This window comes from Phocoena phocoena, chromosome 16, assembly GCF_963924675.1.
Source record: "Phocoena phocoena chromosome 16, mPhoPho1.1, whole genome shotgun sequence".
Classification (NCBI taxonomy): Eukaryota; Metazoa; Chordata; class Mammalia; order Artiodactyla; family Phocoenidae; genus Phocoena; species Phocoena phocoena.
Window position 1 is genome coordinate 71,580,654 of NC_089234.1, and position 72,089 is coordinate 71,652,742.

The 72,089-nt window shown below is 40.4% G+C and overlaps 1 protein-coding gene across 1 annotated transcript; it reads left to right on the forward strand.

The window, feature by feature from the left end:
* Positions 1–13,903: 13,903 nt before the first annotated feature.
* On the forward strand, positions 13,904–55,236 carry SLC16A9 (solute carrier family 16 member 9). Its single transcript, XM_065893929.1, has 5 exons — positions 13,904–14,099; positions 35,044–35,187; positions 47,832–47,927; positions 53,485–54,402; positions 55,049–55,236. The coding sequence occupies exons 1-5, from the start codon at positions 13,904–13,906 to the stop codon at positions 55,234–55,236; spliced, it is 1,542 nt and encodes a 513-aa protein (XP_065750001.1).
* The last annotated feature ends 16,853 nt before the right edge of the window (positions 55,237–72,089 follow it).

The window sequence follows — 72,089 nt, forward strand, 5'->3', positions numbered from 1 at the left end:
GTAAAATATTTTTATCACCCCAAAGAAACCTTGTCCCTCTAGCAGTCATTCCCCATGCCCACTCCTCTAACTGTTTTCCAAAGTGGAGTCAGCCTTTTCATCCCCACCAGCAGCATGGAAACGTTTCTATTCTCCACCTCCTGGCCTATGGTTTAGAGCTTCCCACATAATAAAAGTGGCATTAATGTAACTGAAGGAAGGTCATGAAACTCAGGATGATTCAGACTTTTGACACTCCTCACAGATGCCTAGATCAAGACAAAATCAACTCGGAATCAACCATTTTTTCCCAGGATGTAGTCCATGATCCTAGGCTCTCAATTAAAGTGACAATTCAGCCCCAGGTAATTTGGTAGTGTCTAAGATTCAAATAAAAATTTGCTGTTTTTACCTACTTCTGTAATTCAGGTAGAAAATATATCTGGGACTCTTTAATGAGATATTTAAAGGTAACATTCAGAAAGAAGTTATTAGAGAAAAATAATTATGGGGGGAACAAAGGCAAGACGCAGCTATTAACTGAAAATAAGATCAGACGGTTGTAAATCACTCTGTATTTGGCAAAAAATAGTACAGAACATTTGCATACATTTCAGGGACAGGAAGCTTCTGTGTCAACATTAAATGTTCATAAATGTCAAATACGCAATTCTGACATCCTATATCTGGGAGAATAGAAATTTTCAGCCAGTGTAGAGTTAGGGAAATAACAAAGACTTGGCATCGTTTGAACCGAACTGAATGCCATACTAGACATTGGAGCTTAAAATTTTATCATGAGTGAAAAGTAGACTTTCAACAGTCCTTTTCATTTTCCGAAGGAAATGTCTTGGAATTTACCTAACTCTTCTTTCCCTTTAACAAAACAAATTCTAGCTTTAAGAGACATGCTATCCTTTATACTTATGATAATAGAACTTTGTTGAATAATGATATTTTATTATGGTTTGTTTTACTTCATGTTCTCCTTTCTTGTCCACGGGAGGTTTATAATATGTGGAATATATTTAATTTTTTTTAAAAAGATCAATTATTTTTTTTACTTCGTTAGGGATTTTATTTTTTTTTAAATTTTAAAATTTTTATACAATTTTTAAAGGTTACTTTCCATTTACAGTTATTACAAAATATTGGCTGTATTACCCCTGTTCTGCAATACATTCTTGAGCCTATCTTACACCCAGTAGTGTGTACCTCCCACTCCCCTACCCCTGTATTGCTCCCCCCTCGCCACTGGTAACCACTAGTTTGTTTCCTGTATCTGTGAGTGTGCTTTTTTGTTGTGTTCGCTAGTTATATTTTTTAGAGTCCACAAATAAGTGATATCATACAGTATTTGTCTTTTTCTGTCTGACTTATTTCACTTAGCCTAATGCCCTCCAAGTCTATTCATGTTGCAGCAAATGGCAAAATTTCATTCTTCTGGCTGAATAGTATTCCATTGTATGCACATACCACACCTTCTTTATTCGTTCATCTGTTGATGGACCCTTAATTAGGTAGCTTTCCTACCTTGGCAATTATAAATAATGCTGCTATGAACATTGGGGTGCATTTATCTTTTCCATTAGTGTTTTTGTTTTGGGGGGGATATATACCCAAGATTGGAACTGCTGGGTCATATGGTAGTTTTATTTTTATTTCTTTGAGAAACATCCATACTGTTTTCCACACTGGCTGCACCAACTTACGTTTCCACCAACAGTGTATGACGGTTCCCTTTTCTCCACATCCTCAGCAACATTGTTATTTATGTTCTTTTTGATGATAGCCATTCTGAAAGGTGTGAGGTGATATCTCATTGTGGTTTTGATCTGCATTTCGTTGATATTAGCGATGTTGGGCTTCCCTGGTGGCGCAGTGGTTGAGAGTCCACCTGCCGATGCAGGGGACACGGGTTCGTGCCCCAGTCTGGGAAGATCCCACATGCCGCGGAGCGGCTGGGCCCGTGAGCCATGGCCGGTGAAAGATATTAGCGATGTTGAGCACCTTTTCATATGCCTGTTGGCCATCTGTATTTCCTCTTTGGAAAAATGTCTGTTCAGTTCTTCTGCCCATTTTAATTAATTAATTTATTTATTCATTTTGGCTCTGTTGGGTCTTCGTTTCTGTGCGTGGGCTTTCTCTAGTTGCGGCGAGTGGGGGCCGCTCTTCATCACAGTGCACGGGCCTCTCACTGTCATGGCCTCTCTTGTTGCGAAGCACAAGCTCCAGACGCGCAGGCTCAGTAGTTGTGGCTCACGGGCCTAGTTGCTCCGTGGCATGTGGGATCTTCCCAGGCCAGGGCTTGAACCCGTGTCCCCTACATTGGCAGGCAGATTCTCAACCACTGTGCCACCAGGGAAGCCCTTCTGCCCATTTTTTCTTTTTTTTTTTTTGTGGTACGTGGGCCTCTCACTGTTGTGGCCTCTCCCCTTGCGGAGCACAGGCTCCGGACGCGCAGGCTCAGCAGCCATGGCTCACGGGCCCAGCCGCTCCGCGGCATGTGGGATCTTCCCGGACCGGGGCACGTCCCCTGCATCGGCAGGCGGAGTCTCAACCACTGCGCCACCAGGGAAGCCCCTGCCCATATTTATATAAGGTTGTTTTGTATTTTTGGTGTTGAGTTGTATGAGCTGTTTATATATGTTGGATAGTAATCCCTTGTCAGTCATATCATTTGCAAATATCTTCTCCCATTCAGTAGGTCGTCTTTTCATTTTGTTTATTGTTTCCTTTGCTGTGCAAAAGCTTTTATTATTTTTTTAAATAAATTTATTTATTTATTTTTGGCTGTGTTGGGTCTCTGTTGCTGCGTGTGGGCTTTCTCTGGTTGCAATGAGTGGAGGCTGCTCTTTGTTGTGGTGCGCAGGCTTCTCGTGGTGGCTTCTCTTGTTGTGGAGCACAGGCTGTGGGCGCATGGGCTTCAGTAGTTGTGGCTCACGGGCTCTAGAGCACAGGCTCAGTAGTTGTGGCGCATGGGCTTCATTGCTCTGCGGTATGTGGGATCTTCCCGGTCCAGGGCTTGGACCTGTGTTCCCTGCATTGGCAGGCGGATTCTTAACCACTGTGCCACCAGGAGAGTCCTTGCTATGCAAAAGCTTTTAAATTTAATTAGGTTCCATTTGTTTAGTTTTGCTTTTATTTCCTTGACTTTAGGAAACGGATCCAAAAAATATTGCTGCAATGTATGTCAAAGAGTGTTCTGCCTTTGTTTTCCTATAGGAGTTTTATAGTATCCAGTCTTAGCTTTAGGCCTTTAATCCATTTTGAGTTTATTTTTGTATATGGTGTTAGAGAATGTCCTAATTTTATCCTTTTCCATGTAGCTGTCCAGTTTTCCCAGCACTGCTTATTGAAGAAACCATCTTTTCTCCATTGTATATTTTTGCCTCCTTTGTTGTAGGTTAATTGACAATAAGTATATGGGTTTATTTTGGGGCTTTCTATTGTGTTCCTTTGAAATATATGTCTATTTTTGTGCCAGTACCATACTGTTTTGATTACTGTAGCTTTGTAGTATAGTCTGAAGTCAAGGAATTTGATTCCTCCAGCTCTGTTCTTCTTTCTCAAGATTGTTTTTAGCTCTTTGGGGTCTTTTGTATTTTCATACAAATTTTAAAATTATTTGTTCTAGTTCTGTGGAAAATGCCATGGGTATTTTGATAGGGATTGTACTGAATCTGTAGATTGCTTTGGGTGGTATGGTCATTTTAACAATACTGATTCTTCCAATCCAAGAGCATGGTATATCTTTCCATTTATTTGTGTTGTCTTCAATTTCTTTCATTAGCATCTTATAGTTTTCAGAGCACAAGTCTTTTACCTCCTGAGGTAGATTTATTCCTAGGTATTTTATTCTTTTTGATGCAATAGTAAGTGGGATTATTTCCTTAATTTCTCTTTCTGATATTTCTGTGTTAGTGTACGGAAATGCAGCAGATTTCTGTATATTAGTTTTGTATTTTGCAAGTTTACTGAATTCATTGATGAGCTCTAGTAGTTTTCTAGTGGCTTCTTTAGGATCTTCTGTATATAGTATCATGCCATCTGCAAGTAGTGACAGTTTTACTTATTCCTTTCCAATTTGGATTCTTTTTATTTATTTTTCTTCTCTGATTGCTGTGGCTAGGACTTCCAAAACTATGCTGAATAAAAGTGGTAAGAGTGGGCATCCTTGTCTTGTTTCTGATCTTAGAGGAAATGCTTTCAGCTTTTCACCATTGAGTATGATTTTAGCTGTGGGTTTGTCATGTATGGCCTTTATTATGTTGAGGTATGTTTCCTCTGTACTGGCTTTATGGAGAGTTTTTATCATAAAATGGATGTTGAATTTTATCAAAAGCTTTTTCTGCATATACTGAGATGATTATATTGTTTTTATTCTTGTATTTTTTAATGTGGTGTACGACTTTAATTGATTTGCAGATATTGAAAAATCTTTGCATCCCTGGGATAAATCCCACTTAATCATGGTGTATGATCCTTTTAATGTATTGTTGGATTGGGTTTGCAAGTATTTTGTTGAGGATTTTTGCATCTGTGTTCATCAGTGATAGTGGCCTGTAATTTTCTGTTTTGGGGATATTTTTGTCTGGTTTTGGTATCAGGGTGATGCTGGCCTCATAGAATGAGTACTGAAGTGTTCCTTCCTCTGCAGTATTTTGGAATAGTTTCAGAAGGATAGGTGTTAACTCTTCTTTAAATGTTTGGTAGAATTCACCTGTGAGGCCATTTGGTCCTGGACTTTGGTTTGCTGGGAGTTTTTTTTTTTTTTTTCTTTTTGCGGTACACGGGCTTCCCACCGCTGTGGCCTCTCCCGCCGCAGAGCACAGGCTCCAGACGTGCAGGCCCAGCGGCCATGGCCCACGGGCCCAGCCACTCCACGGCACGCGGGATCCCCCCAGACAGGGGCACGAACCCGTATCCCCTGCATTGGCAGGCGGACTCTCAACCACTGCACCACCAGGGAAGCCCTGCTGGGAGTTTTTAAATTACTGCTTCAATTTTAGTATATGTGCTGCTGAAGTGAGCACTAAATTACTGCTTCAGTTTCATTACTGCTAATTGGTCGGTTCATATTTTCTGTTTCTTCCTGGTTCAGTCTTGGGAGATTGTACCTTTCTAAGAATTTGTCATTTCTTCTAGGTTGTCCATTTTATTGGTATAGAGTTGTTCATAGTAGTCTCTTATGATCCTTTGTATTTCTGTGGTGTTGGTTGTAACTTCTCCTTTTTGTTTCTAATTTCATTGATTTGAGCACTCGCCCTCTTTTTCTTGATGAGTCTGCTAAAGGTTTATCAATTTTGTTTACTTAATTTTTTATTTTATTTTACTTTTTCTTGGCCATGCCACGTGGCATGCGGGATCTTAGTTCCCCATCCAGGGATCGATCCCATCCCCCCTTCAGTGGAAGGGTGGAATGCTAACCACTGGATCACCAGGGAATTACCATCATAATATATATATTTGTTTTTGTTGTTTATTTTTTCAAAGAATCAGATTTTAGTATCATTTTATGATATTTTCTGTTGTTTTTTAAATGTCTATTTCATTTGTCTCTGCTCTGATCGTTATGATTTCTTTCCTTCCACTAACATTGGGTTTTGTTTGTTCTTCTTTCTTCAATTCCTTTAGGTATAAGTTTAGGTTGTTTATTTGTAATTTTACTTGTTTCCTGCGGTAAGCTTGTATTGCTATAAACTTCCCTCTTAAAACTGCTTTTGCTGTTTCATAGGTTTTGGATCATCACGTTTTTGTTTTCATTTGTCTCTAGGTATTTTAAAATTTCCTCTTTGATTTCTTCAGTGATCCATTAGCTGTTTAGTACCATGTTGTTTAGCCAACATATGTTTATGTTTTTTGCAGTTTTTTTCTTGTAGTTGATTTCTAGCCTCAAAGTGTTGTGGTTGGAAAAGATGCTTTATATGATTTTAGTTTTCATAAATTTACCGAGAATTGTTTTGTGGCCTAAGATGTGATTTATCTTGGAGAATGTTCCATGTGCACTTGAAAAGAATATATATTCTAATGCTTTCAGATGGAATGCTCTCTCTCTATATGAATTAAGTCCATTTGGTCTAAAGTGTTATTTAAGGCCTGTGTTTTCTTACTGATTTTCTGTCTGGATGATCTGTCCATTGGTGTAAGTGGGGTGTTAAAATCCCCTAGTATTGTGTCATGGTTGATTTCTCCTTTTATGTCTGTTAACATTTGCCTTATATATTGAGGTGCTCGTATGTTGGGTGCATACCTATTTACCCTTCAAGACTAGCTGGTTAGGCCTGGCCCAGGCTCTTATCAAATTACAGCTTTTTCCCAGGATCCCAGTGCCTGTGAGATTCTGTGTTCACCCTTTAAGGGTGAAGTCTTTATTTCTGCTAGTCCTGTGGGGCTGTCAAAATTAAACCCTGGTGGCCTTCAAAGCCAAATGCTCTGGGGGCTCATCTTCCCAGTGCAGAACCCTCGGGTAGGGAGCCCGATGTGGGGCTCAGAACCTCACTCCTGTGGGAGAGCCTCTGCAGTACAGTTATTCTCCAGTTTGTGGGTCACCCACCTGGAGGTATGGGATTTGATTACATCACAAGTCTGCCCCTCCCGCCCGTGTCACTGTGGTTCTTTCTTTATGTCTTTAGTTGTAGTGATGCTGAAAGCTCGACCTCTGTGCACCAGTGTCAGATCGAATCTCAGAGACAGGGTTTTGGGTGAAGTAGGAAAGAATAGCTTTATTGCTTTGCCAGGCAAAAGGGGACACAGTGGCGTCCCACCCTCGAAAACTGTGTGTCCCAACCCAGGGAGATTTGGTGAGGAGTTTTATAGCAAGGGTTCAAGGGTGTGGGGTTGCTGATAAGACTAGGATGTGTACAGGGCCTGCACTCCTTTAATCTGGTCTCAGGTAATCTTTTAATGAGCTTCTCTGGTTCCTTTAATCTGGTCCCAGGTGGTCTTCTCTGGAATGAAGAATGCTGACATCTTCCATTTGTTGGGGGCTTTAGTTCTATAAATTGCTCAAAGATATTGTTATGTGTATCCCTTCAGGCTGAACCAGGACCCTGCCCCAAGGCTGCACTGTTGTTTCTTAGCGGCTCCTCCTTTGTCTCTGCATCCCCTCCCTTCCTCCTGATTAGCAACTGTTTGAACCTGCCCTCTGGGGCTCAGGGAAGGTCATGGAGGTCATTCCCTACAAGGAATGGGGGAGAGAAAGGGTCCGTGCCCAGGAGCCGCACAGGGTCCTGCTCGGTTTCAGTAGAAGATCTTTTCTGATGGGTTCCAGTCATTTTCATCCATAGCTGTTCTGCAGAGCTTGTGATATTGGTGTGCTCATGAGAGGAGGTGAGCTCAGGGTCTTTCTACTCTGTCATCTTGGCTGCTCTCCAGAATACATTTAATTTTTAAGTTAAAGTTAAGAAATACACTTAAATTATAAGTTAAAGTTAATTTTGTGATATCCCATCAGACTCTGTCGTGTGACAAAACTACCCCTAAATTACAGCGCTGTTCAAATTGTCTTTCAAAATGGCTTCTAATTTTGAAATTTATAAGATATCTTGTCATGCAGAGTCTGAATTTGTTAACACAGGTTAAAAGATTCCAAATTCTCAAAGGATGTACTAGAATATACTACAATGCCTGTGTTTCCTAGAAGCATATTTTTATACAGTCATATGAATACATTCCCAAACCTTTGAATATACTCATGGAATAAAACAACATGTTCTGGTACTTATTGATATTGCTATTTTCTAGGGAAAAAACACACCACTTAGATAATATAAATGGGTTATTATTAGTGCCAGGATTTATTACAAAAAGTGTGAAAAGAATCCTATCTTGGGGCTATAAACACAGGCTTCTTGAGACACTTTCCTGTTAAGTTTCAGGAATTTCTAATTTTCCTTTGGGAGCCTTGTAAGGTCTAACCTCTTCACTTTACACGAAACCTATTAAGCCTTTTCCTAATTCCACACCCATATTAATCTTGATCCTCTTGTCTGAGCCCCCCTTTCATGAGTCTCTACATTATTCTTTAGAACGAACCTGCTTTGTGAGGGCTTCCACTCCTGCTCCTGCCTTGATTGCTTTCATTCCCTCTGACTCCTGAAGGTTTACTATCTACCCACCTTTGTGTCACTTAACTATATACTCTCTTGTGAGCGTATCTTACCTTCCTAATGGGGTTATAAGCTCCTAGATGGCAAGGGCGATGCCTTATCTTCCTTCTGATTTCCTTTGGTATTGAGTGCAATGTAATTTAAATTGAAAGTGATCAAAAAGCTTTTTCAATGAAGATTCCATTTTTATAAATAACACTGCATTTCTGTAAATATTAGGATAAGTGGGCTTAGTGGAAATTTCAGTTAATTTAGACTTTTTATGTACAAGGATGCCAGGGAAGGCATTTTATCATATTGGATCATAAGTTGTCAAGAAGGAGGATTAATAAGATGAAATTTTCAGAAAAAAAGGTATGGCGTATCTATATTTCCTGTATTTGTGGTCAGAGACTATACTCTTAAGCTTAACCTTTTGCCCAAATAGGATCAAGCAGGGTATGGATGGTTAAAGTAATCAACTTGAAATTACTGCATACTCACATGTTTATTCTGTTGCACTTAAAAGAAACAAATACCAGCTAACTTAACAAAATAATTTACTATGTTAGCTCATAGAATGAAATGGAAGGCTGGAGAAACCAGGCTTGGGTATCCCTAGGGAGCAAAGGTAGTAGGATCTGACAGAGGGTTTCTTTAATGCACCACCACTGGGATCAATAAACTCCAAATATTTTTCTTTTATTAGAGGATTTCACTTGAGATTCAGGATCCTGGGAGAGAGGTCCTACTGGCCTTGTTTGGATCAGGTTCTACTCTATAGGTCAAGATCAAGGAACCTTGATTAATAGTCCCACCAACCATCTACCCATGAGGAAGATCCACGTGCTCCAAAGGAAACTGAGTACCATTACAGCAGGGAGGAAAGGCTAGTCTATTTGTGAAATCCCCTTACAGAACATAGAATATCAGAGAACTAGCAGGTGGGCGACATCTAAGGAATAGCGGAAATTACAGGAGAAATGTGTTGCCCTGACAGAAAACAAGAAATCACTAAATGGTATTTTTCACCATGTTCTCTTCAGGCTACAAGTATCTCAAACTACGTGACAATTAAAGGTCAGAAGCTCTTAGCCAACTCTTTATAAAAACTCGTCTTTCTAGTCTAAGTTGATATATATGGAAGCTTTGTATTTCAAAGGTTTGCTCTCCCAAATATTTACTGTGAGAAGAATTTCTCTGGCTTCTGTCCTATGTGTTGAAATGTCACCCGAGGCAAGGCAAAAGCAAAACAAAGCAAGGCAAAGGTACTTGGTGTATAAAGGCATTTCTGTCTACTTCAGTTTGCAAACTGGCAAGGGAGATGTTCCTCACCCTTTCACTGCCTTCCCCCCTGCCCTCCAGAAAATACTGGCTTTATTTATGATTGTGGTGCTTTGCTTTGTAAACGTGTACTTTTCCTGGGGTGCTGTAATTTGAAGATTTAAATGAAGGACAGTGTCTTATGCATTTGTTTTTATACAGTCTTTTAGTCTCATTAGGTGTTTGGCAATTGCTATCATATATTATCTAGTTTAGGAAATTAAGGCTGTCTTTTCTTTAAAAGGTATTCTAAACAGGAATTTCAGAGTACTACATTGTCATTAGGAGGAACAGAATTTTATTATTTACTTTTACAATAGAGTAGGTACTGGAGAGAGTAAACTTCTGATGAAGGGGCATATCTGAACACTTCAGAGGGTTTCGATATTTGGAAGTTTAGAGTATTCTGTCTGCTAACACAATCATGTGTTCTGGGAGACTGGATTTTATACTCCACACTTTTGTGCACAGATTGTAATATCTTTCAGTTTTCAGTTATGAAATATTGAAAGTAAATTCGTACAAAATCCTATGGCAGGTGGTGACATGATTTTTGCCCAGGGCTTTGAATGTCAAAATAGAGAAATTCACTGAGGCTCAGGTAAATTGATGGGTGTAACTATGACTCTCTTAAGGTAGCCACATGCCTCACCATCTAATTAGGGATATGCATGAATGGATGAATGATATTCCTACTCTCTTTACCTATTATCTGATGAAACTACAGCCAAGGGGATGGTTTGGCAAAAATCTGTGCACAAAGAAGGCTGTTGAACCTGACTGTAAACCTGGCATGGTGAAGAGAGACGGGAGGTGAGGATTAAGTGGGAGGCCCTGTTGGGGGCAGGAAGTTCAGGCCTGGGCCTCCAAATCCATTGCCATGTAAACTGTTTCAGAACTTATAAAGAATGAATGTTTCAAATTCCTTTAAAATATCATTTTGATACCAAAACCTAGTCAAAAGTAAAAACGAAAAGAGACAAATCTCACTTATGAATTTAACCCTCCCTCAAATAGACTGACATAATCAAAGTAGGGCATGAACCAGGGAGGATTTAGTCTACTGATTCAAGTATCGTTCACTAGTAGAAAATACAGATTTTGTTATATTGAAAATTAAAAGGAGCAAATCATAATTATCTCCCTATGCACTGGAAATGCATTTCAGAAAAGTTTAATAAACATTCTTTATAATAGGGCTTCCCTGGTGGCACAGTGGTTGAGAGTCCGCCTGCCGATGCAGCGGACACGGGTTCGTGCCCCGGGCCGGGAAGATCCCACATGCCGCGGAGCGGCTGCGCCCTTGAGCCATGGCCTCTGAGCCTGCGCGTCCGGAGCCTGTTGCTCCGCAACGGGAGAGGCCACAACAGTGAGAGGCCCGCGTACCGCAAAAAAAAAAAAAAAAAAAAAAACCCAAAACTTTATTATAATGCTCAAAAGTAGAGACTTTTTTCCTTAACTTTGTGAAATATATCTATCGCAGCCTCGGAAGCAGCACCATGACACTTGAAGGCTTTCCCATTGAATTTAGGAACTAGACAACGATGTGTACTCTTATTATTTAACGTTATTCTAGATGCTTGTCCCAGGCAAAGGCAAAAGAAGGAAGTTAGATAGACGCGTACAAATCCAAAGTTGGGGGTAAAACTACCACTGTTTGTAGATGGTTATATAACTGTATTGTATTAAAGATTGTATGTGTCCAAGAGAATCATGCAAAAATCTACTTCAAACAAGAGATTTTATAGTAAGGTAGTGGAGTCCAAAATTAACATACAGATATTAATAGCTTTTACATATACAAACAGAAAACAAATCAAAGAAATAAGCCCAATTATAATATTAGCAAAAAGGATAAGATATATAAAAATAAAATAAAAAGAAATGTTGGGGAAAATTTTAAACACTAAGAACACAAAAATAGACTTGAACAAATGGAAAGATATGAAATGGAAGGTAGAAAGATTCAACATCATAAAAGGAGTATTTTTCCTTAAATCAATTTATAATTTAACTCAGTCCTAATGAAAACACCATCAGATTTCTTTTAGAAGCAGACAAACGGATTCTGAAGTTCATATAAAAAGTAAACAAACAAGAGGAACCAAGAAAATATTGAAAAGGTGTGCAATGATGGAGAGAGAGGGAAGGAACTATTTCCACTGGGACTTAAAATATATTAAAAAGACTTAGGGCATTCCCTGGTGGTCCAGTGGTTAGGACTCTGCGCTCTCACTGCCGAGGGCGCGGCTTCAATCTCTGCTCGGGGAGCTAGGACCCTACAAGCCTCGTGGCGCGGCCGGAAAGAAAAAAGACTTAGTAGTTAAACAAATGTGGTATGGTGAGTGAATAGACAGATCAGTGGAACAGAAAGAAAAATCCAGAAACACCCATATATTCCCAAGAATTAGATACGAATTACAAATGGCTTTTCACCTATGGAACGACACACATCATTCAGAGAATGTTGAGAAATGCAAATTAAAACTATAATGAAATACTGTTTTAAAGCGAACATATTGGCAAAAATCGAGAAGTTTCACAACACACCGTTTAATCCCTTGAACTCAATTTGCTAATGCTAAATCCCTTTAATCCGTTTAATCCCTTGAACTCAATTTGCTAATGCTAATTACAGCTACAAATGTATATTTGTAATTGACTCAGCAATTCCTGACAGGTATGTAGGAAGATAAATGTGTATGTAAGGTTATTCACTGCGGCATTGTTTTTCATTGGAAGCCATGGGGACTGGTTAAACAATTAAGAATTACTGGAACACAATGTAGCAGAAAGAAAGGATGAGGAAGGTTACTATGTATGCATTGCAAGGTATTTGTCAAGTGAAAAAAAGCAAGACACACACCAATGTATATAATGTGCTATTTTTTTGTGTGTAAAAAATTAGAGGAAGTCTTCCCTGGTGGCGCAGTGGTTGAGGGTCCGCCTGCCGATGCAGGGGACACGGGTTCGTGCCCCGGTCCGGGAGGATCCCGTGTGCCGCGGAGCGGCTGGGCCCGTGGGCCATGGCCGCTGGGCCTGCGCGTCCGGAGCCTGTGCTCCGCGGCGGGAGAGGCCACAACGGTGAGAGGCCCGCATACCGCCAAAAAAAAAAAAAAAAAAATTAGGGGAAATCTGTATATGAGTTAACTTATGTACTCATAAATTAATTCTGGAAGGATATAAAAGAAACAAGAAGCATTGGTTACTGGTGGAGAGAATGGAAGTTTGGTAGGAACTAGGTAGATGGAGACTGTATATTCGTTGTCATTTTTTTTCATTTTTGAACCATGTGAATGTTTTGCCTATTCAATAAGGAAAACAAACAAACAAGTATACAGCCATATGTGTGTATTTAAGAAAGAAGACTAAGGATGCTCTCTATGTGTTGATAGGGAAGCGTTCCCGAGGATGTTAAGTGAATAAAACAAGGCATGGAATAGAATGTACAATATCCACTTTTTGTTGAAAAAAGGAAATCTAAGACTATTTTCTTGGTTTTGCTTGCATATTCATAAAGAAACTCTGGAAGGATAATCGAGTGTGAACATTGTGATGTGCTGCCTCCAGACCCCCTTAGGAATGAAAGATTTCTTGCTGAAGCAGCTGAAGGGCTGCTGACAGTTGTCCTTCAGGGAACAAACCCCATGGGTAATGGTTGCCTCTTTTGAAGAGAGTCACCTCACCTGAGGTCATGCCCCCTTCTGGGGTGGCCTGCAATCAGTGAATTAGCAACATGGGTGTGTGAAGGGCCAGCTTCCCACCCCCAACTCAGGGCAACTCTGAAGGGTCAGCCAGCTTTAGAAATCCCCTTCCTTAAGCTGCATGGTAATTTACCTTCTGCTGCTGTCTGGTCTCTTCCATAGAAAGAGAACACTTTTAGTAAACCTCCTCTTGCTAATAAGTAAGAGTGTGTCCTGGGGAACTCAACGTGCTACAGGAAACCAAAAACAGTGATTTCCTGTGCTTGGGTTGGGGTGGGAACCTGGTGAACGGGGGCAAGTTTGGGAAGAAGACTTTACACTCTACACTCTATGCCTTTTTAAAAAATTGAAGTATAGTTGATTTACAATGTCGTGTGAGTTTCAGGTGTACGGCAGTGATTCCGAGTCTTTTCCCTTCTAGGTTATTACAAAAATATTGAATAGAGTTCCCTGTGCTATACAGTAGGTCCCCGTTGGTTATCTATTTTATATATGGTAGTGTGTATATGTTAATCCCAAACTCCGAATTTATCCTTTTTATGATATAAAAAACATCTTTTTGGAAACATGTGGATGTATTACTTATTCAAATCAGAAATCAAAATTTTAAAGTTAACTTGGTATATCGATGATATTTTATCCTTTTCCTCTTATATTTTGAGAGAACTTTTTTTATGTTTCAATTTGGGAGGAGATATTTTTAATCTAAAATACCATGCCTCGCTACACTCTAAATATGCTCTTCTTTTTTTCTTTTTGTTTTTGCTTAGGACCTACAGAGAAACACCGCCTTGATCTCACATTACAATGGAATTTAAGAAGCCACCTGACGGTGGCTGGGGCTGGGTGATTGTACTGGCCTCCCTCTTTACTCAGTTTTTGTGTTACGGATCTCCGCTAGCTGTTGGCGTCTTGTACATAGAATGGCTGGACGCCTTTGGTGAAGGGAAGGGAAAAACAGCCTGGGTCGGATCCCTTGCAAGTGGAGTTGGCTTGCTTGCAAGTAAGTGGAGAAACTTATGCTTCTCCTCACTCATTAATCATTTAATTACATTTGCTGCATTATTCACATTGTGCAAGACATAGGAGGCTGTTTTCTTTTTTTAAAGTATAGCACCTACTTTGCTGCCTTCACTGAGATTATAAACCACTCTTTCACTGTCATAAATCTATGTGACAATACAGGAATTCCATCAGAGATTCAGTTGTCCATTCATTCATTCCTTTATATATTTATTTGCTACTGTGTGCCAGGCAGTGTGCTGGATGCTGGATATGAAAGGGTGAATGGCAAACACATCATTTCTGCCTTTAAGAGGCTCAGTCTAGTGAGACACACGTTTCCACAAATAAGAAAGATACAAGGGTATGAGGGCAGTGATCCAGGTATGTGCGATGAACGCTGGTGACCAAAGGACCAAATATTTTTCAGCAGTCCTGAGAACAGTTCCTCTATGATTCATAATTACTCCTCTCTGATTCGGATACACCGTGATCAGATCGCATGTCCTACATTTGTGTCACCTTCTTAAGAAAAATTTGATATGACAAAGAGTAGTCCCTTCTCAACAATGATAATGACATTAAGGATTTAAATATAGTGTTATGTGTAAGATGTATGTGATGTATTTTGTGTGACCTTCATAAAATGTCTCCAAAAGTAATATTCTTTTTTTTTTTAATTTATTTTATTTATTTATTTATATTTGGCTGCGTTGGGTCTTCGTTGCTGTGCGTGGGCTTTCTCTAGTTGCAGCGAGCGGGGTCTACTCTTCGTTGTGGTGCGAGGGCTTCTCATCGTGGTGGCTTCTCTTGTTGTGGCTCACGGGCTCTAGGCGCGCGGGCTTCAGTAGTTCTGGCCCGCGGGCTTAGTAGTTGTGGCTTGCAGACTCTAGAGCGCAGGCTTAGTAGTTGTGGCGCATGGGCTTAGTTGCTCCGTGGCATGTAGGATCTTCCCGGACCAGGGATCGAACCCGTGTCCCCTGCATTGGCAGGCTGATTCTTAACCACTGTGCCACCAGGGAAGCCCCAAAAATAATATTCTTGATAAACATTTATCAAGTATGATATAATAGTGATTCTTAACATCTATAGACAGCACAGTAGAGCGGCTTTTTTTTTAAGGACAAAATCATATGCACTTCAGTTTCTGGAGTCATAGTTTGAGCTCTGCAGTAGTATTTAGTGATCATCAGTCTAACGTACTTGGAACTAGTGAAGAACAGACATGCTGTATACACACTACTATATATAAAATAGATAACTAATAAGTACCTACTGTACAGCACATGGAACTCTGTTCAATACTCTGTAATGGCCTATATGGGAATAGGATCTAAAAAAGAGTGGATATATGAATATGTATAACTGATTCAGTTTGTTGTACAGCAGAAAGTAACACAACATTGTAAGTGAACTACACTCCAATAAAAATTTTTTAAAAAGAACAGATATGCTAAGACGTAGCCCTGGAGTCTTATCCTGAGCTATGACCTTTACATGATTCATTGAGCAAATCACAATCTCTATTCTTTTTTTTTTTTTTTATCATTGTTTTATTTTTTATTTTTTTATTTTTATTTATTTTTTTTAAACATCTTTATTGGGGTATAATTGCTTTACAATGGTGTGTTAGTTTCTGCTTTATAACAAAGTGAATCAGCCATACATATACATATGTTCCCATATGTCTTCTCTCTTGCGTCTCCCTCCCTCCCACTCTCCCCATCCCACCCTTCCAGGTGGTCACAAAGCACCGAGCTAATATCCCTGTGCCTTGCGGCTGCTTCCCCCCAGCTATCTACCTTACTACATTTGTTAGTGTGTATATGTCCATGACTCTCTCTCGCCCTGTCAAAACTCACCCTTCCCCCTCCCCATATCCTCAAGTCCGTTCTCCAGTAGGTCTGCGTCTTAATTCCTATCTTACCCCTAGGTTCTTCATGACATTTTTTTTCCTTAAATTCCATATATATGTGTTAGCATACGGTATTTGTCTTTTTCTTTCTGACTTACTTCACTCTGTATGACAGACTCTAGGTCTATCCATCTCATTACAAATAGCTCAATTTCATTTCTTTTTAAGGCTGAGTAATATTCCATTGTGTATATGTGCCACATCTTCTTTATCCATTCATCCGATGATGGGCGCTTAGGTTGTTTCCATGTCCTGGCTATTGTAAATAGAGCTGCAATGAACATTTTGGTACATGACTCTTTTTGAATTTTGGTTTTCTCAGGGTATATGCCAAGTAGTGGGATTGCTGGGTCATACGGTAATTCTATTTGTAGTTTTTTAAGGAACCTCCATACTGTTCTCCACAGTGGCTGAACCAATTCACATTCCCACCAGCAGTGCAAGAGTGTCCCCTTTTCTCCACACCCTCTCCAGCATTTATTGTTTCTAGATTTTTTGATGATGGCCATTCTGACTGGTGTGAGATGATATCTCATTGTAGTTTTGATTTGCATTTCTCTAATGATTAATGATGTTGAGCATTCTTTCATGTGTTTGTTGGCATTCTGTATATCTTCTTTGGAGAAATGTCTATTTAGGTCTTCTGCCCATTTTTGGATGGGGTTGTTTGTTTTTTTGTTATTGAGCTGCATGAGCTGCTTGTAAATTTTGGAGATTAATCCTTTGTCAGTTGCTTCATTTGCAAATGTTTTCTCCCATTCTGAGGGTTGTCTTTTGGTCTTGGTTATGGTTTCCTTTGCTGTGCAAAAGCTTTGAAGTTTCATTAGGTCCCATTTGTTTATTTTTGTTTTTATTTCCATTACTCTAGGAGGTGGGTCAGAAAGGATCTTGCTGTGATTTATGTCATAGAGTGTTCTTCCTATGTTTTCTTCTAAGAGTTTGATAGTTTCTGGCCTTACATTTAGGTCTTTAATCCATTTTGAGCTTATTTTTGTGTATGGTGTTAGGGAGTGATCTAATCTCATACTTTTACATGTACCTGTCCAGTTTTCCCAGCACCATTTATTGAAGAGGCTGTCCTTTCTCCACTGTACATTCCTGCCTCCTTTATCAAAGATAAGGTGTCCATATGTGCGTGGGTTTATCTCTGGGCTTTCTATCCTGTTCCACTGATCTATCTTTCTGATTTTGTGCCAGTACCATACTGTCTTGATTACTGTTGCTTTGTAATATAGTCTGAAGTCAGGGAGCCTGATTCCTCCAGCTCCTTTTTTTGTTCTCAAGATTGCTTTCGCTATTCGGGGTCTTTTGTGTTTCCATACAAATTGCGAAATTTTTTGTTCTAGTTCTGTGAAAAATGCCAGTGGTAGTTTGATAGGGATTGCATTGAATCTGTAGATTGCTTTGGGTAGTAGAGTCATTTTCACAATGTTGATTCTTCCCATCCAAGAACATGGTATATCTCTCCATCTATTTGTATCATCTTTACTTTCTTTCATCAGTGTCTTATAATTTTCTGCATACAGGTCTTTCGTATCCTTAGGTAGGTTTATTCCTAGATATTTTATTCTTTTTGTTGCAATGGTAAATGGGAGTGTTTTCTTGATTTCACTTTCAGATTTTTCATCATTAGTATATAGGAATGCCAGAGATTTCTGTGCATTAATTTTGTATCCTGCTACTTTACCAAATTCATTGATTAGCTCTAGTAGTTTTCTGGTAGCATCTTTAGGATTCTCTATGTATAGTATCATGTCATCTGCAAACAGTGACAGCTTTACTTCTTCTTTTCCAATTTGGATTCCTTTTATTTCCTTTTCTTCTCTGATTGCTGTGGCTAAAACTTCCAATACTATGTTGAATAAGAGTGGTGAGAGTGGGCAACCTTGTCTTGTTCCTGATCTTAGTGGAAATGCTTTCAGTTTTTCACCATTGAGGATGATGTTTGCTGTGGGCTTGTCATATATGGCCTTTATTATGTTTAGGAAAGTTCCCTTTATGCCTACTTTCTGGAGGGTTTTTATCACAAATGGGTGTTGAATTTTGTCGAAAGCTTTCTCTGCATCTATTGAGATGATCATATGGTTTTTCTCCTTCAATTTGTTAATATGGTTTATCACATTGACAGATTTGCGTATATTGAAGAATCCTTGCATTCCTGGAATAAACCCCACTTGATCATGGTGTATGATCCTTTTAATGTGCTGTTGGATTCTGTTTGCTAGTATTTTGTTGAGGATTTTTGCATCTATGTTCATCAGTGATATTGGCCTGTAGTTTTCTTTCTTTGTGACATCCTTGTCTGGTTTTGGTATCAAGGTGATGGTGGCTTCGTAGAAGGAATTTGGGAGTGTTCCTCCCTCTGCTATATTTTGGAAGAGTTTGAGAAGGATAGGTGTTAGCTCTTCTCTAAACGTTTGATAGAATTCACCTGTGAAGCCATCTGGTCCTGGGCTTTTGTTTGTTGGAAGGTTTTTAATCACAGTTTCAATTTCAGTGCTTGTGATTGGTCTGTTCATATTTTCTGTTTCTTCCTGATTCAGTCTTGGCAGGTTGTGCATTTCTAAGAATTTGTCCATTTCTTCCAGATTGTCCATTTTATTGGCATAGAGTTGCTTGTAGTAATCTCTCATGATTTTTTTTATTTCTGCAGTGTCAGTTGTTACTTCTCCTTTTTCATTTCTAATTCTATTGATTTGAGTCTTCTCCCTTTTTTTCTTGATGAGTCTGGCTAGTGGTTTATCTATTTTGTTTATCTTCTCAAAGAACCAGCTTTTAGTTTTATTGATCTTTGCTATTGTTTCCTTCATTTCTTTTTCATTTATTTCTGATCTGATTTTTATGATTTCTTTCCTTCTGCTAGCTTTGGGGTTTTTTTGTTCTTCTTTCTCTAATTGCTTGAGGTGCAAGGTTACGTTGTTTATTCGAGATGTTTCCTGCTTCTTAAGGTGGGCTTGTATTGCTATAAACTTCCCCCTTAGAACTGCTTTTGCTGCATCCCATAGGTTTTGGGTCGTTGTGTCTCCATTGTCATTTGTTTTTAGGTATTTTTTTATTTCCTCTTTGATTTCTTCAGTGATCACTTCATTATTAAGTAGTGTATTGTTTAGCCTCCATGTGTTTGTATTTTTTACAGATCTTTTCCTGTAATTGATATCTAGTCTCATGGCATTGTGGTCAGAAAAGATACTTGATACAATTTCAGTTTTCTTAAATTTACCAAGGCTTGATTTGTGACCCAAGATATGATCTATCCTGGAGAATGTTCCATGAGCACTTGAGAAAAATGTGTATTCTGTTGTTTTTGGATGGAGTGTCCTATAAATATCAATTAAGTCCATCTTGTTTAATGTATCATTTAAAGCTTGTGTTTCCTTATTTATTTTCATTTTGGATGATCTGTCCGTGGGTGAAAGTGGGGTGTTAAAGTCCCCTACTATGAATGTGTTACTGTTGATCTCCCCTTTTATGGTTGTTAGTATTTGCCTTATGTATTGAGGTGCTCCTATGTTGGGTGCATAAATATTTACAATTGTTATATCTTCTTCTTGGATCGATCCCTTGATCATTATGTAGTGTCCTTCTTTGTCCCTTTTAATAGTCCTTATTTTAAAGTCTATTTTGTCTGATATGAGAATTGCTACTCCAGCTTTCTTTTGGTTTCCATTTGCATGGAATATCTTTTTCCATCCCCTTACTTTCAGTCTGTATGTGTCTCTAGGTCTGAAGTGGGTCTCTTGTAGACAGCATATATAAGGGTCTTGTTTTTGTATCCATTCAGCCAATCTGTGTCTTTTGGTGGGAGCATTTAGTCCATTTACATTTAAGGTAATTATCGATATGTATGTTCCTATTCCCATTTTATATATTGTTTTGGGTTCGCTACTATAGGTCGTTTCCTTCTCTTGTGTTTCTTGTCTAGAGAAGTTCCTTTAGCATTTGTTGTAAAGCTGGTTTGGTGGTGCTGAACTCTCTCAGCTTTTGCTTGTCTGTAAAGGTTTTAATTTCTCCATCAAATGTGAATGAGATCCTTGCTGGGTAGAGTAGTCTTGGTTGCAGGCTTTTCTCCTTCATCACTTTCAGTATGTCCTGCCACTCCCTTCTGGCTTGTAGGGTTTCTGCTGAGAGATCAGCTGTTAACCTTATGGGGATACCCTTGTGTGTTATTTGTTGTTTTTCCCTTGCTGCTTTTAATATGCTTTCTTTGTATTTAATTTTTGACAGTTTGATTAATATGTGTCTTGGCGTGTTTCTCCTTGTATTTATCCTGTATGGGACTCTCTGTGCTTCCTGGACTTGATTAACTATTTCCTTTCCCATATTAGGGAAGTTTTCAACTATAATCTCTTCAAATATTTTCTCAGTCCCTTTCTTTCTTTCTTCTTCTTCTGGAACCCCTATAATTCGAATGTTGGTGCGTTTCATGTTGTCCCAGAGGTCTCTGAGACTGTCCTCAGTTCTTTTCATTCTTTTTTCTTTATTCTGCTCTGCAGTAGTTATTTCCACTACTTTATCTTCCAGGTCACTTATCCGTTCTTCTGCCTCAGTTATTCTGCTATTGATCCTATCTAGAGTGCTTTTAATTTCATTTATTGCGTTGTTCATCGTTGCCTGTTTCATCTTTAGTTCTTGTAGGTCCTTGTTAACTGTTTCTTGCATTTTGTCCATTCTACTTCCAAGATTTCGGATCATCCTTACTATCATTATTCTGAATTCTTTTTCAGGTAGATTGCCTATTTCCTCTTCATTTGTTAGGTCTGGTGGGTTTTTATCTTGCTCCTTCATCTGCTGTGTGTTTTTCTGTCTTCTCATTTTGCTTATCTTACTGTGTTTGGGGTCTCCTTTTTGCAGGCTGCACTTTCGTAGTTCCCGTTGTTTTTGATGTCTGTCTCCAGTGGCTAAGGTTGTTTCAGTGGGTTGTGTAGGCTTCCTGGTGGAGGGGACTAGTGCCTGTGTTGTGCTGGATGAGGCTGGATCTTGTCTCTCTAGTGGGCAGGTTCACGTCTGGTGGTGTGTTTTGGGGTGTCTGTGGCCTTATTATGATTTTAGGCAGCCTCTCTGCTAATGGGTGGGGTTGTGTTCCTGTTTTGCTAGTTGTTTGGCATAGGTTGTCCAGCACTGTGGCTTGCTGGTCGTTGAGTGAAGCTGGGTGCTGGTGTTAAGATGGAGGTCTCTGGGATATTTCCACCGTTTAATATTATGTGGAGCTGGGAGGTCTCTTGTTGACCAGTGTCCTGAAGTTGGCTCTCCTACCTCAGAGGCAGAGCCCTGACTCCTGGCTGGAGCACCAAGAGCCTTTCATCCACACAGCAGATCACATGGCCGACCAATTGGAGAACAGCATCTGAAACGGGGGGCTGGAGAGGCTGGACGGTTGTTTCCAGTCTGTTCCCAGACGGTCCCAAGGACTGACTTCCTGGGGCTCCTTCCTTGGAGGGCACTTTAGGGATCCACACTCAGAAAACGCGGTTAGTTGTGGCATTAAAACCCGTCAGGCCAGAGATAGTATTTCTTTCGTTCATCTGCACCACAATCGTTAGTCCATGCCCACAGCATGCTGGCTTAACAGAAACTTACAATCTCTATTCTTATGGGGAAAATAAGGACAGTGAGTGTGGTGATTTATAAGGTATTTTTCAACTCTAAAATGATTTACAAAGAAAATGCATTGGCCATTCCTTCTTTTAAATCTGTTATCTTTCCTGATCACTAAAGGGGACTTCTTAAAACAAAACAAAACAAAAATAGTTGCTTCCAATTGATGAATTACTTGTTAAATTAAAAACAAGACTTGAAAAACAATGCTGGATCATGTGGCCACGTCGGATAAGAGAACTAAACATAACTAAACAAATGAAAATAACACTGTCATTATAAGCGTCAGAAAAGCAGGAAACATTTGCCAAGATTTGTTTGAAAGAGTTTTTCAAAATGTGGATTGTTTGTAAAGCTGTCAAAGTACAAGTGGATGATGATTGATATGTTTGAGAATATAATTTTTAGAAAATGATCTGGTGAGAAGAGAATTTTTAAATGTTCTCCTATTAGTCATTTCTTTTTTGGCTGTGTCGGGTCTTAGTTGCGGCATGCGGGATCTTTGTTGAGGCATGCAGGATCTTTCACTGTGGTGCAGGCTCTTCTTTGTGGCACGGGCTTCTCTCTAGTTGTAGCAGCAGGTTTTCTCTCTCTAGTTGTAGTGGGCAGGCTCCAGGGCGCGTGGGCTCTCTAGTTGTGGTGTGCGGGTTCCAGAGCACATGGGCTCGGTAGTTTGCGGCACGCAGGCTCTCTCCTTGAGGCGCAAGAGCTCAGTAGTTGCAGTGCGCGGGCTTAGTTGCCCCGTGGCATGTGGGATCTTAGTTCCCCGACCAGGGATCGAACCCTGAGTCCCCTGCATTGGAAGGCAGATTCTTTACCACTGGACCACCAGGGAAGTCCCAATTAGTCATCGTTTCTATTAACAAATACAAAGTTAAACAGAAGTTCAATTACCTTGCCTTCCAGCACAGGTCAAAGGGTAATTGAAATGCTATCTCTGTTAGCACATACTTGGAGAACAAAGCTGTTTTTCAGGAAGTCTGTCCAGGTAAGACTTGAGGGTTTGAGGTGGTCAGGGAAGCTGAGATCTTCTTAGGGATGGATGGGGTATTGGTGGTCAGAGCCGATGCTGAGGCTCTGAAAACTGAACTGCAGCTCTCCACTTTCTGCAGGTTCCTAGGTGGATGGACCAGTCTGTCTCAGGGGCCACAAGCAGCTCCCTTCACTTGTAGGCGGGACCAGCTACATAATTTGCAATACCACGTGCAAAATGAAAATGCAAGGCCTCCAGTTACAGAAGTTAAGAATTTCAAGACAGCAGCAGCAGGGCAGCAGACCAAGTGCACGGCCCTTCTCAGAGCTGAGTCCGGGCAGCGGCATTGGTTGCGTGCCTACGAGGCCAGCCCCGCTTGATGGGCTGGAGAGAGAGAGCATCCCAGCAAACGTCCAGGGAATGAACAAGTACTGGAGGAGTGTTGGGCTGAAGTCAGAGCTAATCTGAGTCCTGGCTGTACCACCCTGTAGCTGAGGGACCTCGTGCAAGTAACTTATCTTCAGTGTCTTCAGCTAGATGAGAAGACCCTCGAAGCAGCTAATCAGAGCTTTTGCAGATAAACATAGAATACGGAGACCAAAGGGTTCCAGAATGAGGAAGCAGTGAGAAAAAAATGATGACTGGAGAGCTAAGACTTACGGGTGTGTGTTTGTGTACATGCCTGTGTGCACTTAAGTTAGTGGCCACTGAGTATCTGTGTTGTCGGCTTCCCTTGGCTCTTCATAGCATAAATGAAGGGACAAATCCTGAAAGCTATGTAATACAGTATTAGCAAGAGGGCGTCTAGCGGTGTTTGAGCCACATTCATCATGTACTTTGTGGACAACTTTCTTCTACACGAAAACAAACGGATCGGATCCGGTCCTACCTTGGAAATAGGAAAAGTACATCTCATCATGATTGTCAGTGATTCTTAACCAGGGAGATAATCAGAATCATCTGTAGAAAGATTTCAGCATGTAAATGCTTGGATTTGACCCTCAGACATTCTAATTCAGTCAGTCTGCAGTGGGGCCCACATACGTGACTCTTTTTCAAGCCCCCAAAGTGATTTTCAGTTGGGAGCTACCACTGGCTTAAGCCCTCTCTGCTTAGATGGCAGTCTTGCACTCCTTGATGATTCTCAAATGTATATTGGTGCTGACATATTTATACAGGGAACTCTTGTAGCTTTCTGTCTGCTTGAATGTGTCACTGTGTATGCCATGTAAACCGTGACAAATTGTGTCCAGTGGCCCCAATTCTGGGGAATAAACACATAAACGGACATCTTTGCATCCTTTTTGATTTATATATATATGTATTATATATTTACATAAATACATCTTTGATAGTTGCTCTTAAAATCAGGAGTATATATGAATTACTTGAGCTTGTCTAAAAAGCCAGTTTCTTACTCATCGGTGCTGTGAGGTGGGGACGGAGGGTGGTCCCAGGAATCTTCTTTTTAACTAGTTACCCAGGTGATTCTGATGCAGCAAGCCATATCGTAGCTGTGAGGAACATGAGTTGTTTTCTTTACCCAGTTTTGTCCAGAGAAGGCCTGGTAGGTGTCGTCCTTGACTAGTTCTGTGATCCGACCTCTGGAGATTTATAATTGAGTAAGCACAGCAGAGGTACATTTGCTAAGCAACATACAAAGGCTGCTTTTCATGTACTTGTCCCTTTAGTTCAAAAAGTGCCCCTTGGTCTTCCCTGGTGGCGCAGTGGTTGGGAGTCCGCCTGCCGAAGCAGGGGACGCGGGTTCGTGCCCCGGTCCGGGAGGATCCCACGTGCCGCCGAGCGGCTGGGCCCGGGAGCCACGGCCGCTGCGCCTGCGCGTCCGGAGCCTGTGCTCCGCAACGGGAGGGGCCCGCGTACCGCAAAAAAAAAAAAAAAAAAAAACACAAAAACCCAAAAAGTGCCCCTTGTGTGCCTGGCTCAATACCAGCCACCTTTACTTACTTGATCTTGGTCGATCCTCATAATAACACACTGAAATAGGCATTATTGTCCTTAAGGTTTAGTGACCTGCCCAAGATGAACACATTGTCTAAGAGGAAGATTGGAAAAAAAAGGAGACAAAGATGGACACCCAAGCAATGGTTTTTCTAACCTGTTAAGTCTGTTTCTTCATCTTTAAATTGGAGATAATAAAAGTACCTACCTGGGACTTCCCTGGTGGTCCAGTGGTTAAGACTCCACATCTTCCACTGCAGGGGGCATGGGTTCCATCCTTGGTTGGGGAATTAAGATTCTGCATGCTGCGCGGCACAGCCAAAAATATAAACAAATAAAAAATAAAAGTACCTACCTTATATGATTGCCATGTAGAATACTTGAGATGGTGCTCGGCATATGGTAGGTACTCAACAAATATTAGTTATTAAAGAACAACGATCCCCCACAAATAAAATTACTCTCCCAGGCAGTCCCAGCCAAACTGTGGAATCTGCAAAAGAAAGGGACCGGGCTTCCCTGGTGGCGCAGTGGTTGAGAGTCCGCCTGCCGATGCAGGGGACACGGGTTCGTGGCCTGGTCCGGGAAGATCCCACATGCTGCGGAGCCTGCGCGTCCGGAGCCTGTGCTCCGCAGCGGGAGAGGCCACAGCAGTGAGAGGCCCGCGTACCGCAAAGAAAAAAAAAAAAAAGAAAGGGACCCTTCAGCCTGAAAGACAAAGACATTTCTAGGGGGATGGGCAGGAGGGAGAGCTGTCAAGATTGTATCTAAGCATCTGGAATTTAAAGGCCCACCCATTGTCTTTAACAAACCCAGATTTGGACAGTAGCTAAGAATAGCTGAAAGACATGCAATTCTTAACTTTATACTCTTTATAACCTTAATTCTTTCTCTTTGAAACTTGAGTAATTGAGAAAATACTAAGAAGTAGACCTCTCATCTGAATTGTTTTTCCAGATGATCCTTAGGATGAAGAAAGCTGAATATCAAGGATTCGGCCTCCCTCAGTTACACACCGTCATCACGCACACTCAGAGAATCTCTTCTCCTGTGTGTTAGGGAGGCCCAGACATCATCTCTGCTATAAGGGATTTAGAGTCTCAGGGCAGAGACAAAAAAAAAGGGTAGTAATGCCTTGAGACTTCACCACAAATACCAAGAACAGCAAGAACAAGGCAGTCTCTGGAGTTTTATAGAGATAGGCTGTGAAGTGGTCCAGAGGGGAGGGTGGGCTGGGCCAGAGGCATGGGCATGGAGAGGGCAGTCCACGCGGAGTCCCCGTATGCAAAGCCCTGGCATCGCGCTGCAGGTGATGCAGTCTGGTAGAGTACATTTGGCTGCAGGAGGAGTGATGTGTTAGGAGCTGTGATAGTCTGTGTCTACTTGGCTAGTGCTGCATTCCACGGTTAGTCAAACACTCATGGAGGTATCACTGTGAAGGTATCTTATAGATGCGCTCCAAGTCCATAATCAATTGACTTGAAGTAAGCGAGATTATATTAAATAATCTAGGTGGATCTGATTCAATTCACTGAAAGTCTTTATGAGTAGAAATGAGCTTTTCCAGAAGAAGAAATTCAGCCTACGGCTATAGCTTCATCCTGTGGGAGAGAGTTCCAATCAGCCCTTCCTGAGGCCTAGTCCTGTGGATGCTGTCCTTGCCTAGCCAGGTCCCAAAACCACGTAAGCCAGTTCCTTACAATAAATCTCTTAATGGAAGTCTTCTTCTGGTTCAGTTTCTCTGGTAGAAACCTGAAGGATTCAGAAGGAATGGAAGGTAACTGAACTAAAGGGCGATCATGGCCTTATATTGTTTTAAGTTGGGAGAAGGCACGCTTTGGTTGGGTGTTATGCTTCACATTCAAGGAGAAGGGTGGGACCATTTTTCTGACCACAGAGGTGCTGATACAGCAGGGAGATCTTTTGTTCTGTAGTTTTGTACTCCAGATAGATTTAACAGTCCCCTCCCTCTCTCTTTTTTTTGTCTTTAATTCCTCCAAAGATCTTCAAATCCCTAATGAGTCAGTACCTCTATCTCCGGGTTAATATAATGAGTCAGTAGCCAACAGGCTTGCCGCATGAGTTGTGAGTGTTGGCAGAGCTGGCTTTCAGCATTGTCTGTACGGTTTTACCCCCTGTTAACTCCTTGCGTAGGACTGAATTCCTGCCTCCTACAAGGATGCTGTTACATTGGCCCATTCCCAGTGTGCTAGGCAGGTCTAGGGTTTGGTGAGAATCTTGGCAGGTTTTGCTGACTTGAAGAAGGCAAATGTACATGATACACCAAAGCAACCGATAAGCAAGGTGATCGGTATACTTGAGAGCAAGGATTTGAGTGGGTGTGGTTCTGTAGTAGTGCCTTTTTCTTCCCCAGGAAGATGAACTTAAAATTCCTGGTCTCAGGGACTTCCCTGGCGGTCCAGTGGTTAAGACTCCACCTTCCAGTGCGGGGCGCGGGTTCCCTCCCTGGTCGGGGAACTAAGGTCCCACATGCTGCGGGGTGTGGCCAAAAATTAAAAAAAAAAAAGGGGGGGGAGTAAGAAGTGAGAAACCTGCCAGTTTGTTGGGCTCCCCGCCTTGTAAGTAGAGGGATAGGACTCGTGGGCCTAATCAATCTGCTGTCTTAGGAAATCCTTGCAGTGCTACAAGCACACAGCCTGGTTACTGCTATAATTTATTTCTCATTGTACCGTCAGCATACTTATGACAGTAGGCCTGGCCATCCTACCACTGTGGGAACTCTCTGAAACTTTCTGGGAGAGAGAAGTGCATGGAAGTTGATTTCTTTCCCAAAGGGAATAATTTCTTTTCCAAAGCTGTCTTATAAAAATTACAACTTGGAGAACCACATTATAATTCTCCTCTCTCCATTGAGAATGTATTTTCATCTCTTTTGACAATACTTCACAGCCCAGTTCAAGGCTCAGTTCTTTGGCCCATGGTGATCTCCCTTTTCTGAAATCCCCAAACACATGATCTGAACCTTTCTTTTGTGCTTATTGCCCATGGCCTTAGGTTTTGATATGTGTTTGTTTTGCATTTTGGTCTAGGTCAGAAATTTTGTGTCTTCTTCTCTGTGTCCTTATCTACCATGATATGGGACTCCAGTGCTGTGTGGTCCAGTACAGTAAGCACTGGCCACATGTGGCTGTTGGGCACTTGAAATGTGGCTAGTCCAAGATGAGATGTGCTATAAGTGTAACAAATACACAGTGAATTTCAAAGACTTAGTACAAAACAAAGGAGTGTAAAATATCTCTTTAATCATGTTGAAATGATGATGTTTTCGATGTATTTGGTTAGATAAAATATATTATTGAAATCAATTTTACCTCTTATTTATCTAATGTAGCTAGTAGAAAGTTTAAAATTCCATGTGTGCCTCCTTATCTTTCTGTTTTGCAGCAGTGCTGCTCTAATGGATGCTTGGTAAATAGTGAAGGAATGGTAATGGTCAAATATTTACTCTTTTGTTTGATTAATGCAGACCTAAATTTATGTTACTAACAAACTTTTAAAGATGTGTATTCTTCCTATTAATTTTAATAGCCAGCAAAAATTTAACTCCATTTCTTCCCACATTACCCTGAAGGGCTAAAGGAAACAGTTTCATCCCTTAACGTGTACATCATTCTGACTTCCTTAGAACAGCTCATCCTTCTCATTTTCTTTCTTTTTTTAAAAAATAATTTTTTGGGGGGTATAGTTGATTTTCAGTGTTGTGTTAGTTTCTGCTGTACAGCAAAGTGAATCAGTTATACATATGCATATGCATATATCCACTCTTTTTTTAGATTCTTTTCCCATATAGGTCATTACAGAACACCGAGTAGTGTTCCCTGTGCTATACAGTAGGTTCTTATTAGTTATCTATTTTATATATAGTAGTGTATATATGTCAATCCCAGTCTCCCAATTTATCCCTCCCCTCCTTTCCCCCTTGGTAACCATAAGTTTGTTTTCTACATCTGTGACTCTGTTTTGTAAATAAGTTCATTTGTACCATTTTTTAGATTCCACGAAAAGCAGTATCATATGATATTTGTCTTTGTCTGACTTACTTCACTTAGTATGATCAGCTCTAGGTCCATCCATGTCACTGCAAATGGCATTATTTTGTTCTCTTTTATGGCTGAGTAATATTCTGTTGTATATATGTACCACATCTTCTCATCCTTCTCATTTTCTAATTCACCCTTGATCATAACAAAACACTTTTTCCGCAAGAGTTTTCATTTTCATTTCCTTCATTTAATTCCCCTCATTGGCTGAGAATGATATCAATCAGTCTGATTTGCAGATGACCATTAACAAATGATTTTATGTTTTTGTTTCGTTTTGTATTTAAGAGGTTGTAAGGCTTGAAAGTCCGACCGCATCCTCCTTTCGTTCCTCATTCATCACTTGGGTTTATAGCAACAGTCCCTGACCTTTTTGGCACCAGGGACTGGTTTCGTGGAAGACAATTTTTCCATGGAGTGGGAGATGGTTCAGGCAGTAATGTGAGCGGTGGGGAGCGGCAGATGACGCTGTGCTCGCTCGCCCACCACTCACCTCCTGCTGTGCGGCCTGGTTCCTAACAGGCCTCAGGACCAGTACTGGTCTGTGGCCCAGAGGTTGGAGACCCTTGGTTTATAGAGTTACTCCCTAATATATAGATTCTTACCTTTTTTGAGGGAACGTGTCAGCATTGTGCCAAAGATGTTGCCAGGCTACTATGCAGGAGAACGGAATATCTTTTAAGAGCCCTGCATACGTCTTAGCGCCCCACCTGCCACCTGCCATCCTCAGACCCGTCTTCTGTTCTGACTGCTAGCTCTGCTACGTAGCATTTTCAGTTCATCCAACCGATCAAGATTAATCACCCAGGCAGAAGGTAGTAATAATGGCCCCTAAACCCCAATACACATACAACCGTGAGTTCAAGAAGACTTTTTATGAAAGGCAAAATGAATATAAAGGCAGTGATATGTAGTGTGTGTGTGTAACTATCCTCTTTTTTTTTTTTTTAGGAAATTTCTTCACCTATTTATAAAAATCCTCAAATAGAAAAAAACACAAGGAAAATTAGGCAATCTTTTGAACTGATTGATAATGAAAATAATATATTATTTTTTTCATTAAGCCAAAGTTGTGATTAGTGGGCAATGTAAGCTTTAAATTTGTATACTAAGGAAAAATTATAATTTCTATAACCGTTTTCCAGGACAGAAGTCTGGCAGACTTGGCTGGGTACGCTGCTTAGGGTCTCAGAAGGCCAAAATCAGGGTGTCAGCTGTTCTCGGCCCTTATCCGGAGACTGAGGGAAAGTCCATTTTAAGGCTCACTAGGTTGTTAGCTAAATTCAATTCTGTGTGGCTGTAGGACTGAAGTCCTCATTTCTTCACTAGCCTTTGCCCAGAGGTCATTCTCGGTTTCTAGAAAGGAACACTGTTCAAACTCATTTATAAGGTTAAAATTATCCTGACTCTAAAACCAGACTGATACATTACAAAACAAACAAATAAACAAACAAAATGAATATAAAGGCAGTGATATGTAGTGTGTGTGTGTGTGTGTGTGTGTGTGTAACTTCTTACTGGCTTCCGTTTTACGCTGAAATTGTATCCTTCTCACTATTTCCTTATTAAAATATTCCTTCTTCCTCTTTAATGAAATGACAGTGATAATAGATAGTTATTACCTTAAAAAATGTCTTTACTTGTCAAAATAGGAAAATTGGCAACCCAGTGATGACGTTCCTCTCTCCCTTTTTTTCTAAAATTTTATAGATTCCAAGGAGTGGAGTTACTGGTTCATATTACAAGTTAAGTACCTTTTGTTCCAAAGGTCCCTTCTGCAAAGTAAAAGACCTGAAGCCTCATAAGAAATCTCCCCTGAGAGTAGTCCTTTGATTTAATGAATCTGAGTAATTCAGATGAGGAGTGCTGAGGAGTAATCTATGGTTTATCATCTTGGAGAACTTGCCTGTTACTAGGAAGAGCTAAACACATAAATGTGTCAGTTTTGTCGATGTGACTCACTGGTCACTTCCAGTTATACTTTGCCCTAATTGTTATTGATGAAACCTGGGGCTATTGTGGTTTAAATCTGTGTAAATCAAGTCTAGAAATACCCTGGTTCTGAGGATGAGAATAAAATAGTTTGCTCTAAACTTTTAAACACCAAAATGAACATAAATCTCATGTTTTCATCTTCTGTAAATTCATAAAATTACTTGGGCTGTAAGATATTAACAAAAGTACATAGGTGTTTTTTAAATTGATATTTCTAGAAAAACATTAAGGTGCCAATGGAAATACATCTCAATTGGGAAGAATGCTGGGCTGACTTTGGCCTTAGCCCTGTCATTGATTAGCTATGGATTCTTGGTCAAATCACATGATCCTTCTAAACTACAGTTTCATCATTTTTTAAATGAGGTCTTTGGACCCTTTCCAAGGCCCCATTCAGCTCTAAAATTCTTTGTCTTTAACCTCTGACATGAAGATTTTTTCCTCTAAGTAAGCAGCAGGTGGTGGTGTGAAAGTAGAGAATTTTTTTTCTTCTAGTTTTGTTGAGATATAATGGACATACAGCCCTGTATAAGGTTAAGGTGTACAGCACAGTGATTTGACTTACATCGATCATGAATTGATTACCACAATAAGTTTAGTGAACCTCCATCATGTCATATAGGTACAAGATTAAAGCGATAGAAAAAAATATGTTTTCCCTTGTGATGAGAGCTCTCAGGATTTACCCTCTTAACAACTTTCATATGTAACACACAACAGTGTTAATTATATTTATCATGTTGTCCATTTCATCACTAGTACTTACTTATCTTTTTTTTTTTTTTTTTTTTTTTGCGGTACGCGGGCCTCTCGCTGTTGTGGCCTCTCTCGTTGCGGAGCACAGGCTCCGGACGCGCAGGCTCAGCGGCCATGGCTCACAGGCCCAGCTGCTCCGTGGCATGCGGGATCCTCCCGGACCGGGGCACAAACCCGTGTCGGCAGGCGGACTCTCAACCACTGGGCCACCAGGGAAGCCCGTACTTATTTATCTTATAACTGGAAATTTATACCTTTTGACCACTATCATCCAAGTCCCCCTCCCCCATCCCCTACCTTTGGTAACCACAAATTCGATCTCTTTTTCTATGAGTCTTTTTGTTGGCTTGTTTGTTTTTGAAGTATAACTGCCTTACAACACTATATTAGTTCCAGTACACAACATAGTGATTTGATATTTCTACACATCTTAAAATGATCACCACAATGAGTGTAATTACAGTATGTTACCATACTAAGATATTACATAACTTTTGACTATATTCCCCACACAGTACATTTCATACCTGTGACTCATTTATTTTGTAACTGGAAGTTCTAACCTCTTAATTTCCCTCATCTATTTCTCTTTCCCCCTACGCCCCTCCCCTCTGGCAACCACGTGTTTGTTCTCTGACTCTGTGTATCTATGACTCTGTTTCTGTGTAAATATGTTTTTTCATTTGTTTTGTTTTTTAGATTACACATATGAGTGAAATCATACAGTATTTGTCTTTCTCTGTCTGACTTATTTCACTTAGTATAATGTTCTCTAGGTCCATCCATGCTGTCACAAATGACAAGATTTCATTCTTTTTTTATAGCTGAGTAATATTCCATTGTATATATATACCACATCCATTCATCTATTGATGGGCACTTAAGTTGGTTTCATATCCTGGCTATTGTATATAATGCTGCAGTGAAGATAGGGATGCATATATCTTTTCAAATTAGTGTTCTTGTTTTCTTTGGATAAATACCCAGGAGTAGAATTGCTGGATCGTATGGTAGTTCTATTTTTAAGTTTTCGAGGAATCTCCATATTGTTTTCCGTTGTGACTGTACCAGTTTACCTTCCCACCAACAGTGCATGAGGGTTCCCTTTTATCCACATCCTTATCAACACTTGTTATTTGTTATCTTTTTGATAAAGGCCAGACAGGTGTGAGGTGAGAAGTTTTTTAAAAATAGTTTTCAATTTGCTGTTTTCATCTGTCAAAGAACTTCTGCTCATTTCTTCCTTAGGCTTAATTTTATTCAAAGAATCATGTATTAGGCAAACATGATTTAAGAATTTATCACAAAATTTATGATAATATTATACATTTTATAAAATAGTTGTTTTGGTTGTACATGCTGTGAAAATTATTACCCTTCACCCCACCCCCATCTTCCCAAACTTTGAGTTTCCTTGTAGGGTTAACATGCCTTAAGGAGCATAAATTTAAAGTCCTGCTTTGAGAATGAAACTTGAAACTTTTCAAGTATGCCAGTAACAATCTCTATTTCAATTCCGTGTGCCTGTTAAATTTGTAAACACTGACTGTCAATGTCAATACAATTTGGTAAACAACATAGAAGGGTCATGACTTTATGATGTCAACATCCTTTTATGAAACTTAAAATCATTTCTATTTTTGAAGTATCTAAGTGTTTCTCATTGGGTATACACACAGCTCAACTGTAAGATAAGTTTGGTCTTTCAAATGGATTTTCCTCCTAAAACACTGGAGTAGAATATTCCCCTCTGTCATGTAAATATATCAGTCTGCTCTTCCATACTGGCTCACACAAGAGGGCTTGAAATGACAGGGGCCAGTTCATGACCAGGGAGGAATGTGGGATGGCTCTAGGCATTGAAAGCTGGTGGTATCTCAGTGGTCATAACCTGGTCTTAAATACGTGCTTAGGAGACTCTCTGTTATTGGTAAGAACGGGCTTGGGATCATCAGATCCTGGCTCCACCACTTGCTAACAGTGAGACTGTGGATGGATGACACTATCTCTCCATTTGAGGTTTCCTAAAATGTTTTAAGATATGTACAGAAAAGTGTGCATATCATGAGAGTATAGCTCAGTGAATTGTTTTACAAACCAGACACACCCATGTAATGAGCACATTCACATCCAGGAACAGGACGTTAGCAGTACCTAGAAGTTGGGCTGTGTTTCCTTCTGGTTATAGCTTCCTACCCCCTACCAAAGACCCCCTATCCTGACTTCTGACTGTAGATTAATTTTGTCTGTTTTTGTACTTCTTATGATTGGTATTACACAATGTGTACTTTTTCTTGTCGTATCTTTCACTCCACATACATTTGTGAGATACACCTGCATTACTGTGTATAGCTGTAGGTCATTCATTCTCATGGCCATATGGTAGTCCATTGTACGAATACACCAGAATCTACTTATACCTTCCACTACTGAGGAACATCTGGATCTGTGGGTGCTGGCTACTATGACTAGTTCTGCTATGACCATTTATGTCCATGACGTTTGGTGTGGGTGTACATAGAAGTAGAACTTCAGAGTCATACAGCGCTGTGTTCCGCTTTGGGAGATCACGCTAGCAGTTTATGGGAGTTGTGATTGCTGCACATCCTTGCTCACACTTATTGTTGCCTGCCTTTTGCCATTCTGGTGAGCATGCTTTTTAAAAATTGGGAATAATGATTTGTACCTTGAAAGGTTGTTGTGAACTCAATTAAGATGTTTCTCTTTGCTTTTAAATGTTGGGCTCTTTCTTCTAACCATGGCATGGACAACCCTTCTGAGCTTCGGTTTCCTTCCATGTAAATAAGACTACTGGGCTGAGTAACCCTTCATGTCCTTTTATTTCTAATATGCTAAGCTCCGTAGTTGTAGATACTGTCAAGGTAACAGTGGTAGTGAGAGAGAATTTCACTATCACTTAAATCCCAGTACATGAGCAGTTGCCCACTTCCACATAGAACTGGTCCAGGTAATGGTCCCTTTTACCTGTCAGTCAACAGTGCACTTCCTTCCCCAAATTCCAGGTTACATGTAGTATGTAGGACAGTGATACTGACAAAGTCGTGCCCGGGTGGGTAGGGTAGAGGCATTTGCCCCACCTGCCAAAATCTTCTCTAGGAAGGGAGTAACTACCCTCGCTTCATCCCTTTATAAGGATGCTGTGGATAGCATTGAGTCAATCTTAGTTTATTTTTACCATCAATTATATGACTGGCCTTGTGCTGGATAGGAGCTCTGGGTAGAAAAGTTGCATGGCAAGTACAGGAGACCAAAATCCTCAGAAGAGTGTGGCGGTTAAGGTGATGCACTCAACAGCCAGATGGCCTGGGTTTTTACTTCATAATTGTTACTCTGAGGGTGGCTGCCGCTGTTACTCTCATTGAAAATTTAATAAAATCTGACTCCAGAACCCCGATTTCTTAGCTATGTGACCTTCCTGTTCTGACACTTTAATTTCCTTATCAGAAAAGCGAGGATAACGAAAGCACCTACCTCCCAGGAAAGCAGTGAGATTATAATGAAGGGAGATTGTTTATGTGAAGTAGCAGGGTGTCCAACCCATAGTGAACACACAGTAGCTTATTATTGCTGTTGTTGTTTTACGATGGAATTATTTTAAATTTCGGATGGATGATAGGATGTGGAGAGGAGGTTACTGTTAAATAAGTGAAGGTTTCATTTATGATTTTAGGTCCTGTGTGCAGCCTGTGTGTCTCATCTTTTGGAGCAAGAGCCGTGACAATCTTCAGTGGCTTCATGGTGGCAGGAGGCCTCATGTTGAGCAGTTTTGCCCCCAATATCTACTTTCTGTTTTTTTCCTATGGCATTGTTGTAGGTAAGAAACTTGGTCCCCGTGACGCTTTTCTGAGCTTTGAGAGTTAAATGTTTTACCCATGTGACGTTTCTTATTCAGTTAATGTAAGGAGTGAAAATGCTCAGGAATAATTCACTTTCGGCAACCACTTTACCAAAAATTGTTGCTTTAGTAAAACGTCCACTCAGTGAATCAAAATACTTCAAAGGATAAATGTGGGGTTTTTTTGGTTTTTTTTTTTTGGTGGTACGCGAGCCTCTCACTGTTGTGGCCTCTCCCATTGCGGGGCACAGGCTCTGGATGCGCAGGCTCAGTGGCCATGGCTCACGGGCCCAGCCGCTCCGCGGCATGTGGGATCTTCCCGGACCGGGGCACGAGCCCGCGTCCCCTGCATCGGCAGGTGGACTCTCAACCACTGCGCCACCAGGGAAGCTCGATAAATGTGTTTTAACAATGCCCATTTTGTTTCCTTGCAAGGCATGGGGAGTTTTTTTTTTTTTTATTTCAGCACTTGTCTCTCTAGCACAAAAAAGGAAAAGAGGGAGAGAAGCATGCAACTTAGATGTCACTGACACCTGCCACTTCTCACTGATGTAGGAAATGCTCCCTTTCCTATTGGGCGGTTAAGCAGGGCTCTGTTGAACTGTTGGTGTTCTAAACATCCTTGCTGTTCCACAGCACCTGTCACCAGGGCCCCAAACACAAGGTGATAGCAGAAGTACAAAGCAGAGTTTAAAGCACGTAATAATAATGATTATTTTTGTTAAAGGTGAGGCATGAGTGAAGAGAACTGAGTGGTGGGGATGATTAATGATGATCTTGGTTACAGAAGAGGAAAGGGTCCAGGGCTCAGGGCCTGAGAGCACTGGCAGTTTTGGGGGGAATGCTTTTGTGATGTATTGTACTCATCGTATTCAATGTCAAACATCACCAGACTCAGGATCCCTAGGCGCTGTTGGTGGGGAATTTTTAAAAGACTCCGACTTTCAAAGTTTCTTCTTAATGTCTGAAAGAACTGAATTCTTTTTTCTTTTAAATAATAAAAATTTATTTTGTAAATCAAATAATCACTTTCAAATGTATCCTCTATGTAAGTCCTCTATGTTTAGGAATTAGAATTTTTTTAATAATACACCAATGTTATCATATACAATTGGAGGGAATAACAGTTGAAATACAGTGTAGGCAGAAGTTGTCCTAGTTTTTCATATTCAATTTTGAACAAAGAGAAAAGTATATTAGTCGCATAGAGAGAATGAAATATTTTATTTTAGATCATAAAACTATTATGCCAAAAAAAAAAAAACAAAAAAAACAAAAAAAACTATTATGCCCACTCTATTATACAGTGAAATGTAATTGAATATTTGCTTAAAAAGGGTTAAGAAATGATTTGGGTTATAATCAGAGGAACATAAGTTATAAATCTGTAGAAAGATTGCTATTTTCCAAATGAAATCCCGATAAAAGGCTAAACAGTTTCAAACATTTTATATAAAGAATGAATTAGGGCTTCCCTGGTGGTGCAGAGATTGAGAGTCCGCCTGCCGATGCAGGGGACGCGGGTTTGTGCCCCAGTCTGGGAAGATCCCACATGCCGCGAAGCGGCTGGGCCCGTGAGCCATGGCCGCTGAGCGTGCGCGTCCGGAGCCTGTGCTCCGCGACGGGAGACGCCACAACAGTGAGAGGCCTGCGTACCACAAAAATAAATAAATAAATAAAAGAATGAATTATTCCTGATCAACATGTTTTTTTTGCTTTAGTGTCAGAAAAGTCACAACACATTTGATAAACGTATGTTAAGAGCCAGTTTTCTAGACATGAGCTCCATAGTACCATCTATATGACGTTTGTTCAGAAATGATGGCAAAATTCTTAGAACACAGCATATTAGGGTGGAGGAAGAGCTGCCTGCCAGCGCTGACACAGCTAATTAACAGGAGGAGAAGCTGCAGAGGAAAAGACTGGAACAGAGCAGATCTCATTGCTACATGTGGCAGCGAAGGGAAAAGCACAGCTGAGTCGGACACAACCCAGGCAGGGACACAGACACTGCGGCTCAGGATTTTGGTGTTTAAATACTTCAGAGACAAATTCCAGCAAGATGGTTAGTTTGAGTCAAGTCTGAAAGAATTTAATTTTTTTGACTACCAATATTCGTTTTTTTCACATGGGGATATTTCCCCAATAATAAATAATAGAAATTATAGCCGCTAATATTCCAGTAGGCAGTGTGTGCTAGGCTCTGCTTTATATGATCTCATCCTGTCTTCATGTGAGCCCATTTTACAGAGAGGGAAAGTGAAGCTCAAGCAAAGTGAAATTACTAACTAAAGCCACATAGGTAGGAGATTTGGGGTTGAATCCATTCAGTCTGACACCAGATCCTGACCTCTTTTACATATTTGTAATTATTTGTAGTGCTTTTAGAACTCTTGAAGTTTATTTTAAATTTAACTACATACCCAAATTCTACTCAGATCATAATCTAAATACGCAGGTCACTTGTTAGTTCTTTGAGAACAGGTTATATGTTTGATATTTTATATTACTTATTCCGTGTAGTGCTTAATACAGTTTAAACGTATACATGCGAATATGTTAATCTCTGGTGTAGAATTTGAAGGTATTCATTGACTAGTCATCTTGCATTCCTGTCTAAAATCATGAAAATAAAAATGTAGATATCTGTGCTTGTGCATGAGCATGGGATTATTCCTTTTAGGTCAAACCCCTTTTAACATAGAAAGTTGAATCATTATGCCATTGACATGATTTGGGCATTTCCCCCAAAATTTGGACTAAGCATTTAAAATTTCATGGGGTTTTGCTCCCTCACATGGTTTCAAGGTTAAGGTATAGCCTTTGTGAGTACATATCCAGAGTTGTCACTGACTTAAAAATTGACCCAAAGTGAGTGATACCATAGTATTTGTATTCCCCATAGATAAAAATGAATTTTTTTTTTTTTTTTTTTTTTTTTTTTGCGGTACGCGGGCCTCTCACTGTTGTGGCCTCTCCCGTTACGGAGCACAGGCTCCGGACACGCAGGCCCAGCGGCCATGGCTCACGGGCCCAGCCGTTCCGCGACATGTGGGATCTTCCCAGACCGGGGCATGAACCCATGTCCCCTGCATCGGCAGGCAGACTCTCAACCACTGCGCCACCAGGGAAGCCCAAAAATGAATTTTTAAAAAGAAAAAAAAATTAATGTACATTGTTTAAGATTTTATGTACATTTGATTGTGTTGGAAGCATATCTAAGGGTATATAGAAAGAAAAAGACAAAATTAGGTAACTGCCATAACGAAATTTCAAAATTTCTATAGCAATGGAGAGAGCTTTACCAGCCTGTGAAACTGATTTTGATTTGGCTTATGGTGTTGGAACCTTTCAATAGCTAACCCTGTCCCTTCTCCCCATGAACCCATGATCTTCTGTTAATGAGATAGGATTTGATATTGGTCTTGACTTACTTTACTGGCTGCTGCTGGAGGTGGGGGGCGTACAGGGCTTCCACTTGGCTTTCCCCACTATGGTAACTTTTACTTCACTGGCCAGAAACAATGTAGATAGAAGGTTATACCAACTACTATGTACATGTGCTCCAATTAATTATCAGGAACTGGGGAAATGACTAGGATGGGCCCATGGACTCAGTGGACCTACTGTGAGCCAGACCTGGGCCATGACCCCGTATATTACCTGGCCCTCCTGTGACCCCCCTCTAAGGGTAGGCCACGTAAGTGCCTCAGGCCCCTAGTTAACAGTGCCAGTTCATTTTCTGTGTCCTACAGTGCTCAAAAGGCATCCCACTGTCCCTTGCGTATGATACCTAAATAAGTGACCGTAGTTCTCTCTGGGGCAAGATTCAGGATATTACTGTCTATATATTTGCCATAATGTTTTTTGCAACGTCCTTCCTTCTGGAATCCTGGCCTTTCCTTCACTTAATGGAATCTGGGTCAGAAAACAGGCTCACGTCTGAAGGTTGTATATGACTCTGATTTGGCAACAGGTTCTGAATCCCTGTGGCTAGGAGGAGGCTGTCAGCTCATGGAGAGAGCCCTGGGCTTCGGGTCAGGAGACATAGGTCCTGTGAGCTCTAGCAAGCCCCTCGGTCTCCAAGAATGACTGTCGCCTCATCTGTGAAGGCGGACTCAGAAGCCTACCTCACGTAGCTCTTGTAAGGATTAAGTGAAGTCGAGCAAAATAAAGATAAGGTAAATGAAAGAGCTGAGTTGGATTTCCATAGTAAAAAATCAATTTAATTTTAATTTCAATAATAATTTTACAGGTTCCAGTAATTTTAAAGAATTTTTTAAAAGTTTAAAGTTTTAATTTCAATACTTAAAAAGTCACACACTGTAGTAATTATTGGGCCCCTGTGAGCTACTTCTTGCTAGGAGATTATTAACACTTATTATCATGGTTGACTTCTTTGTGGTTTTATTTTGTCAGTAGGCTCAGAATGTAGGGCTCGTGGAATATTTGTAGGGTAAATAAATGGGAATTTAATGAACAATGACACTTCCATTCTGTCGCCATTGGAAGTAGAGTATCCAGTTGAAAAGGAAGTGACAGGAAATTATTACACCGTCTAAACTCCTCCCTTCTGTATTATGAATTCCTTAGAAAAAACAAGAACGATTCAGTCTAACGGTAGCATATATTGAGCACGCATTCTGTGCAGTGTTCTAAGCATTCTCCTCTGTCTGGAATGAACTAGATGGTCTCTTAAGATACTATGGCACAGGCAGGGGCAAGCACTGACAGTCCAGCTCTGGGGTTGGGCCGTGTGGGTTAATCTTATCTTACTCACTTGCCAGCTGTGGACTGTAGACATGTTACTTACCTACTGTTTTCTCGTTTTTTAAACTGAACATAATAATAGTAACTACCTTCTAGGGTTTTGTGGATGGATGAGTTAAAGCAATAAATATTCACCAGCATCACCATCATTATCAGTTTTGTGACCTTGGGAAATTATCCAACCTCTCTGAGCTTCCGTTTGTATTTCTTCTGAAATGAGACTAACGCGACTTCACAGAGATATTGTGACTATTCATGAGATAATGTATATAGAGAGGCACACGGGTGTTTAATGAATGTTTGTTCCCTTCCCCTTAAATTCCTTTCTGATCTCTTAGTTCAAGAGCACAAGCAGCAGCTTTTTGTAACTGAAGAAGCACTATTGAACTATTTGTGTAACAGATTAAATAATATAGAGAAAGAAAATTAAAGTTATATGGTATGTTTATAATAGAAAACATCAAAAAGAATAGTGAAGTGTATTAGGTGGCATAATTCTGTTTTACCATTTTTTTTAAAATACTGTCTTGAAAATGTGATGTTATCTTGTTTGGGTTTTGTAGCTAGAATGAAATGGCAGCTTGCTGATTTTCAAGTGACTGTATGTCCTACTGCCAAACCTGGTAATTCAGGCTCCTGTGTTCCCAATAACTTTACTGAAATCGGGAAAAAGAAAATGTGGTGGGAGACTGGGAGGAATGGGAAGAGGGGCCGCAGGAAATATGCCCTTAATGATTTGCTCAAGCTTCTTCCCAATCATTTCCCATTGCTTTTCTGAAAAGCACAACTCAAAACCAATTTCTTGCTTTCTCTTTTCTTCAGATTATATTGTTCCTTAGCTACCTGATTACTGTTTTCTTAATAATCTCTTCTTGATTTTGGAAAAATTCAATTTTCTCTTCCTTCATTTTCTTGTTAGTATCTGCATATCCATTGAGCTTGAGGAGGGCATAACCCACTTTCATAGACAATCTGATTCTCCTTCTCTAGTGATGGCAAATTAGATAAAGGTTGTTTTCTGATATTCGCTTTAGCAGTTTTATAAGCCCTTGTTTTTTATTGTGCCATTAAAGATCGCCTTTTGTCTCTCATGGGTATTCAGTTATAAAAAGGAACTACGATTTTCTAATTAGTCTGAGGCTAGAGCTATATAATACCATAATACTCAGGTGGAAAAGTGGGAAAATATTTCAGCATAAGGACTATTTTTGGTACTTCATTATATTCCAAGCACAGATACTGAAATCTTTTACATTTTTTCTGTCTCTTAATCTTTACAACTATCTTATGAGATTGTTTTAAAGATAAGGAAACTGAAAGTTACACAGCCAATAAGTGATAGAGTTGGGACTTGAATCCACACCTGCCTGATCCCAAGCCTGTGCTCTTGACCAGCCAGTGTCAGGTTCAAGGTACTCATGCTAAGCATATAAAGTTTGTGCTTTAATCAAGCCAGTGTCAAAGCTATATGCTTTTGTAAAGTCATGTCAATCAAAAAGCTAGCCAGTTGCTTAAACTTTTTCTTTTTTAATTAATTTTATTTATTTTTGGCTGCGTTGGGTCTTCGTTGCTGCACATGGGCTTTCTCTAGTTGTGGCGAGCTGGGGCTACTCTTCATTGTAGTGCATGGGCTACTCTTCGTTGTAGTGTGTGGGCTTCTCATTGTGGTGGCTTCTCTTGCTGCGGAGCATGGGCTTAGTTGCTCCATGGCATGTGGGATCTTCCCGGACCAGGGATTGAACCCGTGTTCCCTGCACTGGCAGGCGGATTCTTAATCACTGCGCCACCAGCGAAGTCCCTGCTTAAACTTTTAAACTTTTTCCATGCAGATGTTTTAGGCTAGAAACATAAACAGTAATTGCATTTGGATGCTCTAAACTTATCTTTTTCAGCATCCAAATTTCCATTCTCACAATTTTATTTCTAGAAGTAGGTACTTCTGGAACATTATAGGCTACTGCTTACCTTAACCTTTGGTCAAGATGATAAATCCTACTGGCTCAACTATTCTAAGAGGTGATCAAATACTTGTTTCAGACCATAGAAAAGGGAAATTCTCCCAGATGACCAAGAGGCAGGCCCAAGAGGCACACCCAGTGACCAGCTGTTCTGGTTTGCCCAGGACGAAGGGGTTTTCCAGGATATGAGACTTGCGGTGGCCAAAGCAAGAAAGTCCTAGGTGCTACACCTAACCCCTATTTTACACATAGAGTCTGGATTCTGTAAGTTTACTCTCATCACTTTTTAAGATTGCCATATTAGAATGCACTATTACGAAAATATTCCCTTTTCATAGAGATAATACTGCAGGGGGAAATGTTCATATATAAAAGTAGGGGCTTGATAGATGTCTGTTTAGTTATATACACAAAAATATGTATATGATAAAAGAATATTTAAAGACAATTCATAGACAATTTTCAAAATATGTACACAATTTCCAGTGTTTACTGCTTGTCCGTTTTGTGTGATTTTATTCATATGCTGTTTCCTTAGAGATGCTTGCTTTATATTTCTGAATTAGATGCCTTTTATCATATTAGAGTGTTTTACTTCAGTTATATTTTCTTCGTATATCGCTCTTATCAGTTTAATTGATCTGGGTGTTCTTTAGTTACAGATAGAGATTAAGAAAAATGAGGAAATGAGGCTGTTAAGTGTGATTTGCCCAAACCATCATCCTGTAATACATACAAGTTGTAAATTAGTTGTATCTTTTTTTTTCAAACCATATAATTCTAATTCTGTATTCTAATGAGGCCATCCTGTTACATGAATTATTGTGAAAGTAAAAAAATCTTATTTTTACAGCTAAGATTTATTTTCTGGCCTAAGTGAAAAAAATCAGCATCATTTAATTGTAAAGCAGATGTAAAGATATATTTTTTAAAATATATATTCACAAGCATACATACATACCGTGTGTGTGTGTTTGTTATATGAATAGAGGAAATGAGACACAGAGAGGAAGAGAGAAATGCAAGAGAGAGTGACAGCCAGAGTAAGAATAGATAGAAATGGTTGAAATTAGCCAATATGACTTAACATTGGGGAATTCAAATGAGGTTTATGGGAAAAAGTAGTAGAATAACTTTAACACTCTGTGCCAGGCTCAGACCTGGAACCAGGATACTCAGATGAATAAGACACAGCCTGCCCTCAGGTAGCTCATTGTCTAGTTGGGGGAGGAGACTTGTACATATGTAACTTGTAACACAGTAAAATAAGTGCAATTATAAAATGAAAGCAGCATTCAGTGTGGGTATAGTATGTATTTGTGGGAGAGGGGTTGCAGAAGAAGACTTCATGCAGGAATTGGTGCTTGAGCTGAGTCTTGAAGGGCGGGTGGGATGTGATCAGGTGGGCATGGGTTGGAAAAGGAGTGAGGGTGGTAGGAGAAGGACATTCCAGGAGCTCAAATGCTCAGAAGCATGAGATACAGTGGATAATAGGGGTCTTTTCAGAGATATCTGTTTAAGGAATGCACACGTCACGAGGGGACTTGCAAATATGTAAAAGCTTGGTTTGCAACAGAGACCGGATGATGGAGGGTTTATCTGGACGTTATTGCAGGAGAGTAATGTGATGAGAACTGTATAACAGTGGGTTAGACAGTACATTGGTGGAAAAAGTACTGGAGGCTGAGACGGTGATTAGGAGGCCGTTGTTCAGAACAGAAAATATCTGGAGGAGGTAAAGTGAGGCAGTGGTAGTTCACACGGTGGAAGGTTGATGATTGAGGCAGTGGGAGTGATAAAGAGCGTGATGTATGGTTTGATGGGAAGAGATCAGGGAAAAGAGGCCTCTGAGGTTGTGGTCTCACCCAGAGTATGTGGAATGAAACACAGGGTATGGAAAGGAAATGCTAGAACAGGTAAATATGTTTAGTTTCACCTATGTAAGTAAAGGAAAACAATTATATTTTGCTAATGATTATGCTTTGAATCGTTAGTAGTTTAGGTATTTCATTTTAAAAATGATTATGCTTATACTGGAGGTCGATTCTCAAAATTTTTTCACTGATAAGAGTCTGATCAAAAATGACTGGAGGGGCTTCCATGGTGGCGCAGTGGTTAAGAATCCACCTACCTATGCAGGGGACACAGGTTTGAGCCGTGGTCAGGAAGATCCCACATGCCATGGAGCAACTAAGCCCCTGCACCACAGCTACTGAGCCCGCGAGCCACAACTACTGAAGACTGCACGCCTAGAGCCCGTGCTCCACAACAAGAGAAGCCACCCCAATGAGAAGCCTGTGCACCGCAACGAAGAGTAGCCCCGCTCGCCACAGCTAGAGAAAAGCTTGCGCGCAGCAACGAAGACCCAACGCAGCCAAAAATAAATAAATAAAATAAATTAAAAAAAAAAAAGATTGGAGACCAGGGAAGTCCCTGGCGGTCCAGGGGTTAGGACTCAGTGCTTTCATGACCGTGGCCCAGGTTCAATCCCTGGTCAGGGCACTAAGATCCCACAAGCCGCGTGGTGTGGCCAAATTAATTAATTAATTTTTTTAAATGATTGGAGACCAAAGAAGGCTTTAAGGCCGTGGTTTCCAAACTTTATATTCCTGGAACCCTTTACACTCTTTTATTTAGGACCCCAAGGAACTTTTAATTATGTGGAAATATTTATTCTGTTAAAATTTACTGTATTAAAAGGTGAGAAATTTAAAAATATTTGTTTAGTAATTCATTTAAAGATAATAATAACAAACTCAGTACATGTTAGCATAAATAACATACTTATTATGAAAAACAGTTCTATTTTCCAAAAGAAAAAGTTTAGTGAGAAGGACGGCCTTGTTTTACATTTTTGCAAATCTCCTTAATGCCTGGCTTCATAGAAGACATCTGGATTCTCATATCTTCTCTGTACTCAGTCTATTGCAATGTGCTTTTTTGGTTGAAGTTTATGAAGGAAATCTGGTCTCACACAAAGGAAAAGGGAGGGGTTTTCAATAGTCTTTTCAGGTAACTGTAGAAACTCTTCTTTGATAGTATCCCAAAACTTGATGTATGATAGTTTTCCAAGGGTTAATTGCAATATGGAACCTGAAACCACATGAATATACTTTTCGTGCTCTGTAATATTAAATCAATTTGTTTATTCTGTACTTTGAATAGGTCAGCATTCAAGTCTGATTTTGTAACATCATGAATTGGTTATGTGAAAAATATTGGTTCTCTGAGTTATGCAAGAACTTTAAAATGTTGACACATTTTATTAAACAACAGCTAAAAAATCACTTTTGTTAGTATCACCAATAGGCTTATCAGAAAATCTTTATGTGTTGGGAATCTGTCAAATCATGGTGTTGGATAAAAGTTTCCAAAAATTATAATTTTTGCTGGAAAGCTCAAATTTTATCATTGGTAACAGTTATTGTCAGTTATTTTCCTTGTTTGTTTTCAAGAAAATGTCTGCCAAATACTCAAGTCTGAGTAACCATAGTTTGTGTCTGTCAGACATTCTTTCAAATACATACAGGGTTACATGGAAAAAGTGGCTACTTTAGCTGGCTACTAAAACGATTGCATACGTGCTTTTTCTCGGCAACAATTGTAATTCAGATGAAGCATTTTTAAAAATTTTGTTTGCTTTTACTGTGAGTGAGTGGTGATGAAACATATAAGGTATGAAGTTGGATACCAATATCTTGATTTGTACTAAGGCTCTTGAAGTTTTTCCCACCATGTCTTTTGCACCAATAGCATAAATGGGAACACAGTGAAAAAAGCAGGAAACATGTCAGTATCGTGAAAATAGTTTTGACTTCATGGACTCCATTGAAAGACCTTGAGGACCATCTCTTTAATAACTGGTGGTTTAAGGTCATCCTAATACAGATGTGGGAAAGCATCATGTCACCTTCTGCTTTTTGAAAAGTTTAGAGAAAAAGCATTTCAAATTTCTGCTACTTAAAAAAAAATGAGATGATCTTATCTGAAACCCATGGCCTTGAAATAGTTTTTTAAAATTTCTTTCTTTTTAGTCTAAGGTAAAATGTTTAAAAGTTACTGTTTTTTAAAATTTGAAATAGTTTTTTAAAATTTCTTTCTTTTTAGTCTAAGGTAAAATGTTTAAAAGTTACTGTTTTAACTTTTCTAGCATTGGTATTTATTAATCAGAAATGCCTTTTTTTTTTCTTGTCCCTAATGCCTACCATTTGACAGAGCCCTGACAACCAAATCACACAAAAGTAAATTCATTCCCTCTCCAAAGGCTTTCCGAAATATAGTTTTAGTTAAGGGTGACATTTTTTGGCTTCACAAAATTGATTGTTCAGGAACAGGTCTTATTTCATCGAAGTATATTATATGTAATAATGATAAATGTATAAATCAATCCAACTCATGTTTTAATGAGATAGTATCTCTTCCCTTAAATCATACAAAAGTGTGCTATATTTTAAAAGGTTTAATTAAAGTATAATTATTTTCATCTATCTCATTTCTTTAAGAATACTTTTTTTTTTTTTTTTTTTGCGGTACGCGGGCCTCTCCCGTTGCGGAGCATAGGCTCCGGATGCGCAGGCTCAGCGGCTATGGCTCACGGGCCCAGCCGCTCCGCAGCATGTGGGATCCTCCCTGACCGGGGCACGAACCTGCGTTCCCTGCATCGGCGGGCGGACTCTCAACCAATGCGCCACCAGGGAAGCCAAGAATACTTTTTTTTTTTTTTGGACCAAGAATACTTTTTAATGCAATCACAGATGATCATCTGGGTCCTGAGTTAAATGCTAATTTCCTAAAATGTTTATGCGTTGTATTTGTTAAACCCATGTATTCTTTCTAATCACAGTCCAGGTCGCAATTTGAAAGTAATGAAAATGACCTTAATAACTCACCTAATGAGTCATAGTTAAAATTAGTTTTTAGATGACAGCTTTTGTGTTGTTTATAGGGTGATCCCCAAGAACAGACGATGTTGCAGAAGAAAGGCAAATGTTATGAGTTAGAAGCCAGAGGAAATTTTTATGAAAAACAAAACTGGGGTTATTAGATACTTAATAGGGAGAAAAAGATTAAGCCAACAAACAGCCTTAAATATTGCCCTGTGATCTCAAGAAGGGGATAGTGAGTAGTAAGGGTTTTTCTTTCTAACTGTAAAAGAATTTCAAATTTACAGAAAAGTGGCGAATAGTATAGCAAGCAACCATATGGTCATCACTTAAATGTAACCATTGTTAATATTTTATTGCATCTTCTTCCTCTTTTTTTTTCAAAGATATTGTAAACTAAAGACATGACATTTTACTCCTAAATGAGGTAGTTTGCACCTCTAAAAGATAAAAACTTACAAATATACATTTTGCGATGATGGGATGATCTGAGAGCGCCAGAGGGCCTTTGTTTTGCAGACTGGGGTGTACCAGGCTATGAAGTCTAGCAAAATACCTTGGCATGATGAAGGGGATTTTATAAAATTGTTTAGAGGACCCAGAGGAGGAAGAACACTGAACCAAGGGTAAAGGTGTGGAAGAGAGACAGAGATATTTTAATGGGCAAGTTTGATTAAATTTTGCTATTTGGTGTGTGGTTTAACCATTTTCTCTATCTCTCCATAATGTCTTAATTTAAATTTACATTATTCATTCATGCTTTAGAAATTGGATTATATTTTTGACCTGGCCCTGACCTTAGGGTGGGTGTGGAGTGAAAACCAAGGCTGCCCAATGTGTTCATTGGAACTGTACAACTAACATCAGAGGGATCTAGGAACCCATACTTTGAAGAGTTTTAGCCAGTTAGTAACAGAATGTCCTATTAGAGTTATTTAATTACACGTCTTTTTTTTCTTGCATTGAAGTAATACTGTCTGGCTTAATTTGTGCAATGTCTTCTTGTGTTTAGGTCTTGGATGTGGTTTATTATACACTGCAACAGTGACCATTACGTGCCAGTATTTCGACAGCCGCCGAGGCCTTGCACTTGGCCTGATTTCAACAGGTACATTTTCAATATAAGTACAGCATTGCTACTCTTCAGCCTTCTAATGAAAGTTAGAAGTTACAAAGCACAGACATGTTTAACCAACCATGCCCCCACTGCCATTCACGTAGCACAATTTATTTTACTCTAGTCCTAGAAGGAAATTTTATTTTCCCCTGTAAATATGGGTGTAGCTTTCAAAAAACCCTAAAGATACATGTATGAAAAAGCTGGGGCATTAGATGTCCAGTATAATATAGGAAAAGAAAACTTATGGGTCCAGTAAATTGAGAGTCACATGCTGGTGAGAGCCTTGCTAAAAGAAGCAGAGAGCACTTAAGTAAAGCACATGATCCCTGGGAAAGAGAGGAGAAATGGAAGGAAAGTGGGTCCCTTCAGACCACTGTCAGGAAGAACAATGCTGACACCTCTCCAGCTCCATTTATTGTGGAACTTAGGGTTTTTCCAAAATACTGGTTTGTGAATACATCTCGTTGGTCTATTTGCATATCCAAACAACAGACTGTTTACACTTGTTATTCTTTTAATAATCAAGAGATGAATCACTGTTGATGGGGTGGGGAGGGAGCAGCTGTGTGTGTGTGTGTAAGTGTGTAAGTGTAAAAGCCTTCTTGCTCTGATATTGTAAAGTGGTATTTTACTTTTCAGATGGATTTTTTTTCTAAGCTATTTAGAGAACTTATCAAAATTTCTGTGGCCAATGCTTTAGGAGTTTGCTTAGGAGATAAAGCTGCCAAGCTTACTAAAACTTGTATTTAAGTTTACATTGCTACTTGTTCGTGCGTAGATATTCCTGGGAGGTCAGACTTTCAGATAAGCTGAAGTACTTCAGCAGTGTATCTGGCAGCGGGATCCAAACTAATGCTTTGTTCCTGAGGCCAATGCAGTGGCAACAGAGTGCTTCCACATCAAATTAAATCGAGCTGGGTATTTCCCCAAGGTGGTTTAAGGAAGCATTGCCAGGAAAGAAATGTGAATCATGGCCTAGGAGGAAACAGGACCGGAGTCTGAGGGCATGGCTAAGGCAGAACTGGGAGAAGAAAGAGAAAAAACAAAAGATGGAGAACCCAGAGCAGTTGGAAGGCAGTTTAAAGAACCTGACAGCCGCATAGCACAGGGAGATCAGCTCGGTGCTTTGTGACCGCCTGGAGGGGTGGGATAGGGAGGGTGGGAGGGTGGAGACGCAAGAGGGAAGAGATATGGGAACATATGCATATGTATAACTCATTCACTTTGTTATAAAGCAGAAACTAACACACTATTGTAAAGCAATTGTACTCCAATAAAGATGTAAAAAAAATAATAATTAAAAAAAAAAGTAAAGAACCTGACAGCATCTCCCACAAGTGTGGGAGAGGGTGTGAGAGCAGGGCTGGCAGCTTAACGGATAATAGGTCTTACCTATACTGTATTTTTTGTAGAGGCACTATAACGTAGTGACAAGCCCAGATCCTGGAGCCAGTCTGCTTGGTTTTGAATCCTGTGTCACTCAGTAGCTGTCTGGTGATGGACAAGTTACCTGTTCTGTGAAATTAACTGTTAAGCCTCAGTTTTCTGAACTGTAAAATGGGGATAATAACAGCACCCATCTGTTGGGCTGCATCCTGTAAGGCCTGTGCTTGCCCAGCTTCAAGACAGAAGAAAGAGCCTGGAGTCAGCGACAGAGACATCAGTGGCTTAATGGAAGGGGGAAGCTTACAAATCCAAAGCAAGATCCTGGAGCGATGCCCCGCCATGTGTGGTAGAGGGTGGGCAAGACATGGATGCAGGTTTTCGCTCCCGGGGTGGGGAGGGGAGATTGCCAGTTATAGGGGAATTGACATCAGGTTGGCTTATTGGTTACCAGGAAACTAGCAGAGAGGCACACACCTCCCCACCCCTTGGATAAGAGCAATCACTAGGTGGGGCCTGGGGCCAGTATATAGGAAGGTCAGTCATGCGAGTAGGTGTAGGTAAAGCAGGCACTGGTCAGGCAGGGGATGTACAGAGAGCAAGAGAACAGCCATCTTGGGTGGTCTGACCATACACCATCACATTGGGTCATTGGGAATATTAAAGGAACATATGTGTAAGGCACATGGCAGGGGCTCTAAAAGTGTTAGTCACTATAAGTATGACCTAGGTTTCCTTTAACGTCTGAATTTATTTGTGTTGAAGATGTTGGAAATTGTATGCTGAGAGAGCTGCTCTTGCTTTCACTCAGTCTAAAGAGGAGAGCATAAGAGACTGGGCTATGGCACACTGAGCCAAAATGGATAGACTGTGGACAATCTAGATTTGGTAGAATTGGGGAGTTTTTAGTTGTAGCACATAGGAAGTTAGATGAGGCAAAATTAAGGAGCAGCATGGATCCACTGTCTTCGTCTATTCAGACTGCTGTAAAGCAGCGTAGATTGAGTGGCTTATTCACAATAGAAATTTATTTCTCACAGTTCTGGAGGCTGGAAGTCTGAGATCAGGGTACCAAGGTCAGCGTGGTTAGACTCTGCTGAGAGCCCTCTGCTGGGTTATAGACTGCCAGCTTCTCCCTTTGTCCTCATGTGGCAGAAGGGAAGAGGAAGCTCTCTGAGGTTCTCTTTTATAAGGACACTAATCCCATTCAGGAGGGTTCTACCCTATGACCTAATCACCTCTCAAAGGAGAAACCTCCTAATTCCATCACACTGGGGGTTAAGGTTTCAATTTACAAATTTTGGAGAGACACAAACCTTCACACTGTCGTATCCACCTTCAGTGAAAGTGGTGACAGGAAAAACAAAACTCACAGTAGAGTTTTTCTTTAATTGAAAAAAAACCCCAAAAGCAAAATATAGTTGAAATAATGTGACCTGGGACTTCCCTGGGGGTCCAGGGGTTAAGACTTCGCCTTCCAGTGCAGGGGGTGCGGGTTCGATCCCTGGTTGGGGAGCTAAGATCCCACAGGCCTCAGGGCAAAAAAACCAAAGCATAAAGCAGAAGCAGTATTGTAACAAATTCAATAAAGACTTTAAAAATGGTCCATGTCAAGAAAAAAATCTAAAAAAAAAAAAAAAAGAAATAATGAGACCTAGTTGAAATATTGTGATCCGGTTGAAAGAAAGAAACATGGGCATGAAATGGAGGTTTTGGGGAAACGATCTTAATCCCTGGTGAACAGGGATTGAGAAACTAATGCTCGTGGACCAAAACTGGTCTATTACCTGTTTTTGGACAGCTCGTGAGCTAAAAATGGTTTTTACATTTTTGTTTCGTTGAAAAAAAATCGAAAGAAGAATATTTCATGGCACATGAAAATTAGGTAAAATTAAAGTTTCAGTGTCCATAAATAAAGCTTTATTGAAACACAACCATATTCGTTCCTTCATGATTCTTCCCTGGCTGCTTTCACGCTTCAAGGGCCGAGTTGAGCATTTGTGACAGAGATTGTATGGCCCACTATGCCTTAATTATTTACTCTCTAGCCCCTTATAGAAAAAGTCTGTTGACCCCTGGTCTTAATCAAAGCATGAGTGTATCTCTTATTGTTTCAGGTTCCCTGAACATCAATTCATATTCTCCCTCTTTGTGATAATGCATACTTTAGGCATGCATGGAAGCATAATTAGTGTTTTATTTCACTTTTTCCTTTATCGTGTTGATTTTTAAATTGGGATTTTATTTTTGAAGATTAAAAATTATGGTTTTACAGTTTACACAGTTCCACAAGAGAGCTCTAATTACTCTTCACTGCCCTGAAAGAATCCTGCATCTTTTTTTTTTCTCTTCTTTTTGGCCAAGCATCGTGGCTTGTGGGATCTTAGTTCCCCCACCAGGGATCGAACCTGGGCCCTCTTCAGTGAGAGTGCAGAGTCCTAACCCCTGACCCACCTGGGAATTCCCTCCTGCATCGTTCTAAGCCATAACTACATTCTCATGGGCTGTGGGCTGAAGAAACTAGTGTCCAAAGTGGAATTTTATTTTGATGCCCTGTCGTACACTTAGCATATCATAGGTGTTTGATAAAACCTATTGAATTGATTTTATATGTTTCCCTTATATTTCATGATGTTGACAGATAAAGTTAGTTGGTGAGCAAAGGGGAATTATTTATTTTCTCAGCTTAAGGTCAAAATACAGAACTTTCAAAATATCAAGAATATTTTTAAGTGTCTAATTATATGGCACTTTGTTAGAACTTCTACAAAGAAATGGTGTTAGAGAAAAATATGAATTAATAATGAATGGATGCTAATGCAGTATGGAATTATATGAAAGGTCCTCTTTTCAATTCTTTCAGTTTGTTTTCTGAAATGCTTTCAACTTTTGAAGTATGTGCCACTTTTAAAAAGATAAGGCAGAATTCAATTCATCTACTTTTATAACTTCTCAGTAGTCAGCAAAGAGACTCTTTTTTGGTAGCCACAAAAAGATACTATTTTAGCTGTCATTACATTAATGTGAGCTATTAATTAACATTTGCAAGCGAAGTTTTTTTTCTTTGGGGATGAAGGAGTTAACTTTAAATATATTAGGAAGGGACAACTGTGGTACCAAAAAAAAAAAAGTTTTCTTATAACTCTAAGACAAAGCCATTTGGTTATTTGTAAGAATTTTTGATGGGTTTTTACCATAAGCTTGGCATCCTATTGGGGTTTTGATATAATTTGGTATAGACCGTTTAAAAAGTATGATCAACCTATTCAGACTATTTTTTTTATTACAGAGCTACTTATTTCTTTCCTGTGTTTTCACGTGACATTTCTCAATGGTATTTAAATTTTAAAACAATCAAAAACTTGAAATCAGAGCCATATAAGAACACTGCAAATTAATTGCGCTAATGTAACTTTCCATTCCAGTGTGGTTAGTGTGATCTGTGCTTAAAAAATGGAGTATTTACAGTGTTGCCCAAATGTGCAAACCAGGCATATTTTGTAATTTTAATACCCTATCAGAGTTCACTTTACTCTTCTCATAGTTTATTAATATCAAGCATCCATTCTGATGATTAACAATGGATTTGAGCTATCAAACCACTATAAATATCCTAAAACTAAAATATATCCTTCATCTCAAAAAATAAAACGTGAGAACTTTTCTTTTCCGAAAGGAATGCATACATAACATGGAGCCAGAAAAGTACTTTTTTGGTTCTTTTTTAAGTACCCAAAAAGGAGTTGCATAGGTATTTGTTAAGGACGTTGGGCTCCTGGTGTCAGACTGGGTGTGAATCCTTCTTATGGCATTTACAGCTCTCTGATGTGTGGCAAATTTCTCAAACTTTCTAGCCCTAGGTCACTTCAAGTGTAGACTGGGAATAATAATAGGACCTACCCAATAGGGTTATTGTAAGGATGAAACAAGATAGTGCGAAGTAATGTGTTTAACTAACGCAGTGTCTGACATACATATGCGAATTCTTAAAATAAATTGTCACTATTGTTGTTACTATCTTCAGCATTCTTGCTGTGATTTTAATATGAAGGCACACACATGAATGCCAGTGTAAAAAAAGAAATCAAATTGTAATACTAATAATGCTTGTCCTGAGAGGCCCAAATGATAAGAGATTAAACAGTTACCATTTCCTTTTTAGGTTCAAGCATTGGACTTTTTATATACGCCGCTCTGCAGAGACTGCTGATTGAGTTCTATGGACTGGATGGATGCCTGCTGATTGTAGGTGCTTTAGCTTTAAATATATTAGCCTGTGGCAGTCTGATGAGACCCCTTCAGTCCTCTGATTGCACTTTGCCTGAAAAAATAGCTCTGGAAAATGTACCAGGTAGATACTCGATTTACAATGAAAAAGAAAAGAACCTGGAAGAAAACATAAACATTCTTGAAAAGACCTACCGTGGTGAGGAAACATGTAAGAGCACTTTAGCCAGTGGTGACTGGAAACCAGAGAGTCTACTTCCTAAAAACCCAACAACAATGGCACACACAAAAGAGACTGAAACGTACAAAAAGAAAGTTGCAGAACGGACATATTTTTGCAAACAGCTTGCCAAGAGGAAATGGCAGTTATATAAAAACTACTGTGAAGAAACTGTGGCTCTTTTTAAAAACAAAGTATTTTCAGCCCTCTTCATCGCCATCTTTCTTTTCGACATCGGAGGGTTTCCTCCTTCATTACTTATGGAAGATGTAGCAAGAAGTTCAAATGTGAAAGAAGAAGAGTTTCCTATGCCACTTATTTCCATTATTGGCATTATGACAGCAGTTGGTAAACTCATTTTAGGAATACTGGCTGACTTCAAGTGGATTAATACCTTATATCTTTACGTAGCTACCTTAATAATTATGAGCCTGGCCTTGTGTGCAATTCCATTTGCCAAAAGTTATGTCACTTTGGCACTACTTTCTGGGATCCTAGGGTTTCTTACTGGTAATTGGTCCATCTTTCCTTATGTGACCACGAAGACTGTGGGAATTGAAAAATTAGCCCATGCCTACGGGATATTAATGTTCTTTGCTGGACTTGGAAATAGCCTTGGACCACCAATTGTTGGTAAGAGATTTATCTTAAAGTCAATCCACTTTACTGTTCTTCTTTGTAACATCTCTGGATACAGAAATTCATAGTGTAATAATAGCACAGATTTATACAACATAAATCTGCGTGGAATGTCTCCTGATCGTGATTTATTCAAAATCACTTTGATGTAGTTGGAAAAGCCAGTACACTTGCTCAGGAATCTGTGTTTGTTCTTCATCTGGGAGAAACCCAAAATGCCTGCTTATTCTTGTCCAACTATTTGAGAAATTCTCCTCCTCTAACTCCCATTAGGCCACTTTGGGAGTAGATTGGGTAATATATATCCTAATCTGCATTGTATATAAATTTTTTTAATTAATTTTTTTATTGGAGTAGAGTTGGTTTACAATGTTCTGTTAGTTTCTGCTATACAGCAAAGTGAGTCAGTTATACATAAACATATATCCACTCTTCTTTAGATTCTATTCCCATATATAGATCATTACAGAGCACTGAGTAGAGTTCCCTGTGCTATTCAGTAGGTCTTTATTAGTTATCTATTCTATATATAGTAGTGTGTATATGTCAATCCCACGAACTGTATATAAATTGATGAAATTAGAGTATTCCTATTCACACTATGTCTGTCAAACTCACTTTTTTCTTCCTCCCTTTTCAGGTTGGTTTTATGACTGGACCCACACCTATGACATTGCATTTTATTTTAGTGGCTTCTGCGTCCTGCTGGGAGGTTTTATTCTGCTGCTGGCAGCCTTGCCTTCCTGGGATACGTGCAACAAGCAACTCCCCAAGCCAGCTCCAACAACCTTTTTGTACAAAGTCGCCTCTAATTCCTCTAATGTTTAGAGGAATATTGGAAGGCACTGAGGACTGTTTTCTCATAGCAAAATTGCACTGTGCCTGATATGGATGAATTTTTTTTTTTTTTTACATATCCTATTCTCTATGTACTGTATATGTAGCCTCTATCTCCTGTATTTTTTTTTTCTCTTTTTTCCTTTTTCCAAGAAGTGGGACTATTCTGTTTTACTATTATCGATGAGTTCTGGACATTGTGGTCATTTTGGCCAGCCTCAGAAGGCTTTCTCTGTGTAAAGAAATATGATTTCTCTGCAGACTCCATTAGTTCCATTGCAAGGCAGCCAGAGGAGACTCTAGCTATTTCAAAACTGGTGCAAGCAGCGTGACGAGATATGTGTGTAGCCTGCCAGGGACTAAATCACTCTCTCCTCTCTGCTAGCCTCACTAGTAAATAGAAGACTTCGAGCCAGTCAGGAAATGAAAGGGGTTCCTAAGACAGCGTTAAGAATTGCGGTGGCACAAAATTGATCACTTTTTAAAAATGATATTTTAAACTACCGTCACCAGTTTTCATTACAGTAAGTCCCTTACCCGTGAACCTTCAAGTTGCGAACTTTCAAAGATATGGAGTGCGTTCGCATGTCTAATCACGTAAGTTAGTTCACGTGTCTGGCGTAGATTGTCACGTGCGCGCGTCCTCTGCGAGTGGTTGCGCTTTTGTGTACTTCACAGTACTGTATAGAGTACAGTGGTACAGTATCTTTATTTCAAGCCCAGGATGTCCAGAAGCAAGCGTAAAAGCAGTCATGATGTAGCTGGTACTACTGTACTTTTCAAGGTTCTATACTGTAAGATTAAAAGTGTTTATTTCTTGTGTTTGTTTTTTATGTATTATTTGTGTGAAAAAGTATTTTAAACCTATTACAGTACAGGACTATAGAGCCGATTGTGTTAGTTGGGTATGTAGGCTAACTTTGTTGAACTTACAAACAAATTGGACTGCGAATGCACTCTCAGAATGGAACTCATTTGTATGTAGGGGACTTATTGTACTCTGTTTACCTTGATGAACCACCCACATGTTTGGTGCCCACTGAGGATACATCCTTTCAATTCCTAAGGTGTTTGCTGAGTTGCAGGCAATCTCCAAACAGAGGAGTAGAGTCACTGTAGCCTTTCTTCATGGTTGGCCTCTGGAACCTCGCTCACTTTTGTTTGTCAGCATCCACTCGGCTGTTGTTTCCCAAGAAGTGCTGATTTTACCTGTTTCCAAATTGGAAGTGCATATTTCAACCATTCCGTTCTGGCAAATGGGAAACATCCATTTGCTTTGGGCACAGTGGGGATGAGTTGCAAGTCCTTGCATGTCTTGTCAGTGAAGCATTTATTTGCTGCTATCAGATTTTATCACTATCCAATTTTAATTCAAGGGCAGAACTAAAAATTTGTGTGTGTGTGGATGTGCACACGTTGTGCTCCGAGCCTGTGTGCTATTCAGTACGTGGGAAGGGAAAAAGGCAGTAAGAAATTGATACCCTCCTCCAACTTTATTCACTCTTAAGCAAAATGTTCTAGGAAGAAAATCAACATTTAATATGTTGACATTTTTCTAAAGAAATGTTTTAAAAACTTTGCTATGCATCAGAATCTTCTATAGATCCTTTTTAAAATGTAGTTGCCTGCGTACCACTGGTAGAGACTTTGATTATGTAGTTCCAGGTTGTGGGCTAAGCATCTGTATTTTTAATGAACTCTTTAAGTGATTCTGAGAGCACAACCTGAGTTGAGAATGACTGTTTTAAGATTGACAGCAGAGAAACATTTTTTTTCTCTTAAACAAAGAAACAAACCAAAAACCCATGGAGGTGAGGGGTTTTTAATAAATAGACAAGTTTGGTTCTTTAAATAGGAGTCACTCTTCCCACTGTGCCAAAATCGTCTTTTCATTTCTTTTGAAATATGTAAGGTTATTTTATACTTCTATGTTGCCTTTCTTCAAAGGCACGTGAAGCACTTTATAAGCATGAATCCCCACAGCACCTCAGTGAGGTCGGTAAATAGTGTTTTTCCCAGGCAGTAAACCTGGAGTGCGGGGAATTTCATAACTGAGTGAATCCTATTCAATAACCCAATAATGGGGCTCCAAAGCACTTGGACTTCTGCTCCATATTCAGACTTCTGGAAACTTTTCTATGCCTCACTCTTTAGTCACTGTCAAGGTTAGTAAGTAAAATAAATAGCATTCAAAAAAAATTAAAGGAAATGTTTTTGTGATAAAAGTTTCTTTTTGCCAATATCATGTTCGGGAAATCCATAACCTTTTCTTAACTTTTTTTTTTTTTTTTTGCGGTACGCGGGCCTCTCACCGTTGCGGCCTCTCCCGTTGCGGAGCACAGGCTCCGGACGCACAGGCCCAGCGGCCATGGCTCACGGGCCCAGCCGCTCCGCGGCATGTGGGATCCTCCCGGATCGGGGAACGAACCCGTGTCCCCTGCATCGGCAGGCGGACTCTCAACCACTGCGCCGCCAGGGAAGCGCTTTTCTTAACTTGTATGCCATCCCCACATTCATCAATGTTGATACTTGTCCAAGTGCGTCTTTACCATGTCTACTAATGTCTTCCAGCGTGTGCATTATCCATTGTCTAGGGAATGAATTTTAAGTTACAATAAAATACTTTTTGTTTGTTTTGCCTCAGTGTGGTTGCCTTTTTTCTTAGCCCCCTGAATTACAGTCATACTTTACTTGAATGTAAAAATATGAATTCTCTGATTTCACTTCAGATCCAGAATCTGGTGATATAGATATTAGCATATTCAAAAGTCAATTTGCTAAACCATTTTGACCTTTGCCTTCCAAAAAGCTAAAATATCAGTCCTACAGAATCCTTTTGAGGAAAGGGAGACAGACGCCCCTTTGGAATTATTAGTGTTGATCTTGCTACTCATTAATGGAATTCTTGGTCTGTTCCAATCACATTATATTATTCATCCTTCATAATAGCCCTGTGAGATGGGGTTTATGACCCTCTTTGTATGGTATGAAACATGATTGCCACGACATAAACAACATACACAAGTAATTTCCAAAAGCAAAATGAGAAAGGTGTCTAGCAAACCCTTTGATTTCTAACACGGCTAGAAAATGGGGCCTAGCTGGGAGGGTTGCTATAAAGCCAGTCCTTTAGGGAATAGAAGAGTCATGTTTATGTAAATAATTATTCTTAACTTGCCTATTTCCTAAGCATTAAAAAATCCCGTTTAATAATGAAATTTTATTGATTAGAATACGATCTTTCTTTTGTGACTCAAGATATTTCTTGACATTCCAAGTGCCTGGGGCTGATTTGGGGAGATATATGAAATAAGAAAGTCTTCACTGACTCTAACATCTCCTCACTTCTGCTTTCTGCTTTCTCTCCTCTCTCTCCTTCTCTCTCTCTCTCTCTCTCTCTCTCTCTCTCTCTCTCTCTCTCTCTCTCTGATGGGCCTCCTAGAAGCCGGTTGGTGATCTAGTTTTCTCTAGGTTGACCGTGTCTTCAGGGGAGAAGATTCAGCCACCAACTTTTAAAGTCCCCATGAGAAACAGTCCCAAGAATCAGGAGTTCCTGCTCTGGGAGGTCATGACCGAGCAGGATGGCAGTTGTCTTGTACTGGCCAGAAAGGCCCATGACCTCAGACAGCCTCAACTTCTAGTAATCACTGTAGGATTATCTCAACTCAGGACGTTACAGGAAATGAAGAGCTCTGGGTTTTTTTTATTTTTTATTTTTTTTAATTTTTTTTTTTTTTGCGGTACGCGGACCTCCCACTGCTGTGGCCTCTCCTGCTGTGGAGCACAGGCTCCGGACGCGCAGGCTTAGCGGCCATGGCTCACGGGCCCAGCCGCTCCGCAGCACGTGGGTTCCTTCCGGACCGGGGCACGAACCTGCGTCCCCTGCATCGGCAGGCGGACTCCCAACCACTGTGCCACGAGGGAAGCCAAAGAGCTCTGTTTTTAATAAAAGAATGTCTCCTTTTTACTTTGACTTGGAGGGAGTGTTATATTAAACACATAAATACACAACTTATATGAGCAGTGCCATACCATTTCTCCTTCATTAATATTAACAATCTTGGGACCTTTTGTTCTATAGTTGATTGTGTCTGAAGAATGCCAGTTAGTAAGATGCCTCTGAGTAAGGAGTTTCACTACAATCAGTTAAAATGATCCGAGATCTGTGAATAATACATGGATAATACTTGGAGAGACAATTATGTACTTAATAGGATTGATTTCTGGGTTCAAATCCCAGCCCAGTTCCTGTGTCTGGGTGATTGTCAGCAAATTATTTAGCCTCTCAAAGCCTGTCTTCTCATTTGTCATACACGTCATAGGGCTATTGTGGGAATTGAATAAGATAACCCATATGTATACCTGGCACATGTTCAGTAAATATTAGCTATTATTATTTTTGTTGTGGTCATTATTCTTTAGTGAGTGTGTGGCTTCTCAGTAGCAGGGGAAGTATCCAGTGTTCCTGGGCCCAGGTGTGGGGTATTTGTTTGCCCTGAAGAGTCTCATTTAGAAGAAGGAGAATGAGCCTTCTGTCACAGCTCTTGCCCTCCCCCATGCATGTTCTTGTCAAAATCTTGCATCCTTAGGGATTCATGACTCAGCACATTTTTCTGAAATTGCCATTCAGAAGCCCTGACACAAAACAAAACAAAACAGGCTGTTCCTCCACAAATCACATAGAATCCACTTTGCAAACTGAATTACTATGGGAATTTGAACTTTTATTTTTTTCCTTAAGAACTCATCACACAAGCTGCTAGGAAGGCGGAACTGAAATTGGGCAGAAAGCAAAACGCTCCCGTTTGTTTACTGAGCACTAATTAGCTTCAGCTCAGGGCCCTTACCTCACGGCCTGCCAGTGTGCCTTTGAGATTTACCCTTGAGGGAGTGGAATTCCTTGCCAGGTCCTCTGGGATTCTATTCCTAACAGTCGTGATAGTTGCTTTTTACTATATACATTCCTTGTCCCACCGAGTCATTTACTTTTATTTTCCCTTCAAAAATAAAAAGATATATATCTTTAAAAATTTCATCAGTTTTCTCTATGTGATAGTCTAAAATCTTTGCTCAGCAGCATGTTTTCGGAAAATAATGAACTGCTGTCAAGGTCCTGAACTGCTGTAGGTCACCTTAAAACTACATAGCCACAGAGATAAGCCTGGTTTTTCTTCCTGGGAACGTCCCTAATGTGATAAGGCAAGTTGTCATTCATCCAGCTTACAACTGAAAACTCCGGAACATTACAGCGTTAAGAGGGCATTTCTAGGACTAGCCCAGATGACTCTAGCACCATAACAACAAAGGAGACCGGGTGGGACTGGTTAGATCAACCTCTAGGGAGTGATGGACCAGGGTCAGCAGCTCATTTGCATACAGTCGCCAAGGCTGCTGGGAGGGTGCCATTTTGAAAAGTCCTGGGAAATGTATCTCCCTAAAGGTCAAAGGTGAACAAGAACCAGGTGCAGGAATCATTTGAGGCGGTGAGAGGGCCATGGTAAACAAAGAGTCGGAATGAGCTCAGGCCCCTGGACAGAACTGTATGTAGAGTGCAGGTTTGTTCCATTAAATGGGACCATCCATTGTCCAAGGGTAAAAACGACTGTAACTTTCAAGGGGCATTTAGCAGTCACCAGGTGAGAGGCATAAGCGGATACAAGGGTTCTGTCTGTGCCTAATTCCCAAAGCTCTGGGAAGTGGTGTGAACCAAAGAAAGGTGACAACAGAAGCACCAAGGAACCCAAGCAGTCAGTTCTGAAGGGACTGTGAACGGATGTGCCAAAGAAATCTGAAAGTGTGTGTGTCCGTGCATGCACACGTGCGTGCGCGCGTGTGTGAAAGAGGTTGAGAGAAAGATGTGGAGAGGTGTGTCTTCATTATCTCAACCCACAGCCCACTATGAAACATCTCAGGAAGCTCTTGTTTCAGAACCTGGGGCATCTCAGTCTTTCCAGAAAGACCTGAAAATTGAAAACCTCTGGGTTTTTAGGCAAGAGGAAGATTCTTTTCAGCTGGGCTACTTCAGGAAGTTCGAGGTAGATTTCCTCTGTGGGTTATTGGCTTTGCCTTAAAGGGGTTTGCCTAACCCCGCCCTCCTCAAAGGAACTTCGGGAAGGGCGTGGGCTTTCCGTAATGAGACAGCAGGTCAGCGCCTAGTTTGCTGGGCCGCGTCTGTGAGTGCGAGCGTACCTCTAGGAAATCCGGTGGAACGCCAAGGGCTGCTGTAACTACCTGGTAAGCTGGACATAAAAGATAGGTGGTAATGGGCTTCCCTGGTGGCGCAGTGGTTGAGGGTCCGCCTGCCGATGCAGGGAGCGCGGGTTTGTGCCCCGGTCCGGGAGGATCCCGCGTGCCGCGGAGCGGCTGGGCCCGTGGGTCGTGGCCGCTGGGCCTGCGCGTCTGGGGCCTGTGCTCCGCGGCGGGAGAGGCCACAACGGTGAGAGGCCCGCGTAACGCAAAAAAAAAAAAAAAAAAGATAGGTGGTAATAAGAAAATAGCCTGGCAGGGGGGAGGAAGCATGGGCTCTGGAGTCCAGCAGAGCAGGTTTTGATTTCCTAGCCCCTCCAGTTACCACCTCACTTGATAGGTAATCTTTTGGTTTGTTAAACTCTCTGAGCTCCGTTTTTGTTATTGCTGAATGTGTTGTTGGAACGTTTAGAAATAATAAATGTAAAATGTCCAGTGTGTAGTTGTGTCTAAAAAAATAGAAATTGGGCCTCCCTGGTGACGCAGTGGTTGAGAGTCCGCCTGCCGATGCAGGGGACGTGGGTTCCTGCCTCCGTCCGGGAGAATCCCACATGCCGCGGAGCGGCTGGGCCCGTGAGCCATGGCCGCTGAGCCTGCGCGTCCGGAGCCTGTGCTCCGCAATGGGAGAGGCCACAACAGTGAGAGGCCCGCGTACCGCAAAAAAAAAAAAAAAAAAAAAAAAAATATATATATTTTTAACCCCTGCTCCCGAAAGGGGCATCTTAGAAAGTGAACCCCAATATCATAAAAGGAGGAAGTATATGGTAAAATAGTAGATACACAATATGTGGTAGATTGAATTCTAGTCTCACTGGGCATAGTATCAAGCTGTTGTTCTGCAAACAATTTTGTGTGTGTGCTGGTGGTGGTGGGGGACAGTGTATCACTACTAGGACTTGTCCTAGATGCTAGAAATACAGGAATAATTAAGAAAGCCTCTTGCCCTGAGTAGTTCATGATTTAACAGGAGCAACTAATATCCAATTAAGTATAAATGCATCAGCTGCTTTTAAAAACTTACTTGTTAACCAGTTTAGGTGTCCATTCAACACATTTTGATTTAGCATACACCATGAGCCAAGTACACAAGCGTTGAAGTAATGCTGATGAACAAGACGGACATAGTCCTTGTGTTCACAATGATTTCTTAAAACGAAAGGTAGATCCCATGGTACTCTAACTAGTATTTGGGGTTTAAGGGCAGTTGTGTCTATGAGGTTGTCCTGGGGGAGAAAAAGATATCCATGTTTGCTGCTGTAGTGGATGCTGTGGTTTGTCACCTTAATATCCCTGCAGCACTTCGGCACTCCTTCCCTCAGGGGCTGCGACTGGCCGCTGAGGGCTCACAGCTGAGCTGTGCTCCGGGCACTGCCTTCAGCTGAAGGGATTATACTCCCTCCTCAGGGGAAACCAGACTCCAATAACCCTGGCCTCAATACTAATGAATGGCCTCCTTGACTCGCTTGGGACAGCTCTGAAATGCTGTTCTCTCTCTAGAGTTTACTGTAGGAACTGAGGCCTCTTGCAGTTGCATCACAGCTCAACTTTTCCTACTGCCCAGTGCTGCTTCCCCTGCTCTCTTCAAGATGCTTTTCTGGAAAGCACACTCTAATCAACTTCATGTGTGTCAACTCCCTTGCATAGTCAGCTTTTCATAAGGAAACCTGACTGAAGACACCTGTGATCCCAATACAATGGGTTAATGGTCTGCTCATCAGAGCAGAGGGGGAAGGGAGACATCTTTCTTGAGGGCCTCTATGTGCCCAGGATTGTTCTAGATACTTCACAACCAAGTCTTGTCCTGTTTAAGTTCCAAAGACTTTGGCAGAGATTGGGTGTCATCAGGCAATACTGGCTATTTATCAAGATGCCACAGAGATGCCTTTTAACCTGGTACATTTAGGGCCCATCTTTCTTGTGGCAGATCCAGATTCTTCATTTCTTATTCACCCAACGCGTATTAATTGAGCATCTACTAGGTGTCAGGCGCTCGCCCAGGGACCAAGGATGTAATTGTGAGCAAGATGGGCAAGGTGCTCGACCTCTGTGAGCTTGTCAGGGCCCCAGAGCTAGTTTCAGCCAGAAGCCTCAGATCTTATGGGAAGCTCTGGATATGAGATGGCCCTTCAGCATTGTCCCAATTTAGTTAAGTCACCTCTGACTCAAACGAAGATTCCCAAAAGAATGGATATGGGGCCAAAATGCCAATTCATTTATTTGCATGAGAACTTAACAGTTCACTTGCTAGTCACCCTTTCCTGGTAGGTAAGTCCAGTGGGAAGCCATATACTAATCAGAAGGTGTTTGAGGTTCTTGGGATCAGGGCCATGGTGGCTCGTTGAGTGACCTGAGTGTTTAATAGCATCACGAGAAGATAGCCAGGTTCAACTTCGGCCTCTCTAAGGCACTGCCTCTGGACTATGCATAGTTGAGCACAGAGACTGTTTGCCTCCATGGCAGTCCGCACCATGGCTGACCAACCCCTGTTCTCTCCCTTGATGTGTTCATACCTTTAATCAGGCTACAGCCAAGTGCTGCTGGTCAGAACCACTGTGCAAATGTCTGTTCAGAGGCATGATGTTTGATTCATACTGCTCAGAGGGGAGTCTCCTTAGGCAATACATAACTTTTGCTGAGGGAGCCACCATCACCACGAGACAGGTGGGGAAACCGAGGAATCAAGGGAATCAAGCCACATGTTCCAGGTCAGCCTGCCACTGCTCAGGCCCAGCTCCTGTCCAATGATGGAGGTGGGGAGGTGAGAGCACATTCAGAAATGATCTGATCCACCCCTCTGAGCTCACAGAAGAACACACCGTGGGCCAGAAAGAGACAGGTCCAGAACAGAACTCTTCTGCCTCACTCTTTACACCTGGAAATTCATGACATCACTTCCTCCCCTTGAAAACATTTACTAGGTAACCAGAGGCATTTACTAGGTCACCAGAACTTTATGATTAGTAAGAACCTTCTTCTATGTTGTCCAATGGCGTAGCCACTGGAAACATAGCTACTGAGTGCTTGAAACGAGATTTACCTATTGATAAATTGAGATGTGTTGTATGAAGTACCCGCCAGATTTCAAAGACTTAGGACACACAAGAAAAGTAAAATACCTTTTAATAATTTAAAATATTGAGTATATGTTTAATGATTATTTTATAATTAGGTAAGATTTTGGCTATATTAGGTTAAATACATTATTAAAATTAAGTTCACCTGTTTCTTCTTCCTTCAATGTGGCTATGAGAAAATTTAAGATTACACATACGGTTCATATTATATATTTATTGGGCAGTACTATTCTAGATATTATCATCCAAAAGCATATTTAAGCAATCTTAACACACATATTTGGTTGATATGAATCTTAAGTCTTTTAAGATTTTTCTTCGATTTATTTGTTAAAGAAATCAGATCTTTTTGGCCTGTAGTGTTTCCCACATTCTGGATCTTGTTGATTGCACACTCCTGGTGTCATTAAAAAAAAATATATTTATTTATTTATTTGGCTGCGCAGGGTCTTCATTGCAGCCTGAGGGGTCTTTAAGTTGTGGCATGTGGGATCTAGTTCCCTGACCAGGGTTCGAACCTGGGTCCCCAGTGTTGGGAGCTCAGAGTCTTAGCCACTGGACCACCAGGGTAGTCCCCTGGTGTCATTTAACATATTCCTTTGTAGCCTGTATTACCTGGAAGCTGGGAGTTAGATTATCTAGAGGCTTGGTCACATTGAGGTTTGATTATTTGGGGAAGAAAAATTCATTGGTGGGTATGTACTTCCATCGAGGTGCACTAAATATCTGTCTGGTTGTATCTCTTTTTTGGTGTTAAGATTGAGCAGTGAGTTCAGCGTGATTATCCATTATCCATTTTCCCATAATACTTTCTTCACGTAATGGTTTTTGTAGCTGTTTATGATCATTGCTTATGCTCATTATGTCATTAGAGGTTGCAAAATGGTGATATTCTGTCATTCCTTCATTTATTAGCTGACATCCCTCTATAAAGAGATGATCTCCTTGTCAACTACCAATTTCCCCAAGGAACAGCAGATACAAGAAAAGTAAGGTACATATTTGATTCTTTCTCTTTATCAGTTTCAGAAAAATAGGTTGGTTTTCTGATATCCTCCAAATGTCACCAGTGAGTCCCCCTGCCCCGCCTTGAGGGAAGACCTCATTATGAACTCATGTATTTCATATTTTGCGGGGTGGTAAGTTTACAGTAATTGCAGTTTTTTCTTTTTTGATGCTCAAAACTTCCCATCAAGTTGACTCCTGAGTCCTAAGGACACAAACTCGGTAGTCTTTGCTAGTTTCTTTACTTTTTGAGATGCCACGATATTTTAGGCTCATCTTGTACGTTTTCTGTCCCAGATCTGGAATTAGTCATTCCTCCAAGGAGCCCTGCAGGATGGTTTTTAGACCACAGTCTGGGCACTAGGGTTGTTCATCACTAGTGGGTTGGAGATCATTTCTGCAAAATAGATATTTTGTTTTTCAACAGAAAATGCATCATGAGTTAATACCAGTAATTCTAATTTAAATTGAGAATCACATATTTTTACCTGACTTCATTTTCTTTGATGCTTTAAATCCTGATTTTCTTTTCTTTTTTTTTTAAAATGAAGTATAGTTGATTTCCAATGTTGTGCTAATTTCTGCTGTACAGGAAAGTGATTCAGTTATACGTATACATGTATACACACATATATATACACACACATTCTTTTTTAATGTTCTTTTCCATTATGGTTTATCATAGGATATTAAATAGACTTCTCTGTGCTGTACAGTAGGACCTTGTTGTTTAACCATCTTATATGTAATAGTTTGCCTCTGCTAATCCCCAAAACTCCCAACCCATCCCTCCCCACTCCCCTTCCCCCTTGGCAACCACAGGTCTCTTCTCTATGGGTCTGTTTCATGGATAAGTTCATTTATGTCACGTTTTAGATTCCACATATAAGTGATATATGCTATTTGTCTTTTTCTGACTTGACTTCACTTAATATGATAATCTCTAGTTGCATCCATGTTGCCACAAATGGCATCATTTTGCTCTTTTTTATGGCTGAGTAGTGAAAATCCTAATTTTCTAATGGCAGTACTTGTTCTATCCTACCATGTATATAACATTTTCAAAATAATGATATAACTATTATGAATAACATGATTACTGAAAATACTTTAAAACTGCTTTGCAGCTCTTTTTGTCCTTAGGGTAACCTATTCAGGATGTGAAATCAGATTGTTATGTTTTAGTCCCTTGAAATAATTCCTCTCCATGTGGTTAAGTCACAACTTGATACTAGGTTTACTTGTGCAATACTAATTTGCATTTCTCCTATTATGAACGAGGTTGAGCATCTTTTCATATGTGTAAGACACATTTTAATTTCTTTCTTTGTAAACTCTGTTTTTCTGTAGGGTTATTGGCCTTTTCATTCTCTATGTTTAGAAACTCTTTATATGTTAAGGATATTTGCCCTTTGTGATCTTTCCGGTTTGTCATTGTCTCTTTACTTTGTTCGTGATGTCTTTTGCCATGGCGAAGCTTTAAAATTTTTATGCGTGGCTCATTTTTTATTGTATGTTTTCAAATTGATTTTAATTAAGAATTTGTATATTTTAGATATAGCTATGTGCATGTTTTAAGTTTTTTATTTAGTTATTTTTGTAATTATAAAGTTTATGAGTTATGGAGTGAACATTATGAATACTTCCACTTATGCCTTATGAGTTTTGTGTCATGCTTAGGAAGGCCTTCTCATTTCAAGATGATAAAAAAAAAGAATGAGAATATTTTTGGCTACAAGCTATAGAATATCAAATTAAAGGTTGTGAGTATATTAAGAATATGTATTATCTTGCATAGCAAAAAATCTGGAGCTAGGAAAATCACAGCATTGATTAATTTTGTAGCCCAACAGTGTCATCAAGGACCCAGTCTCTTTTCATCTTTTTGTTTTGCCATCGTAAGCATAACAGTTTATCCTCTTAGGCGGAGTCTTCTCCTGGCCTCAGACAGCCACCACTTTTCCAGGTATCACATGCAAACAACTACAGACATAGGAAAAGGAGGTACCTCCTCAGATTTCAGGTTTTGAGAATACAGAAAATCGGTCTGAAGAAGCCCTGTGGCAAGTCTTAATTCTGAATTGTGTCCTGTGCTCATTTCCAATGTAGTCACTGGCATTGGTGGTAAAACTGGCAAGAACGACTAATGAAGATTTAACCCTGGGACTTGAGAAAAGCCTAAAGCAAACGATCATCACGTATTTGAGCCTGATCTGGATTTTGTGAGCAAGGAAAAAGGAAGGAATCACCCCTGTGTAGTTCTGCAGATTTATTTCTTACATATAAATCTTCGATCCACCTAAAATATATGTTGGTATAAGCAGTAAGCTAGGGATCAAGCTTATTATTTTATCCTTGAACAACTAGTTAAGTGTCCTACTTATTAAATCATTTATCTTTTTAATCGGCTATCTTGTGACAGTTTCCAAGAGGAAACATTGAGGAAAATCTGCTGACACCATGGGAATTTTGGGTCAAGCTTTTTCAGTTCACAGTCTTATATAAAACTCCGTGAGACAGCACTTTCAAATCACATTCTGACACATACCAAATCCATAATGTAGGAACTTGATCACTGATGTTCTCTCTCCTTCTAAAATCTGGACAGACAGTATGGAGCATAACTTAAAAATCTTGACTCCTCTGCTGAGAAGTCACATGATATGCTGGCTTTTAAAAATATCAAATCTTTAAATGTACCTGTATCTTAGTTATTATAAAAATAACTAAATGCCCAGTATGTGCCAGCCACCTGGTGTCCTTAAAAAGCTTAGACTTTAGATAAGGAAGAGAGACGAGAGCAAATATATTCCGTGTGTGTGTGTATGTGTGTACATTGTACATATACAGTGGAAGAAAAGCAGAGTTAAAAAAAGAGGGATGAGAATGCTAGAGGATGGGGAGTGTTTTAAAATATGATTGTTAGGGAAGTTTCCACTAGGAGGTGACATTTGAATAGAGGTGTGATGCAGAACAAGTTATATGGCTATTTAGGGAGAAAGCAGTCTGGGTGGAGGAGCCAGGTGCCAAGGCCCTTAGGCAGGAGTGTTCTTTGGACTGGTGGGTGGAGTAGCGTGAATTGAAGAGAGGTGAGGGAGCTTATAGGCTTTCACTCAGGGCCTTATAGGCTGTTGGAAGGATGTTGGCTTCTCCTCTAAATGAGGCTGAGACAACTCAAGTGATGAGGGGAAGGAAGGAGAGAAGGATGGAGGGAAGGAAGGAGAGAAGGATGGAGGGAAGGAAAGAAGGGATAGATCTGAATAATGTTTTAAGAGGATCTATCTGGTTTTTGAGTTGAAAATGGACTATAGGGAAGGCAAGGGTGAGAAGCCGAAAGATGAGGTAGGAAGCCTGTTGTAGTCATTCAGTTGAGAAGTGACTTGGAACAGATGAGAGGTTGGGAGAAGGAACAAGATTCTGGTTTTAGTTTGAAGGTAGAGCTAAGAATAAATGTTGACAGGCTTGGTGTGGGATACGGGAGAGCGAGAGCGAGAGAGCGAGAGAGCGAGAGAGAGAGCGAGAGAGAGAGCGAGAGAGAGAGAGAGAGAGAGAGAGAGAGAGAGAGAGAGAGAGAGAGAGGGAGAGAGGGAGGAGGGGGAGGGGGAGGGATGATTCCAAGGCTTTTGGCTTCAGCAGCGGGAAGGATGGAGTTGCCATTTGCAGAGATGTTTTGCAGGCTGTAAAATAAGAGTTCTGCTCTGCACACGTCAAGCTTGAGACAGCTACTGTACATTTGTGTGGAGCTGCTGTCTGTGCAGTTGGAGTAAAGCCAGGAGTCAGGGTGAGATCTCTAGGGAGTGGATGTAGTTAGAAAAGAGGGTAAAGGACTGGGTCTGGATATTCCATCCCTTAAAAATTTGGAAGATAAGATGAAACCCACAAAAGAGGCTGAAAAGGAGCAAGTCTGTAAGACAGGAGGAGAAAGAGAATAGTGTCCCTGAACCTAAGTGAAGGAAATGATTCAAGGAGGAGGGAGTGATCAGCTGGGTTACTGATGCTAATGGGTCAGGCAAGGTGAGCACTGCAGGCACGTTGTTGGCTTGATCAGTGTGGAGATCCTTTGGTGGTCTTCTTAAAAAATTTTTTTTTATTGAAGTGTAGTTGATTTACAATGTTGTGTTAGTTTCTTGTGTACAGCAAAGTGATTCGGTTATAGATATTCTTTTTCATATTCTTTTTTTTTTTTTTTTTTTTGCGTTACGCGGGCCTCTCACCGTTGTGGCCTCTCCCGTTGCGGAGCACAGGCTCCGGATGCGCAGGCTCAGTGGCCATGGCTCACGGGCCCAGCCACTCCGCAGCATGTGGGATCTTCCCGGACCGGGGCACAAACCCATGTCCCCTGCATCGGCAGGCGGACTCTCAACCACTGCGCCACCAGGGAAGCCCCATATTCTTTTCCATTATGGTTTATCACAGGTTATTGAATATAGTTCCCTGTGCTATACAATAGGACCTTGTTGTTTATCCACTCTATATACAGTAGTTTGCATCTGCTAATCCCAAACTCCCAACCCATCCCTCCCCCACGGCAACCACAAGTCTGTTCTCTATGTCTGTGAGTCTGTTTCTTTTTCATGGATAAGTTCATTTATGTCACGTTTTAGATTCCACATATAAGTGATATCAAATGCTATTTGTCTTTCTCTTTCTGACTTACTTCACTTAGTATGATAATCTCTAGGTCCATCCAATGTTGCTGCAAATGGCATTATTTCATTCTCTTTTATGGCTGAGTAGTATTCCATTGTATGTATATACCACATCTTCTTTATCCATTCATGGACACTTAGGTTGTTTCCATGTTTTGGCTATTGTGAATAATGCTGCTGTGAACATTGGGGTGCATGTTTTGAATTATGGTTTTCTCCAGATATATGCCCAGGAGTGGGATTACTGGATAATATGGTAGCTCTATTTTTAATTTTCTGAGGAACCTCCGTACTGTTTTCCATAGTGGCTGCACCAGTTTACATTCCCAGATCCTTTGGTGGTCTTGATAAGTTATTTGGAGAAGCAGTCAGCATACAAGGGTATTATTAGAGTAGGTTCAAAAGAGAATGGAGAAAAGTGATGGGAGACCATGAATATAAATGACTCTTAAGGAGGTTTATTCTTATGTAGGATGAAAATATGTTAACTCTGTTGAGTGACTTGGGCCTGGTGCTAATTAGCCCCGAATTACTGTTTCTGTCCCTCTGTGAGCCTTAAAGACAGGGCCAATGTGTTTTGCTTTGTTTCATGGCCAAAAATAAATTCTTGACCTTGATCATGCATGTTAATCACCTCTGGGGATGATCTGAGAGAGTGTGGACAAATCACTACAAACTCACCCACAATCCTAGAGAAACAACTGAAATGTCTGTCTGACACGTGACTCCTGGCCTTCTTTGCTGTGAAGGTTATCTCTGCTAGGTGAAATAAACTGGGACAAGGCATTCACGCTGGGCCTGCTGGACAGCAGGTGCTCTGGATGAGTGTGGAAAATAATGACCCCCTTTGATTGTACAGCACTGCCTCATTTACAAAGTGCTTTCTTATCTAGTATCTCCTTTGATCCTCATAAAAACCACGTGATGTTGGCCAGGCAGATGATGCGCTGACCATTTTACAGAGGAGGAAACTGAAGACTTCGGTGGCTGAGGCATTGCTTTAGAGCTGGGATGAGCACCTAGGACTTCTGACCATCTTATTCAGTCAGATTCCCCTGGCTAAGTCAGCTCTATTCCACTTAGCTCGAGTGATCAGCAACCTAGATCTGCTTCCCTGTGTCATGTGTTCCTGCTAACAGGCAGGGAAAGAAGGGCAGCATTTAGCTCTCACCGTCATCCTTGAACAGCCTGAGGCCGCCCTGTCCTGCCTCAGTGTCTGAAAGTCATCAACTCTAAACTCTGCTCTCTTCTCTTGGGCCCTTCCAGATTGTTTTTCATGGGTTATGTCTCAACGTTTGATGGGCTGTAACAAGCCTATCAGGTTGTGCTGGATGACATCCACTTCTATTAAAATCAAGTGTAGCTCCTTCTAAAACCAAGAGATTAAAGCATTAGGTGAAATGACCTATTAGATGAAATGACAGGGGGCCCTTCATTTTGTGTTCCTGAAATTATGTAACTTCTCCTCCATTTCCAAGAATGTTCCAGAACTAATTTTAGAGCGTGTAATTCACTTATTAATGTTCCTAGTCAAAACAAATGAAATGCATCTATATGTGATGCTTGGATAGGGGGGCATTAAGGGGCAGTTTGGAACTGAGGTGGTGGAATTGATGAAGCTGAACTTTTTTCTGAAATGGATCATGCCTCCTTTGAGATGTTAGTTAAAAAGGCCTCAAGGTGACATCGCTAGTATCCTGAAGTGGAAAACCCATGTAGAGTGTCTGAGAGTCTGTAGAATGTGGGGCACTGGTCTGATTACTAATTACACAGTAAGTAAGGTGCATTTACACATGCCAGCTTTCATTATTCCAGGTTAACTTCCAGTTTTCTAGCTCTAGACACCTGGTGGAATTACTAAGGCCATCCT

Coding starts and splice junctions, on each gene's coding strand:
- SLC16A9 (XM_065893929.1), top strand. CDS start 13,904: ATGGAATTTAAGAAGCCACCTGACGGTGGCTGGGGCTGGGTGATTGTA. Junction 14,100..35,043: donor TGGAGTTGGCTTGCTTGCAA/GTAAGTGGAGAA, acceptor TTATGATTTTAG/GTCCTGTGTGCAGCCTGTGT. Junction 35,188..47,831: donor TTCCTATGGCATTGTTGTAG/GTAAGAAACTTG, acceptor TCTTGTGTTTAG/GTCTTGGATGTGGTTTATTA.